We start from the raw sequence: 68,603 nt of genomic DNA, 5'->3' as shown, positions 1-68,603 counted from the left end.
AGAGAGAGGGGAGAGAGAGAGAGGACATTGGATATTGGTCTCAGTTTATTAATCATACCACACATAAGAAATATCAAGCCATACAATAGACAATAGGTGCAGGAGTAGGCCATTCGGCCCTTCGAGCCAGCACCCCCATTCAATGTGATCATGGCGGGACTGTCATATGCTGAGAGAATGGAGCGGCTGGGCTTGTACACTCTGGAATTTAGATGAGAGGGGATCTTATTGAGACATATAAGATTATTAAGGGTTTGGACACGCTAGAGGCAGGAAACATGTTCCCAATGTTGGGGGAGTCCAGAACCAGGGGCCACAGTTTAAGAATAAGGAGTAAGCCATTTAGAACGGAGACGAGGAAACACTTTTCCTCACAGAGAGTGGTGAGTCTGTGGAATTCTCTGCCTCAGAGGGCGGTGGAGGCCGGTTCTCTGGATACTTTCAAGAGAGAGCTAGACTGGTCTGTCAACTCTGACTCCCTCTACAAAAAAGGCCAGAGCAGACTCTTTTTCCTCAGAAGGCTCAAATCCTTCAATGTGTGTAATGATATGCTGCACATGTGTTACAACACTGTGGGTGCAAGTGTTATTTTCTACGCTGTTGTCTGCTGGGGCAACAGCATCAGTGCGATAAACAACAACAAGCTGGACAAACTGGTTAAACGAGCTAGCTCGGTGCTGGAGGGGAGAGTGGACTCTGGGATGGATGTGCTTGAGAGGCATATGAGGCACAAGGTGCAGGTCATCCTGAAAAACTCCGGGCATCCCCTCCATGTAATTCTGGAGAGTCAAAAGAGCACTCGGAACAACAACCGGCTCCTCTCCCTGCCCTGTAGAACGGAGCGGTTCAGGAGATCCTTCACCCCTGTAGCCATTAGATTTTATAATTCGGACCGCTAGGCTGTAGGGGGATGTATTTTGCAATTTTTAATTTTTAATTGTTAATTATTGGTCTTTTTAAGTATTTATTGCTCTCAGGTAGTGTCCACATTGTATTCTATGTATTTTCTGTCTGCGTTCGTTTTGAATCTGTGGGTTTGTTGGTTGGGGGCTTCTGGACATCTGAATTTCCCTGAGGGGATCAATAAAGTATTTATTATTATTATTATTAAAGATAGCGGAGTCAGGGGATATGGGGAGAAGACAGGAACGGGGTACTGATCAGGGATGATCAGCCATGATCACATTGAATGACGGTGCTGGCTCGAAGGGCTGAATGGCCTACACCTGCACCTATTGTCTGTTGGTCAGCACGCAACAAAAGCTTTTCACTGTACCTCGGTACACGTGACAATAAACTAAGGGTCTCTGAGGAAAGGTCACCTATTCCTTCTCTCTGGTGATGCCGACCTGACCCGCTGAGTTACTCCAGCTTTGTGTGTCGATCGTCGGAAAGGAGAAACACGCTGACTTGGCAAGAACTCGGGATATCAAGGTCTCCGAGATTAACCGTGACGTCAAGCAATAAGATATCACCCGCTTGTACTTTCCAGGTATCTAATCAGTAGTTTTGTTACTACTGAGAAAAAAATGTCATACACAGAGAATGGTGAATCTGTGGAATTCTCTGCCACAGAAAGTAGTTGAGGCAAATTCATTGGTTATATTTAAGAGGGAGTTAGATGTGGCCCTTGTGGCTAAAGGGATCAGGGGATATGGAGAGAAGGCAGGTACGGAATACTGAGTTGGAAACATAGACAATAGGTGCAGGAGTAGGCCATTCGGCCCTTCGAGCCTGCACCGCCATTCAATATGATCATGGCTGATCATCCAACTCAGTATCCTGTACCTGCCTTCTCTCCATACCCCCTGATCCCTTTAGCCACAAGGGCCACATCTAACTCACTCTTAAATATAGCCAATGAACAAGGATAAGGGGGAAATCTTTTAGGACCGAGATGAGGAAAGCTTTTTGATCATGATCATATTGAATGGCGGTGCAGGTACAGGATACTGAGTTGGATGATCAGCCATGATCATATTGAATGGCGGTGCAGGCTCGAAGGGCCGAATGGCCTACTCCTGCACCTATTTTCTATGTTTCTATTAATATATATCGTAAATAGCTGGGGTCCCAGCACTGAGCCTTGCGGTGCCCTACTAGTCACTGCCTGCCATTCTGAAAAGGACCCGTTTACTCCTACTCTTTGCTTCCTGTCTGCCAGCCAGTTCTCTATCCACATCAATACTGAACCCCCAATACCGTGTGCTTTAAGTTTGTATACTAATCTCTTATGTGGAACCTTGTCGAAAGCCTTCTGGAAGTCCAGATATAACACATCCACTGGTTCTCCCTTATCCACGCTACTAATGATCTGCTCTCACCGATGTAGATCAGCTGACATCTAGAGCAGCGGATGCAATAGATGAGGTTGGAGGAGGTGCAGGTGAACCTCTGTCGCTTGGGTCCTTGGATGGAGTCGAGGGGGGAGGTAAAGCGACAAGTGTAGCATCTCTTGCAGTTGCAAGGGGAAGTGTCCGGGGAGGGGATGGTGCGGGAGGGAAGGGAAAAATTGACCAGGGAGTTACGGAGGGAGTGGTCTTTGCGGAAAGCAGACAGGGGGGGAGATGGAAAGATGTGGCGAGTGGTGGGGTCACGTTGGAAGTGGCGAAACTGACGGAGGACTATTTGTTGTATGTGACGGCTAGTGGGGTGAAAGGTGAGGACTAGGGGGACTCTGCCCTTGTTACGAGTGGGGGGGATGGGGAGAGAGAGCAGTGTTACGGGGTATTGAAGACGCTATTGAAAGGTATCGGGGTCCTTATAGAAGTTTATAAAATGTCAAGAACCTTTCTCTCACAGTGGATGTCAAAGACACAGCTTTAAGGTGAGAGGGACAAAGTTTAAAGGAGATGTGCGGGGCAGGTTTTTTTTACACAGAGGGTGGTGGGTGCCTGGAACGCGCTGCCAGGGGTGGGGGTGGAGGCAGATACGATAGTGGTGTTTAAGAGGATTTTGGATAGGCGCGTGGATATACCATATAACCATATAACAATTACAGCACGGAAACAGGCCATCTCGACCCTTCTAGTCCGTGCCGAACACGTATTCTCCCCTAGTCCCATATACCTGCGCTCAGACCATAACCCTCCATTCCTTTCCCGTCCATATAACTATCCAATTTATTTTTAAATGATAAAAACGAACCTGCCTCCACCACCTTCACTGGAAGCTCATTCCACACAGCTACCACTCTCTGAGTAAAGATGTTCCCCCTCATGTTACCCCTAAACTTCTGTCCCTTAATTCTCAAGTCATGTCCCCTTGTTTGAATCTTCCCTACTCTCAGTGGGAAAAGCTTATCCACGTCAACTCTGTCTATCCCTCTCATCATTTTAAAGACCTCTATCAAGTCCCCCCTTAACCTTCTGCGCTCCAAAGAATAAAGCCCTAACTTGTTCAACCTTTCTCTGTAACTTAGTTGCTGAAACCCAGGCAACATTCTAGTAAATCTCCTCTGCACTCTCTATTTTGTTGACATCCTTCCTATAATTAGGCGACCAAAATTGTACCCCATACTCCAGAATTGGCCTCACCAATGCCTTGTACAATTTTAACATTACATCCCAACTTCTATACTCAATGCTCTGATTTATAAAGGCCAGCACACCAAAAGCTTTCTTTACCACCCTATCTACATGAGATTCCACTTTCAGGGAACTGTGCACAGTTATTCCTAGATCCCTCTGTTCACCTGCATTCTTCAATTCCCTACCATTTACCATGTATGCAGGGAATGAATTGCCTACACCCCATTGTAGGATAATGGGGCTTCTATAAATTGACCCTAGGGTGCAGGAAATGACTAGTGTACGGGGTAGACAAGAATGCTGGAGAAACTCAGGGGCTGAGGCAGCATTCACGGAGCGAAGGAAATGGGTGACGTTTCGGGTCGAGACCCTTCTTCAGATAGGTACGGGGTGATCGCTGGTCGGTGCGGACTCGGTGCGCCGCAGGGCCTGTTTCCATGGGCGGAAATCCTGGGGGGGACGGGGCGGGGCATCCCCCATGTTTGAGAGGTGGGGGACAATCCCCCCCATGTTTTGTAATCTGGATTTTGAAATTTGGTGAAAAAAAACTATTAAAATCTCCACTTTCCACGTGAAAGTGGGGGTGTCACTGTTAGGCGCTTGTTAAATGCCTCTATTAACATCGTATTAACACGATGTGTCACCAATTGTGTTTTGTCCTTCCAAAGCGGGTACAATTACCATTTGAACTAATTGGATGTCTTGGCGGATGGGAAAGATTTGAACGAATATCGGGTTTAAACGGGTCTGATCAAGGTGATTGTGGATGCATACAAACAGAAGGGGTCTCAGGTCATCTCTGCTTTCTACCAAGCTCTGGTGGGAAGCGGGGGAGAATCAACGCTCTACATATAAACTAAACGGGAAGCAGAATTAAAGATTCAAATAACAGAAGAAGAATGGTATCAAATGCGTGAAACACAATGTTCATCCACAAGCTCACTAGTATGGAGAAATTATGCTGGAAGAATCGATCTCGCTTTTTTATAACACCCAATATAAAAAGCAGACAACTTGCTGTCCAACAACACTGTTGGAGGCTGTGTGGGAGTACGGAGACAGACCACTCGCATATTTTCTGGAACTGTGTCAAGATAAGACCATACTGGGGAAATGTTAACGCAGCTGTTAAAAATATCTTGGGTTATAAAATCCCAAATACCTGCCCTGTGGTGTATCTGGGGCATATTAAAGATAGTGTAAAGATAGAAGATACATATTTGATTAAAGTTTTGCTTGCAGTAAGTAAGAAGGCCATTACCAGGCAGTGGCTTAATGAAAAAAGCCCAAAACAGGAACAGTGGCTAGAAATTGTGCCAGACATCTTTACTATAGAGAAACTGACATATTTATCGAGTCAAGGAGAATTCATTTGAGAAGATCTGGAAAAAATGGACCGTTTATTTGAGCCATGACACTAATTAGATAAATGCCGAGCTAGAGATGGGAAGACTGTTATATAGAACTAGATGGTATGTCTGTGCCAATATTGAAATATCTTCAGATAACTAATCAATGTAACCTTTTATTTTTTATTTGGTACCACACACTCTTATTCCAATTTTTTTTTTAGGGGGGAGGTTGGGAGGGGGGGGGGTCCCCAATTTATTAATTTATTTGGTTGTTGCTTATTTCATTTTATTTATGGTGATGGCGTTACACCGTTTTGTATATATCTCTGTGAAAAATCAGTAAAAACTTAAAACGGACCTAGTCATTAGACTCCGGTGGAACGGGGAGAACGTACAAACTCCGTACAGACAGCACCCATAGTCGGGATCGAACCTGGGTCCGGCTTGCAGGCAAGTCTCCCATTCATGATCGCTCACGTTGTTTAGTATGTTTTTCCCATCTCTTTCCCGCACTCCCCTCCAAGGTTGGTTCTTCTGTTTGCCTTTATTTATTTCAGTTCTATTTGTTTGTGTTATTTATCGTATTTTGAAAGATTCAAGCGGGTATCAGACGCTTTCTAAGGGCTGAATCGGCCCATTTGCGGGGCCTTTCATCGCCCGGCGCGGCTTAAAATCGAACTGCTGCATTGAGGCCATCGAGGCTCCTGATGTTGGCCGATTTTAAACTGCGCTGGGCGATGAAAGGCCCCGTGAACGGGCCGATTCAAGCCCCACGATTCGGGGCGGACGACGCTGCTGTAGCTGGAGTTCGGAGTCGGTCACCAACCAGGTCAGCTCCCGATGTTACCGTCCATAGGGCCCACGGCCGAAGCCTCCGAAGCCTCGCGTGTGCGTGTGCACATGCGCGCGGCCGCCAGGAAATTGTGTCCCCCCCATGTTTTGATAGTGATTTACGCCCCGGTGTCTCTGAACTAAACTAAATAACACACAGAAATAAATTGTATGCAAATTATATGTTAATTCTTCAAAAGAATTTAAAGGAAAAAAAAAAACTGTGCATTGAAAAAGTCACAACCCTAACCCATCGGGAAGAAGGAACAGGAGCGGGAACGTGACCTCCAGGTTCGGGAACAACTTCTTCCCAGCAACCACAACAACAACAAACACCAACTATTATTGTATTCCAAGGGGAGGTCTCGGTGGCGCTGTGGTAGAGTTACCGCCTCACAGCGCCAGGGACCCGGGTTCGATCCTGACTACGGGCGCTGTCTGAATGGAGTTTGTACGTTCTCCCCGTGACCTGCCTGGGTTTTCTCCGAGATCTTCGGTTTTCTCCCACATTCCAAAGACGTACAGGTTTGTAGGTTAATTGGCTTGGTGTAAATGTAAATTGTCCCTAGTGGGTGTGGGATAGTGTTAGTGTGCGGGGATCGCTGGTCGGCGAGGGCCGGAGGGCCTGTTTCCGCTCTGTATCTCTAAACTAATCCACAAACTGCCTGCATTGAGACCTGAGAGGCCATTATTTTTGTCTTTGCACCACAATGTTTGTTTTCTATGTATTGAACTTCTCTTTATTGCTTATTATAGGGTCTAGTATAGAGATACAGCGTGGAAACAGGCCCTTCGGCCCACCGAGTCTGTACCGACCATCGATCACATCTTCAGTCTAGTTCTATGCTATCCCACCTTCTCATCCACTCTCTACAGACCAGGGGCCACTTAACCTACAAACCCGCACGTTTAGCTTAGTTTGGTTTGTGGTCACGTGTACCGAGGTACAGCGAAAAGCTCGGACTTTGGGATGCGGGAGGAAACCGGAGCACCCAGAGGAAACCCACGAGTTCACAGGGAGAACGTACAAAGTTGGTACAGGCAGCATCCGCAGTCAGGATTGAACTCGGGTCCCCGGCGCTGAGAGGCAGCAGCTCTACCCGTTTACATACCGGATGTGCTGCCGTAAGAAATAATTTCATTTTTCCTTTTCATGACATGTGACAATAAAACACTCTTTACCCCAGAGGGAGGTGAATCTGTGGAATTGGAGGCAATGACAATAGGCAATAGACAATAGGTGCAGGAGTAGGCCATTTGGCCCTTCGAGCCAGCACTGCCATTCAATGTGATCATGGCTGATCATCCCCAATCAGTACCCCGTTCCTGCCTTCTCCCCATATCCCCTGACTCCGCTATCTTTAAGAGCCTGTCTCTTGAACGTATCCAGAGAACCGGCCTCCACCGCCCTCTGAGGCAGAGAATTCCACAGACTCACCACTCTCTGTGAGGAAAAATGTTTCCTCGTCTCCGTTCTAAATGGCTTACCCCTTATTCTTAAACTGTGGCCCCTGGTTCTGGACTCCCCCAACATCGGGAACATGTTTCCTGCCTCTAGCGTGTCCAAACCCTCAACAATCTTAAAGGCCAAGTCAATGGGTATTTTTAAGGTGGAGATTGACAGATTCTTGATCAGTGCGGCTGTCAGGAGTTATGGGGTGAAGGCAGGAGAATGGGGGTTGAGAGGGAGAGATAGATCAGCCATGATTGAATGGCAGACAGATTAGACCCGATGGGCCGAATGGCCCAATTCTACTCCAAGGACTGATGAACGGAGCTGTGACCCCTGTGTGTCACTTACCTGCTTGTAGAGTCGGCCCTCGGGACCAGGCTTCACCTTGTGGTGCTTGGCATCCATGCAGATGTTGAGAATGTCCCTCTCCGCAGCCAGAGCTAGGGGCAGTGTGACCAGCAGCAACTCCAGCATCTTCCTGAACACACACACACACACACACAGTGTAAGTCAGAGCCGGCAGGCCATTCAGCCCCTCTAGCCCATCAATAGACAATAGGTGCAGGAGTAGGCCAATCGGTCCTTCAAGCCAGCACCGCCATTCAATGTGATCATGGCTGATCATCCCCAATCAGTACCTCGTTCATGCCTTCTCCCCATATCCCTCGACTTAAAGATAGCGATCTTTAAGAGCCCTATCCAGCTCTCTCTTGAAAATATCCAGTGAACCGGCCTCCACCGCCCTCTGAGGCAGAGAATTCCACAGACTCACAACTCTCTGGGTGAAAAAGTGTTTCCTCGTCTCCGTTCTAAATGGCTTACCCCTTATTCTTAAACTGTGTGGCCCCTGGTTCTGGACTCCCCCAACATCAGGAACATGTAGCGTGTCCAAACCCTTAATAATCTTATGTTTCAATGAGATTCCCTCTCATCCTTCTAAACTCCAGAGTGTACAAGCCCAGCCGCTCCATTCTCTCAGCATACGGACACCTTCAGCACGTGGTACTACACGGACAGCGCAGGTTTAAGGGGAAATGGGCCAAGCGCAGGCAGGTGGGACGAGTGTAGATGGGGCACGTTGGTCGGTGTGTGAACAGATTGCACCCGAGGTCAGGGTAGAAGAGTCTAAAGAAGGGTCACTTGGTTTTACCTTGCACTAAACGTTATTCCCTTTATCCTGTATCTGTACACTGTGGACGGCTCGATTGCAATCATGTGTTGTCTTTCCGCTGACTGGTTAGCACGCAATAAAACCTCGGTGCGCGTGACAATAAAACTGAAGAAAATGAATAGATAGTGTCACGGGTTAACCCCCCCCCCCCCCCACACATAAAGTGACGAGAGTTGGGTGGGGCAGGAGGTCAGGGGTGAGAGTGAGATTGAGCGATCAGCAGGGGAGAGGAAGGAAACGGCCAATTAGACCAACAATCCCTCTGTTGTTCCGCAGCTTCCATCAACTCCAGTCTATTACTGGCCTGAAAATTCCCGATCTCGATAGGCAAGCAGGCTTAGGCCAGGTAAAAGCCCCGTCCCACGGTACGAGTTCATTCCTAGAACTCTCCCGAGTTTGCCCCGATTCGAGCTCGGAGATTTACGGTAAATGGCCGGGGTTCTTGTGGACATTTTTCCAACATGTTGAAAAATCTTCACGAGTCTTCCCGAGCTTACCGCGTTTCCCGTGTACCTGCCGCTAGCGTTACGAGCCGCTAGGAGACGTCCCCGAGCTCCGACGTACCTTCATTCTCCGTGTTTACCACGAGTTTGATTTTTTTAAACTCGGGAGAGCTCTTGGGTGAACTCGTACAGTGGGACAGGTCTTTTAGTACTTGGATGGGAGACTGCCCTGGAATACTGGGAATACGTGCCGTTGCCTTTTTGTGCAAGGATAACGCGCCCTCTATAGCGACAGTTCACAATTTTTACCGTCGCTAATTAACCTACAAACCGGCACGTCTTTTGGAGTGCGGAAGGAAACCGGAGCACGCGGGGAAAACCCACACGGTTGTTAAGGCTGAATGAAATTAAAAATATAAGAAGATATTAAATTGGTTCCTGGGCCAGCTTACATTTAGTCTCAAATAAGGCTGTTCTCCAGTAGATTAACACAGAAAGGCAAGTCTAGGCTTGCCTCGGGTTGCTGTGTAATGAGATAGAAACATAGAAAATAGGTGCAGGAGTAGGCCATTCAATATGATCATGGCTGATCATCCAACTCAGTATCCTGTACCCGTCTTCTCTCCATACCCCCTGATCCCTTTAGCCACAAGGGCCACATCTAACTCCCTCTTAAATATAGCCAATGAACTGTGGCCTCAACTACCTTCTGTGGCAGAGAGTTCCAGAGATTCACCACTCTCTGTGTGAAAAATGTTTTTCTCATCTCGGTCCTAAAGGATTTCCCCTTTATCCTCAAACTGTGACCCCTTGTCCTGGACTTTCCCAACATCGGGAACAATCTTCCTGCATCTAGCCTGTCCAACCCCTTAAGAATGTTGTAAGTTTCTAAACTCAATCTCCTAACTTCTAGCAAGTACAAGCCGAGTCTATCCAGTCTTTCTTCATATGAAAGTCCAGGCATCCCAGGAATCAGTCTGGCGAACCTTCTCTGTACTCCCTCTATGGCAAGAATGTCTTTCCACAGATTTGGAGACCAAAACTGTACGCAATACTCCAGATGTGGTCTCACCAAGACCCTGTACAACTGCAGTAGAACCTCCCTGCTCCTATACTCAAATCCTTTTGCTATGAATGCTAACATACCATTCGCTTTCTTCACTGCCTGCTGCACCTGCATGCCCACTTTCAATGACTGGTGTACCATGACACCCAGGTCTCGTTGCATCTCCCCTTTTCCTAGTCGGCCACCATTCAGATAATAGTCTACTTTCCTGTTTTTGCCACCAAAGTGGATAACCTCACATTTATCCACATTATACTGCATCTGCCATGCATTTGCCCACTCACCCAGCCTATCCAAGTCACCTTGCAGCCTCCTAGCATCCTCCTCACAGATATGACTTTAAAATGCATCTAGCATTGGACCAGAGAATGGAAGCACAGATTAATCCCAGGAAGGAGTATTGGGACAAAAGTCCGATGCCTTTGAGGTATGCAGTGACTGATGTAAAGTCCTTGTACCATATAACAAGATGCCTTTGATGTTACGAAACCACTCAGGCGCATCCTGTAGTAATCTTTACTCTTTGTACCTCTGACGATGGCTAATGTTTATGGAATGTGCTAATGTGACAAAAAAACACTATATAATACGATATAATTCTGTTGTTCGAAGAAGTGGAATGAGGACAGTGAAGTGACTGTATTGCTCACTTGACTTGAGTTCTCCCTCCCTTCCATGGGCCGATAACAAGTAAAGTTTTGAACTGGTCGACCAAACGTTTGTGAGTTGTCTGTTTTTTAAGAAGCGAACCTGTTTAGTAGTTATTTAAGTCACTTTTTCAGTCACGAGAATGTACATTTGGTCCCCTAATTTGAGGAAGGACATTCTTGCTATTGAGGGTGTGCAGCGTAGGTTCACCAGGTTAATTCCCGGGAAGGCAGAACTGCCATATGCTGAGAGAATGGAGTGGCTGGGCTTGTATACGCTGGAGTATCTTATTGAAACATATAAGATTATTAAGGGTTTGGACACGCTAGAGGCAGGAAACATGTTCCCGATGTTGGGGGAGTCCGGAACCAGGGGCCACAGTTTAAGAATAAGGGGTAAGCCATTTAGAACGGAGACGAGGAAACACTTTTTTTCACAGAGAGATGCGAGTCTGTGGAATTCTCTGGTGGAGGCCGGTTCTCTGGATGCTTTCAAGAGAGAGCCAGATAGGGCTCTTAAAGTCAGGGGATATGGGGAGAAGGCAGGAACGGGGTACTGATTGGGGATGATCAGCCATGATCACATTGAATGGCGGTGCTGGCTTGAAGGGCTGAATGGCCTACTCCTGCACCTATCGTCTATTGTAGCGGAATCTTCAGCAAAATGCAAAGTGCTGGAGGAACTTAACAGGTCAGGTGGCATCTGCGGAGGATCTAGGCCCAAACTGTGGGGAAAACTATATGGAGGAATTGGACAGACCTTTCGTTTTGGGACTCTTCTTCAGATTCCTGGATAGGTGGCAGTTTGGGCCTAGACTCTCCACAGATGCTGCCGGACCTGCTAAGTTTGGTTTAGTTTTAGTTCACAAGTTATAGGAGTAGAATTAGGCCATTCGGCCCATCGAGTCCACTCCGCCATTCAATCATGGCTGATCTCTGCCTCCTAATCCCATTCTCCTGCCTTCTCCCCATAACCCTTGACACCCGTTCTAATCAAGAATTTGTCTATCTCTGCCTTAAAAAATATCCACTGACTTGGACTAATGAGTTCCACAGGTTCACCACCCTCTGACTAGAGAAGTTCCTCCTCACTTCCTTTCTAAAAGAGCGCCCTTTAATTCTGAGGCTGTGACCTCTGGTCCTAGACTCTCCCACCAGTGGAAACATCCTCTCCACATCCACTCTATCCAGGCCTTTCATTATTCTGTAAGTTTCAATGAGGTCCCCCCTCAACCTTCTAAACTCCAGCAAGTACAGGCCCAGTGCAGTTTTGAGATACGGCGCAGAAACAGGCCCTTTAGGCCCACAGAGTCCGCACTGACCAGCGATCCCCACACATTAACACTATCCTACACACACACACCCACTAGGGACAATTTGTACATTTTTACCAAGCCAATTAACCTACAAACCTGCACGTCTTTGGAGTGTGGGAGGAAACCGAAGATCTCAGAGAAAACCCACGCAGGTCACGGGGAGAACGTGCAAACTCCGCACAGACAGCACCCGAGGTCAGGATCGAACCCGGGTCTCTGGCGCTGTGAGGCAGCAACTCTACCGCAGCTCTACTCACTGTGCCATCTAATTCCTCCAACACTTGCTATTGAGGGAGTGCAGCGTAGGTTCTTTTTGCTAAGATTCCGGCACCTCCAGTTCCTGATGTTTCCCATTATGGAATCAAGGGATATGGGGAGAAAGCAGGAACAGGGTACTGATGTGGGATGATCAGCCATGATCACATTGAATGGCGGTGCTGACTCGTAGGGCCGAATGCCCTATTCCTACACCTATTTTCTATTAGTCAGGGTCCTCTGTTTCAAATCAGTCAGAACTTTTCGGGGAATTCCAGAATTCACAGCATCCAAAATAATTGACATTTAGTTCCAATTGGGGTGGAAACTATGAGTCAGGTATTGTGCAACGTTGCCCCACAGTTGGCTCACCGCACTTTCTCAAGGGGACACATTTGCTGAGACAAGGCGTGCAATCAGAGCTGGGACAGGAAGTCAGACTGAAACTAAATCATAAGGTCATAAGGGAGGGGAGCAGAACTAGGCCATTCGGCCCATCGAGTCCACTCCGCCGTTCAATCGTGGCTGATCTATCTCTCCCTCCTAACCCCATTCTCCTGCCTTCTCCCCATAAGCCCTGACACCCGTACTGATCAAGAATCTATCTGTCTCTGCCGTAAAAATATCTTCTGCGTTTGCCTCCACAGCCGTCTGCGGCAATGCATACCACCCTCTGACTAAATCTCATCAGTTTACCAGGGACACATGACAATAAACTCTCTTGAATCTTGAATATACACACACACACACAGATAATCATATACACACACACATAATCATATACACACACTCACACACATAGAAACATAGAAAATAGGTGCAGGAGTAGGCCATTCGGCCCTTCGAGCCTGCACCGCCATTCAATATGATCATGGCTGATCATCCAACTCAGTATCCTGTACCTGCTTTCCCTCCGTACCCCCTGATCCCTTTAGCCACAAGGGCCACATCTAACTCCCTCTTAAGTATAGCCAATGAACTGGCCTCAACTACATTCTGTGGCAGAGAATTCCAGAGATTCACTACTCTCTGTGTAAAAAATGTTTTTCTCATCTCAGTCCTAAAAGATTTCCCCCTTATCCTTAACCTGTGACCCCTTGTTCTAGACTTCCGCAACATCAGGAACAATCTTCCTGCATCAAGCCTGTCCAACCCCTTAAGAATGTTGTAAGTTTCTATAAGATCCCCCCTCAATCTTCTAAATTCTAGCGAGTACAAGCCAAGTCTATCCAGTCTTTCTTCATATGAAAGTCCTGACATCCCAGGAATCAGTCTGATAAACCTTCTCTGTACTCCCTCTATGGCAAGAATGTCCTTCCTCAGATTAGGAGACCAAAACTGTACGCAATACTCCAGGTGTGGTCTCACCAAGACCCTGTACAACTGCAGTAGAACCTCCCTGCTCCTATACTCAAATCCTTTTGCTATGAATGCTAACATACCATTTGCTTTCTTCACTGCCTGCTGCACCTGCATGCCTACTTTCAATGACTGGTGTACCATGACACCCAGGTCTCGCTGCATCTCCCCTTTTCCTAATCGGCCACCATTCAGGTAATAGTCTACTTTCCTGTTTTTGCCACCAAAGTGGATAACCTCACATTTATCCACATTATACTGCATCTGCCATGCATTTGCCCACTCACCCAGCCTATCCAAGTCACCTTGCAGCCTCCTAGCATCCTCCTCACAGCTAACACTGCCCCCCAGCTTTGTGTCATCCGCAAACTTGGAGATGTTGCATTCAATTCCCTCGTCCAAAACATTTATATATATATAGTAAATAGCTGGGGTCCCAGCACTGAGCCTTGCGGTACCCCACTAGTCACTGCCTGCCATTCTGAAAAGGACCCGTTTACTCCTACTCGTTGCTTCCTGTTTGCCAGCCAGTTCACTATCCACATCAATACTGAACCCCCAATACCACGTGCTTTGAGTTTGTATACTAATCTCTTATGTGGGACCTTGTCAAAAGCCTTCTGAAAGTCATAATCATATATACACACACACATAATCATATACACACACACATACTCGTATACAGTTTCACACACACATAATCATATACACACACACTCATATACACACACAATCATATACACACACACTCATATACACACACACATAATCATATACACTCATATACACACACACATAATCGTATACACACACACTCATATACACACACACATAATCATATACACAAACACTCATATACACACACACATAATCATATACACACACTCATATACACACATAATCATATACACTCACTCATATACACACACACATAATCATATACACACACTCATATACACACACACATAATCATATACACACACTCATATACACACATACTCATATACACACACACATAATCATATACACACACACTCATATACACACACACATAATCATATACACACACACTCATATACACACACAATCATATACACACACACTCATATACACACACACATAATCATATACACACACTCATATACACACACACATAATCATATACACACACTCATATACACACACATAATCATATACACACACACATAATCATATACACACACTCATATACACACACACATAATCATATACACACACACATATACACACACTCAGTCTCACACTCACACACATAATCATATAGTCTTACACACACATAATCATATACACACACTCATATACACACACACACACATAATCATATACACACATAATCATATACACACATTCATACACACTCATATACACACACACAATCATATACGAACACAGTCACGCGCACATACATGCAGAGTCACATACACAGAGCCACACACACTGCCAGAATCATACACAGGCAGTCTCTCACACACACACACATGCAGAATCACACACTCACAATAACTGTCAGTCTGACACACACACCGGCGTGCCCTCACCCCCAGGGCAAAGATCATATTTGCCCCAGGGTCACAAGTACTGACGCCCCCACCCCCGGCACAAGTTTACACGCCGGCACCCTCAGGCATCGCAGCCAGACCAGCCCCGACCCACACACACACCTGGCGCTGGCGCTGGCCCCGCTGCACCACCTCCACCACCACCACCACTTCCTCCTCCTCCTCCTCCACCGGCAGCTCCTTCCTCTCAACTTGCGCCGCTGCCGGCCCCACGTGTTCTGCTGCCCCGCACTGCGCCTGCGCGCTGGCTCAGCTCGCTACAGTGCGGCCGCAGTGCGCAGGCGCGCCCATTTGTTACAGGCGGCGGCGGGAGTTCCACAATGTGCGGAATCACCCACTGGCCCGGGCAGCATCCGCGGAAGGGACCTGACCCCCACCCCACCCCCAAACCTCGCCCATCCATGCCCATTACTGCCAGAGGAGGTAGTCGAGGCTGCTACTATAAACAACACTTGAAAACAAAGATTATAGAGCTCTGCTTGAAAGCTACCGGAAGATAGGCACAAATTGCTCAGCGGGTCAGGCAGCATCGCTGGAGAGGAACATAGAAGAAGAAACATAGAATAAGAGACTTCCTCAGTCTGAAGAAGGGTCTAGTCCCGAAACATCACTTATTTCACTACATAGATGCTGCCTCACCCGCTGAGTTTCTCGAGCATTGTTGTCTACCTTAAAAACATAGAAATATAGGTGGAGGAGAAGGCCATTCAGTCCTTCTAGCCACACCGCCATTCAATATGATAATGGCTGATCATCCAAAATAAGTCCCCCCCCATCCGGCTTTCTCCCCATATTATAGTAAACATAGAAAATAGGTGCAGGAGGAGGCCATTTGGCCCTTCGAGCCTGCACAGTCATTCATTGTGATCATGGCTGATCATTTACAATCAGTACCCCGTTCTTGCTTTCTCCCCATATCATGTGATTCCGTTAGCCCCAAGAGCTAAATCCAACTCTCTCTTGAAAACATCCAGTGAATTGGCCTTCTCTGGCAGAGAATTCCACAGATTCACAACTCTCTGGGTAACGAATGAATGAATAAGTTTTCAAGAAGGAACTGCAGATGCTGGATGCAGATCCAGAACTCCCTGAAATCGATAGATCGGTAGACTATATTCTGCTGTGCCGAAGCGAAGCAAGAATGTCTTGGTTCTTGGTTTCTTGGTCCTCCAAAATATTCCAAATGGAATTTAAACTGGAGGTTTATCTGGGACATATTGTCCTATCTGGGACACATGACAATAAACTCTCTTGAATCTTGAATCTGGAATTGTCACCTATTCTTGTTCTCCAGAGATGGACCCGCTGAGTTACTCCAGCATTTTGTGTCTATCTTTGCTGGAAAAAATATCTGCTACACGGAATGGGAGGGGGAGTTGAAGTGCTGAGCCACTGGGAGACCAGGTTGGTTAATGCGAACCGAGTGGAGGTGTTGGGTAAAACGATCGCCAAGTCTGCGCTTGGTCTCACCGATGTAGAGCAGTGGACACCTGGAACAGCGGATGCCCATTCTGAATCCGACCTTTCTGTCCTGGGCCTCCTCCTTGGCCAGAGTGAGTCCCACCGCAAATTGGAGGAGCAACACCTCATATTTCGTTTGGGTATGAACGTTGACTTCTCCAATTTCAGGTAGTCCCTGCTTTCTCCCTCTTTCCCCTCCCCTTCCCAGCTCTCCCACAGCCCACTGTCTCCGCCTTTTCCTTTATTCTTCCAGCCCTCACCCCCACATCAGTCTGAAGAAGGGTCTCGACCCGAAACGTCACCTATTCCTTCGCTCCATATATGCTGCCTCACCCGCTAAGTTTCTCCAGCATTTTTGTCTCCCCTCTATTTCAGGGAGTTCTGGATTCTTGCCTTAAGAGATACAGCACAGAAACAGGTTATTTGGCCCACCGAGTCCATGCCGACCAGTGATCACCCCGTACACTAGCACTATCCCACGCCTGCGCGTCTTTGGAGCGTGGGAGGAAACCGGAGCACCCGGTGAAAACCCACGCCGTCACCGAGGAGAACGTGCAAACTCCGTACAGACAGCACCCGTGGCGAGGATGGAACCGGGGTCTCTGGCGCCGTGAGGCAGCAGCTCTACCTGCCGCGCCACCGTGACGTCCCGACTTGACTCATCTCAATGCAGCGTCGATTAAATAAGATCACAACTGAGATTGTAGGATTCTTTATTGGAAAGGGTGTCAGGCAGAGGAGGTTCAGACCTGCCCACGGCAATGCGAGCGAGGGGCTGAGTAATCTCCTCCAAGGTCCCACGAGAAAGTCTGTCGTCAGGTGAACTTGCTCGCAGTTCAGTCACCGGATGAAGAGCAGCGCTGGGGAGCGTCGGACACGACATGCGGACATCCCCGGCGGGGTGGGGGAGCCCAGGCAGAGATCACGTTGCAGCTGCTGCTGCAATCTTGGGGCCCGTCAGATCATCCACTGGTCCTGGTCTTGCTCCGTACCCTCCATGTCGATCTGGGGGCGACAATGATTCAATGGTAGACACACACAGAGAAGGGGCTCGACCCAAAACGCTACCCATCCCTTCTCTCCTGAGATGCTGCCTGACCCGCTGACTTACTCCAGCATTTTGTGTCCATCTTCGGTGTAAACCAGCATCTTCAGCTCCTTCCTACATTTGTGCATTGTGTGCAGTTTTGGTCTCCTCATTGTTTTTAATTTAGAGATACAGCGTGGTGAGTCTGTGGAATTCTCTGCCTCAGAGGGCGGTGGAGGCCGGTTCTCTGGATGCTTTCAAGAGAGAGTTAGATAGGGCTCTTAAAAATAGCGGAGTCAGGGGATATGGGGAGAAGGCAGGAACGGGGTACTGATTGGGGATGATCAGCCATGATCATATTGAATGGCGGTGCTGGCTCGAAGGGCCGAATGGCCTACTCCTGCACCTATTGTCTATTGAAACAGGTGGGACCGTCATATGAGGAAAGATTGGAAAGACTGGGCTTGTATTCACTGGAATTTAGAAGGATGAGAGGGAATCTTATAGAAACATATAAAATTATAAAAGGACTGGTCAAGCTAGATGCAGAATTTTTTTTCCCAATGGTGGGCGAGTCCAGAACCAGGGGCCACAGTCTAAGAATAAAGGGGAGGTCATTTAAAACTGAGACGAGAAAAAACTTTTTCACCCAGAGAGTTGTGAATTTATGGAATTCCCTGCCACAGAGGGCAGTGGAGGCCAAGTCACTGGATGGATTTAAGAGAGAGTTAGATAGAGCTCTAGGGGCTAGATACATAGAAAATAGGTGCAGGAGTAGGCCATTCGGCCCTTCGAGCCTGCACCGCCATTCAATATGATCATGGCTGATCATCCAACTCAGTATCCCGTACCTGCCTTCTCTCCATACCCCCTGATCCCCTTAGCCACAAGGGCCACATCTAACTCCCTCTTAAATATAGCCAATGAACTGGCCTCAACTACCTTCTGTGGCAGTGAGTTCCAGAGATTCACCACTCTCTGTGTGAAAAAGTTTCTTCTCATCTCGGTCCTAAAGGATTTCCCCCTTATCCTTAAGCTGTGACCCCTTGTCCTGGACTTCCCCAACATCGGGAACAATCTTCCTGCATCTAGCCTGTCCAACCCCATAAGAATTTTGTACGTTTCTATAAGATCCCCTCTCAATCTCCTAAATTCTAGCGAGTATAAACCAAGTCTATCCAGTCTTTCTTTATATGAAAGTCCTGACATCCCAGGAATCAGTCTGGTGAACCTTCTCTGCACTCCCTCTATGGCTATAATGTCCTTCCTCAGATTTGGAGACCAAAACTGTACGCAATACTCCAGGTGTGGTCTCACCAAGACCCTGTACAACTGCAGTAGAACCTCCCTGCCCCTATACTCAAATTATTTTGCTATGAAAGCTAACATACCATTCGCTTTCTTCACTGCCTGCTGCACCTGCATGCCTACTTTCAATGACTGGTGTACCATGACACCCAGGTCTCGCTGCATCTCCCCTTTTCCTAATCGGCCACCATTTAGATAATAGTCTGCTTTCCTGTTTTTGCCACCAAAGTGGATAACCTCACATTTATCCACATTATACTGCATCTGCCAAACATTTGCCCACTCACCCAGCCTATCCAAGTCACCTTGCAGTCTCCTAGCATCCTCCTCACAGCTAACACTGCCCCCCAGCTTAGTGTCATCCGCAAACTTGGAGATGTTGCCTTCAATTCCCTCATCCAGATCATTAATATATATTGTAAATAGCTGGGGTCCCAGCACTGAGCCTTGCGGTACCCCACTAGTCACTGCCTGCCATTGTGAAAAGGACCCGTTTACTCCTACTCTTTGCTTCCTGTTTGCCAGCCAGTTCTCTATCCACATCAATACTGAACCCCCAATACCATGTGCTTTAAGCTAGTGGAGTCAAGGGATATGGGGAGAAGGCAGGCATGGGTTATTGATTGTGGATGATCAGCAATGATCACAATGAATGGCGGTGCAGGCTCGAAGGGCCTCCTCCTTCACCTATTTTCTACGTTGCGACATATTGTCAGTGTTATCCATGGAAAGAGATAGCAATATTTTTCGAAGATAAATACATAAAAGCCAGAGTAACTCAGCTGGACAGGCTGCATCTCTGGAGAGAAACAATGAGTGATGTTTCTGGTCGAGACCCTTCTTCAGACCTTTCTCTCTCTCTCTCCATAGATGCTGCCTGACCTATTGGGTTTAGTTTTGAGATACCAGCACGGAAACAGGCCCTTCGGCCCACCGAGTCCACGCCGACCAGCGATCCCCGCACATTAACAATACCCTACAAGCCAATTAACCTACAAACCTGCACGTATTTGGAGCGTGAGAGGAAAGCAGAGATCCCGGAGAAAACCCACGCAAGTCATGGGGAGAACGTACAAACTCCGTACAGACAGCACCCGTAGACAGGATCGAACCTGGGTCTTCACAAGTTAACAAGCTATAGGAGTAGAATTAGGCCATTCGGCCCATCGAGTCCACTCTGCCATTCAATCATGGCTGATCTCTGCCACCTAATCCCATTTTCCTGCCTTCTCCCCATAACCCTTGACACACATTCTAATCAAGAATTTGTCTATCTCTGCCTTAAAAATATCCACTGACTTGGCCTCCACAGCCTTCTGTGGCAATGAGTTCCACAGATTCACCACCCTCTGTCTAAAGAAGTTCCTCCTCACCTCCTTTCTAAAAGAGCGCCCTTTAATTCTGAGGCTGTGACCTCTGGTCCTAGACTCTCCCACCAGTGGAAACATCCTCTCCACATCCACTCTATCCAGGCCTTTCACTATTCGGTAAGTTTCAATGAGGTCTCCCCTCAACCTTCTAAACTCCAGCGAGTACAGGCCCAGTGCTGGCAAACACTCATCATATGTTAACCCACTCATTCCGGGGATTATGCTTGTAAACAAGCAGTTTTTGGGCTGTGAGGAGGAAGTTTGGGTGTTTATATCAGATTGTATCAGATTAGATTATATCACATCTCTGAAGATCTTTACTGGTCCGAGAACACTAATGCAATTATCAAGAAAGCTCATCAGCGCCTCTACTTCCTGAGAAGATTACGGAGAGTCGGTTTGCCAAGGAGGACTCTCTCTAACTTCTACAGGTGCACAGTGGAGAGCATGCTGACCGGTTGCATCGTGGCTTGGTTCGGCAATTTGAGCGCCCTGGAGAGGAAAAGACTACAAAAAGTAGTAAACACTGCCCAGTCCATCATCGGCTCTGACCTTCCTTCCATCGAGGGGATCTATCGCAGTCGCTGCCTCAAAAAGGCTGGCAGTATCATCAAAGACCCACACCAATCTGACTACACACTCATCTCCCTGCTACCTTCAGGTAGAAGGTACAGGAGCCTGAAGACTGCAACAACCAGGTTCAGGAATAGCTACTTCCCCTCAGCCATCAGGCTATTAAACCTGGCTCGGACAAAACTCTGATTATTAATAACCCATTATCTGTTATTTGCACTTTATCAGTTTATTTATTCATGTGTGTATATATTTATATCATGGTATATGGACACATTTATCTGTTTTGTAGTAAATGCCTACTATGTTCTGCGTGCTGAAGCAAAGCAAGAATTTCATTGTCCTATACAGGGACACATGACAATAAACTCACTTGAACTGCCAGCGTAGGTTTTTTTCCCCCTTTCTTTTCCCTTTCTGTACTATGTTTACACATTGTGTTGTGCTGCAGCAAGTAAGAACGTCATTGTCCTATCTGGCCCTGGTTCCTCCACTCACCTCGTTTATCTCTCCGTCATCGGGGGACTCGTTGTAGTCGTTCATCTCGTCCATGTCCTGCATGTCTTCATCCTCCTCGGAGTCCTCCTCGCTGTCTTCATCATCCTCATCGTCCTCCTCTTCCTCGTCGTCATAGTTCTGCTGTGGGGCGACCAGCGTAACCGTTAGATCGCAGGACAGGGGAGCGGGGCTCAGGCCACTGTGGCCCAGAGAACAATTTAGAGTATTGGGACGACAGATGGCACAATGGGCTAAGTGTTCGGCTGGCGACCGGAAGGTGGCCGGTTCGAATCCCGTTTGGAGTGCATACTGTCGTTGTGTCCTTGGGCAAGACACTTCACCCACCTTTGCCTGTGTGTGAATGTGTGTGAGTGATTGGTGGTGGTCGGAGGGGCCGTAGGCGCAGATTGGCAGCCACGCTTCCGTCAGTCTGCCCCAGGGCAGCTGCGGCTACAGAAGTAGCTTACCACCACCGAGTGTGACTGAGGAGTGAATTAATAATGCGATGTAAAGCGCCTTGAGTATTAGAAAGGCGCTATATAAATCCCATCCATTATTATTATTATTATTATTGCAGGTAGACAAAAATGCTGGATATACTCAGCGGGTGAGGCAGCATCTATGGAGCGGAGGAACGGGTGACGTTTCGGGTTGAGACCCTTCTTCAGACTGCCGTCACGCACAGGCATCAGTTGTTCTTGTTTCGAGTGGCCGCCGATGATGATGAGACTGGGGCATTGAGTGTGAGAGTCAGCAACTCCTGTTGCAGCTTTATCCTCAGTCTGAAGAAGGGTTTCGGCCCAAAACGTTGCCTATTTCCTTCGCTCCATAGATGCTGCTGCACCCGCTGAGTTTCTCCAGCATTTTTGTGTACCGCAGCTTCATAGGACGTTGGTCGGGCCGCATTTGGAGTGCCGCGTGCAGTTCTGGTCGCCCCCATTACAGGAAGCGTGTGGGGGCTTTGGAGGCGGTGCAGAGGAGGTTCACCAGAACGATGCCGCCTGTGTTAGGAGGTACAGGTGCACAACCTTTTATCCGGAGTTCCGGAAACCGAAAAGCTCCGAATACCGGACATTTTTTCCAGGATGTCGTCTGCACACCGAAGCTCGCGTTTGGCGCCAAACTTGACCCGAAACGACCCACGGTCAACCCAGGTCTGTACTACTGTAGCGGCTGCCTCCTCCCCGGAGACCGGGGAGACACTTAAACATCTGTAAATCATTGCTTAAATGTTAGTCAGTTAGTTTGCAGGGCTTTTATGTGAAGGGGGGGGGGGGTGAAGGGGGAAACTTTAATTCTTAGTCCCCTACCTGGTCGGAGAGGCGGGGAGCGGGCAATGCCTTACCGGGTCGCCGTGCGGTAAGCTCCGGAGCGCTGTGGCCGCCAACTCCCAACATCGCGGAGCTGGGGCTGCGGGCTTACTGCACGGCGACCCGGTAAGGCATTCCCCGCTCCCCGCCTCTCCGACCAGGTAGGGGACTAAGAATTAAAGTTTCCCCCTTCCCCCCCCCCCCCCCACCACATAAAATCCCTCCAAACTAACCGACTAACATTTAAGCAATGATTTACAATGATTCCCCGGTCTCCGGGGAGGAGGCAGCCGCTCCAGACTTTTCAAGCCGCCCGCGCTACCTACCTAATCTACGCTAAAAATCTTCCATTCGGAAATCCGAAAAATTCCGAAATCCAAGAAGTGTCTGGTCCCAAGGCTTTCGGATAAAAGGTTGTGCACCTGTACTAGCAACGGGGAGAGGTTGGACGGACTCGGATGGTTTTCAAATAAGGAGAGGAATGAAATGTCAAATGGGTGGAAGTGGGCAGTGGGAGGATCCAGTCACACACTCACCTCAGACGCCGGCTTCCCAATGGGCACCAACGAGGTGTTCTTTTCAGCAATACTCTGCAACTGGAGGGCAACGGCAGAGAAAGAAAGAAAGAAATTCAGGAGATATAATGCGTAGAAACATAGAAAAATAACTGCAGGAGTGGGCCGAATGGCCTAATTCTGCTCCTATCCCTTATGATTTAGTTTCAGTCTGACTTCCCCTCCCCGCTCTGATTGCACGCCTTGTCTCAGCAAATGTGTCCCCTTGAGAAAGTGCGGTGAGCCAACTGGGGGGCAACGTTGCACAATATCTGACTCAGTTTCCACCCCAATGTGGAACTAAATGGCAATTATTCTGGATGGTGTGAATTCTGGATGGTGTGAATTCCCCGTTCTGACTGACTTGAAACAGGCACTGACACACACAGATACACACACTAATAGACCCCGACTAATAGAAACATTGCAGGAGCAGGCCATTCGGCCCTTTCAGCCAGCACCGTCATTCAATATGATCATGGCTGATCATCTAAAATCAGTAGGTAGACAAAAATGCTGGAGAAACTCAGCGGGTGAGGCAGCATCTATGGAGCGAAGGAATGGGCAACGTTTCGGGTCGAGACCCTTCTTCAGGTTTCGACCCGAAATGTTGCCTATTTCCTTCGCTCCATAGATGCTGCCTCACCCGCTGAGTTTCTCCAGCATTTTTGTCTACCTTTGATTTTTCCAGCATCTGCAGTTCCTTCTTCAACATCTAAAATCAGTACCTGCTTTTTCCACCATGTACCTTGATTCCGTTAGCCCCAAGAGCTAAATCTAACTCTCTCTCGAAAACATCCAGTGAATCGGCCTCCACCGCCTTCTGAGGCAGAGAATTCCACAGACTCACAACTCTCTGGGTGAAGAAATATTTCCTCATCTCTGTCCAAAATGGCCGACCCATTATTCTTAAACTGTGTGACCCCTGGTTCTGGACTCCCCCAGCATCGGGAACATTTTTCCTGCATCTAGCCTGTCCAATCCCTTAAGAATTTTAGGTAGACAAAAATGCTGGAGAAACTCAGCAGGTGAGGTAGCATCTATGGAGCAAAGGAAATAGGCGACGTTTCTGGTCAAAACCCTTCTTCAGACTGGTGTGAGGGTGCGAGAAGAAGAAAGGAAGATATGGAGCCAGTGGGCTGAGGGCGAGCTGAGAAGGGAAGGAGAAATTAGAGGTCAATGTTCATACCGCTGGGGTGCAGGCTGCCCAAGCAAAATATGAGGTGCTGCTCCTCCAATTTGCGGTGGGACTCACTCTGACCATGGAGGAGGCCCAGGACAGAAAGGTCAGATTCGGAATGAGAGGGGGAGTTGAAGTGCTGACCCACAGGGAGATCAGGTTGGTCAATGCGAACCGAGCGGAGGTGTTGGGCGAAGCGATCGCCAAGCCTGCGCTTGGTCTCACCGATGTAGAGCAGCTGACATCTAGAGCAGCGGATGCAATAGATGAGGTTGGAGGAGATGCAGGTGAACCTCTGCCGCACCTGGAAAGACTGCTTGGGTCCTTGGATGGAGTCAAGGGGGGAGGGAAAGGGACAGGTGTAGCATTTCCTGCGGTTGTAAGGGAAAGTACCAGGGAAGGGGGTGGTGCGGGTGGGAAGGACGAATTGAGCAGGGAGTTACGGAGGGAGCGGTCTTTGCGGAAAGCAGACAGGGGGGGAGATGGGAAGATGTGGCCGGTGGTGGGATCACGTTGGAGGTGGCGAAACTGACGGAGGATTATTTGTTGTATGTGACGGCTAGTAGGGTGGAAGGTGAGGACAAGGTGGACTGAGCCCTTGTTGCGAGTGGGGGGATGGGGAGTGAGAGCAGTCACGGGGTATAGAAGCCCTTACTTTCAACAGCACAACAGGGCATGTAAAGACCTAGTAAGACCACTAGAGGTCCTTCTGCAGTTGTACAGAGCCCTAGTGAGACCACACCTGGAGTATTGTGTGCAGTTTTGGTCCCCTAATTTGAGGAAGGACATTCTTGCTATTGAGGGAGTGCAGCGTAGGTTTACAAGGTTAATTCCCGTGAAGGCGGGACTGTCATATGCTGAGAGAATGGAGCGGCTGGGCTTGTACACTCTGGTGTTTAGAAGGATGAGAGGAGATCTTATTGAAACATATAAGATTGTTAGGGGTTTGGACACGCTAGAGGCAGGAAACATGTTCCCGATGTTGGGGGAGTCCAGAACCAGGGGCGACAGTTTAAGGATAAGGGGTAAAGCCATTTAGAATGGAGATGAGGAAACACTTTTTCACACATAGAGTTGTGAGTGTGGAATTCTCTGCCTCAGAGGGCGGTGGAGGCCGGTTCTCTGGATGCTTTCAAGAGAGAGCTAGATAGGGCTCTGAAAGATAGCGGAGTCAGGGAATATGCGGAGAAGGCAGGAACGGGGTACTGATTGGGGATGATCAGCCATGATCACATTGAATGGCGGTGCTGGCACATTGAAGGGCCGAATGGCCTACTCCTGCACCTGTTGTCTATAGGACCCTGTAAAACTCATAATAAACAACAAAATGTTCAGCATCTGTGGAGGGAATGGACAGACGACGTTTCACGCCCCGACCCGTCTTCAGACTGATGGAGTAGGGCAAGGGTTCCCAACCGGGGGGGGGGGGGGGGGTAAATGTGCCATGGGGGGTAAATTTCGCCTACCCAGTGGGTAAATTTGTTGATTCTGGATTTGTACATATTTTTTCTCATTGACTGACTGTGTTTGGTTATTAGTTGTTCATAAATAAGTGAAATAACATTGTTACATGCTGCTCTCACACCCTTGTAATAGTCTGTTCGAACTTCTACCAACCGGCAGACGTTACTAGGCCTTCTACGCCCGTACCTCCAGACTCAGGAACAGCTTCATCCCCAGAGCTATCGCTGCTCTGAACCGGTCCGGCTGAGAGCCCCCCACCCCCCATGAACTGTCTCCCTCGGATGGTCACGTCGCACATCGACCCGGCACAGACACATTTGCACTTTAGACTCTTTTACTGTTCTTTTTTACAAATCATGTTTCTCTGGGTATCTAGATTTTAGTTGTGTAAGTTATGACATCGGATGGAAGCTGCATACCAAATCTTGTTGCACCTCTGGACAATAAAAGATATTATCTTATCTTATTAAAGTATTAAAGTTGCCAGGGTGGTGTACAATTTTGGTCGCCAAATTATAGGAAAGATGTCAGCAAAATAGAGAGAGCGCAGAGGAGATTTACTAGAATGTTGCCTGGGTCTAACCTAAGTTACAGAGAAAGGTTGAACAAGATAGGTCTTTATTCTGTGGAGCGCAGGTTAAGGGGGGACTTCATGTCCTCTTGTTTGAATCTTCCCTACTCTCAATGGAAAAAGCTTATCCACGTCAACTCTGTCTATCCCTCTCATAAGTCTTTAAAATGATGAGAGGGATAGACAGAGTTGACGTGGATAAGCTTTTCCCATTGAGAGTAGGGAAGATTCAAACAAGAGGACATGATTTGAGAATTAAGGGACAGAAGTTTAGGGGTAACATGAGGGGGAACTTCTTTACTCAGAGCGTGGTAGCTGTGTGGAATGAGCTTCTAGTGGATGTGGTGGAGGCAGGGTCGATTTTATCATTTAAAAATCAATTGGATATGGACGGGAAAGGAATGGAGGGTTATGGTCTGAGTGCAGGTAGATGGGACTAGGGGAGAATAAGTGTTCGGCACGGACTTGAAGGGCCGAGGTGGCCTGTTTCCGTGCTGTAATTGTTATGTGGTTATATGGGTAAACGGGATGAAAATGGTTGGGAGCCTTTGGAGTAGGGGGTGGGGAGAAAACTGGGGGAGAGAGAGAGAGGGGTGGGTGGGGGGGGGGGGGGAAGCCTGGGGAGTGATGGGTGGATACAGGTGGGGTGAGTGATGGGTGGATACAGGTGGGGTGAGTGATGGGTGGATACAGGTGGGGTGAGTGAATTGCAGACGGACGGAGTAAGTGACAAAGGCTGGAGGTGAAAACGAGACAAAACGGTGTCGGATAAGGAGAGAAGAGGAGGAGTGAAATGTGAAGGGAGGGATGTGGGAGGATAAAAGGGAACTGTAAGACTCGGGGTGATGAGTGTAGGGAGGAGGGGATGGATGAAACGTGTGGATATTGGGGGTGGGCGCAACAAAGACATGTCCGGTGCCTTTGGAGCTGTTTCATTTCCCTCTTTCTCAGTTCTGAAGAAGTCTCCGACCTGAAACGTTAACGGCTTCTCTTCCCACAGATGCTGCCTGACTGACTGAGTTCTTCCAGCGCATCTGTTTCCAGCACCTGCAGTTTTATTTGTTTTCCACTTCGCGAAACGGGTCAATAGACAATAGGAGCAGGAGTAGGCCATTCGGCCCTTCGAGCCAACACCGGCCATTCAATGTGATCATGGCTGATCATCCCCAATCAGTACCCCGTTCCTGCCTTCTCCCCATACCCCCTGACTCCGCTAGGATTTCGGCTCGAAATGTTGCCTATTTCCTTCGCTCCGTAGATGCTGCTGCACCCGTTGACTTTCTCCAGCACTTTTGTCTACCTCCACTATCTTTAAGAGCCCGATCTAGCTCTCTCTTGAAAGTATCCAGAGAACCACTTTTTTCACACAGAGAGTTGTGAGTCTGTGGAATTCTCTGAGGCAGAGAATTCCACAGACTCACAACTCTCTGTGTGAAAAAGTGGTTCCTTGTCTCCATTCTAAATGGCTTACCCCTTATTCTTAAACTGTGGCCCCTGGTTCTGGACTCCCCCAACATCGGGAACATGTTTCCTGCCTCTAGCGAGTCCAAACCCTTAATAATCTTATATGTTTCAATAAGATCCCGAGCCAAAACGTCCCTAGTCCCTATCTCAGCGACCTGGGCATCGACCCCTCCCTCTGCAACTGGATACTGGACTTTCTAACTAACAGACCCCAGTCTGTTAGGTCAGTCAACCACACCTCTTCAACCCTCACCCTGAACACCAGCGTTCCACAGGGCTGTGTGCTGAGCCCCCTCCTCTACTCCCTCTTCACCTACGACTGCACACCTGTACATGGTACTAACACCATCATCAAGTATGCAGATGATACAATGATGATTGGCCTCATCAGCGACAACGATGAGTCAGCCCATAGGGAGGAGGTCCAGCTCCTAGCAGCATGGTGCGCTGACAACAATCTGGCCCTTAACTCCAAGAAGACCAAGGAGCTCATTGTAGACTTCAGGAAGTCCAGGGGCGGCACGCACACCCCCATCCACATTAACGGGACGGAGGTGGAACGTGTTTCCAGCTTCAGGTTCCTGGGGGTGAACATCTCCGATGACCTCTCTTGGACCCACAATACCTCAACTCTGGTCAAGAAGGCTCACCAGCGTCTCTTCTTCCTGAGGAGACTGAAGAAGGTCCATCTGTCTCCTCAGATTCTGGTGAACTTCTACCGCTGCACCATCGAGAGCATCCTTACCAACTGCATCACAGTATGGTATGGCAACTGCTCTGTCTCCGACCGGAAAGCACTGCAGAGGGTGGTGAAAACTGCCCAACGCATCACCGGTTCCTCGCTCCCCTCCATTGAGTCTGTCCAGAGCAAGCGTTGTCTGCGGAGAGCGCTCAGCATCGCCAAGGACTGCTCTCACCCCAGCCACAGACTGTTTACCCTCCTCCCATCCGGGAGGCGCTACAGGTCTCTCCGTTGCCGGACCAGCAGGTCCAGGAACAGCTTCTTCCCTGCGGCTGTTACACTACTTAACTCTGCACCTCGGTGATTGGCAGTCACCCCCCCCCCCCCCCCCCCCCTCCCCTCCCGGACACTCCTTCCCCCAGAAAAATTGCACTACTACTACTGTATGTACGTATATATTTTTACTGTTCATTATTCTATGTTCGCTCTTCTGGGTGAGATGCTAACTGCAATTCGTTTTCTCTGTACTGTACACTGCACAATGACAATAAAAGATTGAATCTTGAATCTTGAATCTATCCACGTTCGAGATACAGCATGGAACCAGGACGTTCGGTAAACGCTGGCCAGCGATCGCCCCGCTCACTGGCATCATCCTGCATACGAGGGACAATTTACAATGGCCAGTTAACCTATAATTCTGCACGTCTTCAGAGTGTGGGAGGAACATCTGATCAGTTCAGAACAATGTGATCAACCATGGCATGGAGGGCCGAATGGCCTACTCTGGACTTCCACTGTTACGCTGATGACACCCAGATTTACCTTGGCACCAAATCCCCCCCACAACCCCCCCCCCCTCTCCCATATCAACTCCTGTTTGTCAGCTATAAAAACCTGGAACCTGGAAAACTCAACAGCGATAAGACAGAATTCCTCCTCATAGGCTCCAAAGCCACACTCAGCAAAATCAATAACCCCACTCTCACCATCGACGGCACCACTGTCTCCCCATCTCCCCAGGCCCGCAACCTTGGCGTGATCTTCGCCAAACTCAGACCCTCTCTCACACCGCCTGCTGCTGAAAGACTCATCCATGCCTTCATCTCCTCCCGACTGGACTACTGCAACTCACTTCTCCTTGGCATCAGCTCCACCTACATCAACCGACTCCAACTGGTCCAGAACGCAGCCGCCCGACTCATCACCCACACCAAATCCTGGCATCACATCACTCCAGTCCTCAAAAAACTCCACTGGCTTCTCATCTCCCACCGGATCACCTACAAAATCCTGATCCTCACCTACAAAGCCCTCCACCATCTGGCCCCCCCCATATCTCACTGACCTCCTCTCCCCCTACCAACCCTCACGGTCCCTCAGATCCACATCAGCCGGTCTCCTCTCCATCCACAAGTCCAACCTCCGCAGTTTTGGGGACAGAGCCTTCTCCAGGGCAGCTCCCAGGCTCTGGAACTCCCTCCCCCAACTGATCCGCAATTCCGTGCCCCTCACCATCTTCCAGTCCCGCCTCAAGACCCATCTCTTCACCTCTGCCTATCCTTAGCCCCACGTCCCCCTCCCTTTTCATCTGTGCTTGAATTGCCTCGTACTGTGTTTTGTATTGAATTCTGTCTTTACTTTGTGTACTAGTCATGTCTCTACTATTTATTTCATTCCCCTTACATGTTTTTCCTCTACATGCTCAATTTTTGTAAGGTGTCCTTGAGACTCTTGAAAGGCGCCCATGAATAAAATTTATTATTATTATTATTACTCCTGCACCTATTGTCTATTGAAACCGGAGCATCGAGAGAAAAACCCACTCAGGTCACGGGGAGGACGAACAAACTCCGTACAGACAACACCCATAGACAGGATGGAACCCGTGTCTCTGACGCTGTGAGGCAGCAACTCTACCACCCTGCCTCCCTATCATCCTTTCACTCCACAGATTTCAGCCTGACCCGCTGAGTTACTCCAGCACTGTGTGTTCCATGCACGATTCCAGCGTTTGCAGTTCCTTATGTTCCCATATTCCCTTTAACCTGTTTCTGGATACTGTGGACGGCCCGATTGTAATCTTTCTGCTGGCTGAATAGAAACAGAAAATAGGTACCAGCACGGCCATTCAATATGATCATGGCTGATCATCTAAAATCAGTACCCCGTTCCTGCTTTTTCCCCCCCATAAACCCTTGATCCCGTTAGCCGAAAGAGCTAAATCTCCCTCTTGAAAACATCCAGTGAATTGGCCTCCGCTGCCTTCTGTGGCAGAGAATTCCACAGATTCACAACTCTCTGGGTGAAAACGTTTTTCCTCATCCCAGTCCTAAATGGCCGACCCCTTATTCTTAAACTGTGTGACCCCTGGTTCTGGAATTCATGGACTATCTTTGATCAGACTTTACTGGACTTTATCTTGCACTAAACGTTATTCCCTCTATCCTGTATCTGTACACTATGGATGGATCCATTGTAACCATGTATTGTCTTTCCGCTGACTGGTTGGCACGCGACAAAAAGCTTTTCGCTGTACCAATAGACAATAGACAATAGGTGCAGGATTAGGCATCCAGAGAACCTGCCTCCACCGCCCTCTGAGGCAGAGAATTCCACAGACTCGCCACTCTCTGTGAGAAAAAGTGTTTCCTCGTCTCCATTCTAAATGGCTTACTCCTTATTCTTACTGTGGCCCCTGGTTCTGGACTCCCCCAACATCGGGAACATGTTTCCTGCCTCTAGCGTGTACAAGCCCTTAACAATCTTATGTTTCAATGAGATACCCTCTCATCCTTTTAAACTCCAGAGTGTACAAGCCCAGCTCCTCCATTCTCTCAGCATATGACAGTCCCGCCATCCCGGGAATTAACCTGGTGAACCTACGCTGCGCTCCTTCAATAGCAAGAATGTCCTTCCTCAAATTAGGGGACCAAAACTGCACACAACACTCCAGGTGTGGTCTCATTAGGGCTCTGTACAATTGCAGAAGGACCTCTTTGCTCCTATATTCAATTCCTCGGTACACGTGACGGTAAACTAATGACTAATAACACCACATGTACACGAACAGAGGCACTGACCCAGGCCTGGTGCTGATTTTCCTGCTGCTGGAGTTCGCTTTCATCCACGCATGGCCGGTCCAGGTTAAACCATAGCGATTCCGTCACTCGTGGGAAGAGGGAGGGAAACAGGATCGACATCCTGGAGACAAGACAAGAACTTCATTAAACTTCATTCACAAATCTGCTGAGAGCCTAGATTTATGCTCATGAGCGATAGGAGCAGAATTAGGCCATTCGGCCCATTAAGTCTCCTCCACCATTTGATCATGGCTGATCTATCTCTCCCTCTTAACCCCATTCTCCTGCTGTCTCCCCATAACCCCCGACACCCCTACTAATCAAGAACATGTTAATTTTTAAAATAGAAATCTATTTCTAGAATCTACCTGTCTCTGCCGTAAAAAATATCCAATGACATGGCCTCCACAGCTTGCTGTGGCAAAGAATTCCACAGATTCACCATCCTCTGACGGAAGAGATTCCTCTTCATCTCCTTCCTAAAGGAACGTTCTTTTATTCTGAAGCTTTGACCTCTGGTCCCAGACTCTTCCACGAGTGGGAACATCCATTCCACATCCACTCTATCCAAGCCCATCTCTTTCAGCAGTTCCTTCCCAGCTGTTATCAGGCGACTGAACCATCTAACACCAACTAGAGAGCAGTCTTGAACTACAATCGACCTCACTTGGAGACCCTCAGGCTATCTTTAATCGGACTTTACTTTGCACTAAACATTATTCCCTTATCATGTATCTGTACACTGTGAATGGCTCGATTGTAATTTGCTTTCTGCTGACTGGTCAGCACGCAACAGAAGCTTTTCACTGTACCTCGGTACACGTGACAATAAACTGAACTCTCAAAAAGGACAAATGCTGCAGGTATTTCTGCTGCTTTCAATGAGCTCCAACTCTCTCACTGCAAGGACAGTCATTCAACACGGAAACTCGGCTGAAGAAGGATTACGGCCCGAAACGTCACCTATCCACGTTCTCCACAGATGCTGCCTGACCCGCTGAGTTACTCCAGCACTCTGTGAAACGTCACCAATCCATGTTCTCCACAGATGCTGCTGCCTGACCCGCTGAGTTACTCCAGCACTCTGTGAAACGTCACCTATCCATGTTCTCCACAGATGCTGCCTGACCCGCTGAGTTACTTGGTGTCCTTTGTGTCCCTTTTATGGGGAAAAACAAGCCCTTTAGCCGGTCTAGACTGTATTTCTCAGTGACATCGAGTGTCAAGGCCTTGTCTGAGTAATTATTAAATGCGAGTCTCTGCTTCCACCCCCCTCACTGGCAGCGAGGTCCATTTCAACCACGGTGGCGCGGCGGGTAGTGCGGCTGCCTCACGGCGCCTGACAACCCGGTGTCGACCCTGACCTCGGGCGCTGCCTGCCTGTGTGGAGTTTGCACGTCCTCTCTACGATTGTGTGGCTTTCCACAGGGATGGGGCGAGGAGCGGGGTGCCTGAGGAGAGGGCATAAAGTGACAGGGGCAGGTTGAGGCCATTCGGCCCCATCAAGTCCACACTCCACCATTCAGTCAGGGCTGGTCTATCTCTCCCTCCTAACCCCGTTCTCCTGCCGTCTCCCCGTAACCCCGGACCAATCAAGTGGAGGGGGAGGGGGAGGGGAAGGCGTTGGATAAACAGACTGTGGTCCCCAAGAGGAGAGAGAGAGGGAGAGAGAAAGAGGGGGGGCGTGGATGTGAACAGGAGGGGGACAAGGGGGGGTTGAGGGGGGGGGGAACCTACAGGGGGGAGTCGCCGCCGCCGCCGGTCCCCCACACCCACCCTGTCGCCCGCGCCGGAAGTGGGTCCGCCCGACGCCGCCGGTCCCCCACACCCACCCTGTCGCCCGCGCCGGAAGTGGGTCCGCCCGCCAGCCGGTCCCCCGCCAGCCGGAGGTGCGTCACCGAGGTTCCGACATCGCCCTCTCCCCCTCCCCCCCCTTCTATGCAAAGATCCAAGAGGAGAAACTGAGAGACAGAGAGAGAGAGAGAGAGAGAGAGAGTGTGTGAGAGAGTGAGAGAGAGAGAGAAAAAGAGAGAGAGAGTGAGAGATTGAGAGATTGAGAGAGAGTGAGAAAGAGAGAGAGAGGGAGGGAGAGAGAGTGTGAGAGTGTGAGAGAGTGAGTGAGACAGAGGGAGAGAGAGAGATTGTCTCCTTCAGGACAAAGTAAAGAACAAAGCCGGATGAGGGAGTGGCGTACGGTCTGCTGGACAACTGGCCGCCATTCGGCCCCTCGCCCTCCTGCTGTCCCATTCAATTCAAATCTTTTACTTCAGTGCCATTTCCCTACATCAATCCCACCTCTTATTCACTAAATCAGTTCAGTTGAGTTTAGTTTATTGTCGAAATATACAAATCCATCCATCCAAGGCAGGAATTCTCTTAGGGCTAACGGAATCAAGGGATATGGGGAGAAAGCATATGGAGTCTGTGGAATTCTCTGCCTCAGAGGGCGGTGGAGGCCGGTTCTCTGGATGTTTTCAAGAGAGAGTTAGATAGGGCTCTTAAAAATAGCGGAGTCAGGGGATATGGGGAGAAGGCAGGAACTGGGGTACTGATTGTGGATGATCAGCCATGATCACATTGAATGGCGGTGCTGGCTCGAAGGGCCGAATGGCCTACTCCTGCACCTATTGTCTATTGTCCTGCCTTCAATGTACTCAGAAACTGAGCCTCTGCACTCCTCTGCAATGATTCATAATATCCCTTGAGTGAAAATGCTTCTTCTCACCTTTCCCCTGACCGTCCACCCACTTGCATACGTTCTAGGAGCAGATTAAAGCCATTCATAGAGACATAGACAATAGGTGCAGGAGTAGGCCATTCGGCCCTTCGAGCCAGCACCGCCATTTAATATGATCATGGCTGATCATCCAAAATCCATTCCTCCTTTTTCCCCATATCCCTTGATTCCATTAGCCCTGAGCTTTATATAAAACTCTCTTGAAAAACATCCAGTGAATCGGCTTCCACTGCCTTCTGTTTCCTCATCTCAGTCCTAAATGGCCGACCCCTTATTCTTAAACTGTGTGACCCCGGGGAGAAAGTGAGATTGAGTGTGCGAGAGAGTGAGTGTGTGAGAGAGAGAGAGAGAGAGATGGAGAGAGAGAGGGAGAGAGAAAGAGAGAGGGTTCCTATCCATGCACATGTCCAAATGTCTTTCACAATATTGTTACTCTACCTACCTTAGTAACCTCCCCACCACCCACCGTGTGAAAAAAGTTGACCCTCAGGTTCTTATTAGTATTAAAGTGTCTTTCCACTCACACCTAAGCCCCCTAATTGGTCCCAGAATTAGGTCCCAGTCAACTTTCCTGCCACCCGTCAGCCCCAACTGTCCCCGTGTCCAACCTCCCTGCGTCCTCTTTACCTGGTCAGGTTAATTTGGTTTAGAGACACAGCACGGAAACAGGCCCTTGGCTCTGGTTTGTATCCTCATGGGCCTGTCCCACTTACCAGGCGAGTTTTTGGGCAACTACAGGCGACTGCCGCAAAATTTTCGACAAGTTGAAAATATTTTCGGCGACAGGGGCGACAATTTTCGCTGTCGCAGGTTGACGTAGGTTGTCTTAGGTTCTGTCGTAAGTTGTCTCCAGGTGTCGTGGGTGAATTCCATTAAAACTGGTCCCTTGCAGTCGCCTAAAGAGTCGCCTAAGTGAGACAGGCTTATCAGGCCTTTCACTTTTTACTATCTAAATATCAGATTACTATCTAAATGGCGTCAAGTTGGGAAAAGGATCGGTCCGAGTCAGCATGGATTTATGATGGGGAAATCATGCTTGACTAATCTTCTGGAATTTTTTTAAAGATGTAACTAGGAAAATGGACAAGGGAGAGCCAGTGGATGTGGTGTACCTGGACTTTCAGAAAGCATTTGATAAGGTCCCACATAGGAGATTAGTGGGCAAAATTAGGGCACATGGTATTGGGGGTAGAGTGCTGACATGGATAGAGAAGTTGTTGGCAGACAGGAAACAAAGAGTAGGGTTTAACGGGTCCCTTTCAGAATGGCAGGCAGTGACTAGTGGGGTACCGTAAGGCTCGGTGCTGGGACCGCAGCTATTTACAATATACATGAATGATTTGGATGAAGGGATTCAAAGTAACATTAGCAAATTTGCAGATGACACAAAGCTGGGTGGCAGTGTGAACTGTGAGGAGGATGCTATGAGAATGCAGAGTGACTTGGATAGGTTGGGGGAGTGGGCAGATGCATGGCATATGAAGTTTAATGCGGATAAATGTGAGGTTATCCACTTTGGTAACAAAAACAGGAAGGCAGATTACTATCTAAATGGCATCAAGTTGGGAAAAGGGGAAGTACAACGGGATCTGGGGATCCTTGTACATCAGTCTATGAAAGTAAGCATGCAGGTACAGCAGGCAGTGAAGAAAGCGACTGGCATGTTGGCCTTTATAACAAGAGGAATCGAATATAGGAGCAAAGAGGTCCTTCTGCAGTTGTACAGGACCCTAGTGAGACCACACCTGGAGTATTGTGTGCAGTTTTGGTCCCCTAATTTGAGGAAGAACATTCTTGCTATTGAGGGAGTGCAGAGTAGGTTTACAAGGTTAATTCCCGGGATGGCGGGACTGTCATATGCTGAGAGAATGGAGCGGCTGGGCTTGTACACTCTGGAGTTTAGAAGGATGAGAGGGTATCTCATTGAAACATATAAGATTGTTAAGGGTTTGGACACGCTAGAGGCAGGAAACATGTTCCCGATGTTGGGGGAGTCCAGAACCAGGGGCCACACAGTTTAAGAATAAGGGGTAAGCCATTTAGAACGGAGACGAGGAAACACTTTTTCTCACAGAGAGTGGCGAGTCTGTGGAATTCCCTGCCTGGTGGAGGCAGGTTCTCTGGATGCTTTCAAGAGAGAGCTAGATAGGGCTCTTAAAGATAGCGGAGTCAGGGGATATGGGGAGCAGGCAGGAACGGGGTTCTGATTGGGGATGATCAGCCATGATCACCTCGAAGGGCCGAATGGCCTACTCCTGCACCTAATGTCTATTGTCTTCCTGTGAATAGTCCCACTCCGTCTGCCATGTCATCACCTCCGTCCAAACTCTGATATTAATGCCCAGATATTGGCCCTGTCACGCCCATCTTTGACACACGCAGTTTGTGCAAGCTAGATTGTCACCGCTGAGATTCCTGCACGGACCGGTGAAGAAGGGAGACACAGTGTCGCCAAATCCAGAAGCAATTCAACCGCGCTCGCAGGGTTTCGATCCTGACTACGGATGAACCGCAGGTCTGTACACCCACAGCAGCTCGGCTTCCGAGAATGTTTATCTCGAGTGACCTATGACCTGGGCGTGCGCAGTCGGAATACCGAACACACTTCAAGTCAAGTCAAGTCAACTTTATTTGTTCCATCACATACAAGATGTACAGTGAAATGAAAGTGGCAATGCCTGCGAGTTGTGCAAAACTACAGAACAGAACCAGTATTTACATTTTAAAAAGACATAACAGTGGTCTGTGGGAAGAAACTCCGTCTCATCCTCTCTGTTCTCACAGCGTGACAGCGGAGGCGCTTGCCTGACCGTAGCAGCTGGAACAGTCCGTTGCTGGGGGGGGTAGGGGTCCCCCATAATGTTGCTGGCTCTGTACTGCCCCTCCTGGTGTATAGGTCCTGCAGGAGGGTGAGTGTAGTTCCCATGGTGCGTTCGGCCGAACGCACTACTCTCTGCAGAGCCTTCCTGTCCTGGGCAGAGCAGTTCTCCAACCAGATTGTGATGTTGCCGGACAAGATGCATTCTACAGCCCCTGAGTAGAAGGATTGAAGGGTTCTCAGAGAGACTGTGAATTTCCTCAGCTGCCTGAGGTGGTAAAGGAGCTGCCTTGCCTTACTCTCCAGTGCGGCAGCGTGTGTTGTCCATGTCAGATCCTCTGTGATGTGGACACCCAGGTATTTAAAGCTGCTCACCCTATCCACAGTAGTCCCAAACACAGTCAAAAATAAACTATTAATAACATTAGACACTGCAATCAAATCAGAAACACATAGACATGGCAGTCAGACAGAAGCCTTTTCGCAGGGTGAGGGGAAGAGGGCACAACTTAGTTTAATTATAGTCATGTGTACCGAGGTACAGTGAAAAGCTTTGTTATGCAAGTTATCCAACATATCAGACAATAGGTGCAGGAGTAGGCCATTCGGCCCTTCCAGCCAGCACCGCCATTCAATGTGATCATGGCTGGCATATTTATGTATAGTATTATAGTGTAATACTGTACATAATAAATACTATTATACTACAAAAATGCAATCAAGTCAAACTCGAGTCCAACAGGTCAAGCAAAGGGGAAGATACAGAGTGCAGAATATAGTTCTCAGCATTGTAGGGCATCAGTTCCACAGACAAAGTCCAATGTCCGCAATGGGGTAGAGGTGAATCGGACAGTACCCTAGCTTATGGAAGGACCGTTCAGAAGCCTGATCACAGAGGGGAAGAAGCTGTTCCTGAGTCAGGTGGTACGCGCTTTCAAGCTTCTGTACCTCCTGCCGGACTGGAGCGGGGAGAAGAGGGAATGGTTCTAATTGAGCCCCAGGCTGTAGCAGGGCCTCCAGCAGCCCACTCTGCCCACACCACGCCAGTGGACACACCGCCCGGCCCCTCCCGTAGGCAGTGGGTGTTGCCGGCCCCTGAGGGTCAGCGGTTAGGGGGGGGGGTCCGGTGGGGGGGGGTTTGGGAACAGCTCCATCCGAGACCTCAAGAAATTGCAGCGAATTGTAGATGCAGGCCAGACCGTCGCACAAACCAACCTCCCTTCCATTGACTCCATCCACACCTCACGCTGCCTCGGCAAGGCCAGCAGCATAATCAAGGACCAGTCTCACCCCCCGGTCACTCCCTCTTCTCTCCTCTCCCATCGGGCAAGAGGTACAGAAGTGTGAAAACGCACACCTCCAGATTCAGGGATAGTTTCTTCCCAGCTGTTATCAGGCAACTGAACCATCCTACCACAACCAGAGAGCGGTCCTGAACTACTATCTACCTCATCAGGGACCCTTGGACTATCTTTGATTGAATTCTACTGGAGTTTACCTTGCACTAAACATTATTCCCTTTATCCTGTACCTGTACACTGTGGACGGCTCGACTGTAATCATGTATTGTCTTTCCGCTGACTGGTTAGCACGCAACAAAAGCTTTTCACTGTACCTCGGTACACGTGACAATAGACAGAACTGAACTAACTGAAGCTAAACTCAACTCAAGACAGGCACAAAATGCAGGAGTAAATCAGCGGGACAGGCAGCGTCTCTGGAGAGAAGGAATGGGCGACGTTTTGGGTCGAGACCCTTCTTCAACGTCAGACTCAGACTCAACTCAACTGAACTATAGTGAACTGAACTGAACTCAACTCAGTTTAAGGGCCAATCCCACTTGGGCGATTTTTTTCGGGCAACTACAGGCGACTGCCGCAAAAGCTTCAACTTGTTGAACATTTTTCGGCGACAGTGGCGGCAATTTTTGCTGTTGTAGGTTGCCGTAGATGATGTCATAGGTGATGTCGTAGGTTGCCGTAGATGATGTCATAGGTGATGTCGTAGGTTGCCGTAGATGATGTCATAGGTGATGTCGTAGGTTGCCGTAGATGATGTCATAGGTGATGTCGTAGGTTGCCGTAGATTATGTCATAGGTGATGTCATAGGTGATGTCGCAGGTGATGTCATAGGTGATGTTGTAGGTGAATTCCATTAAAATTAGTCCCTGGCAGTCGCCTAAAGAGTGGCCTAATGACCCTGTCCCACTTAGGACACCTGAACGGAAACCTCTGGTGACCTTGCCCGCGACCCGCGATCTCATGAGGGGGCGCCGTCCTGTGTATGGCTGCCTAGCCAGCAGCTGTCCGTCTTTTCCACTCTTTTTTTAATTTTTAGTGAGTTTCAGTGTTTTTGTTTTAGGAGGTCTAGACTTTTTTATGTGGGGGGAGGGAGGGGGGGGGGAAACTACTTTCTAGGTCCCTACCTGGTCGGAGAGGCAGCTTTTCTCCGGGCTGCACCGTCGACCCGTCCCCGCGGCCTACCAGCGGGCCTGGAGCGGCGTTTTCCTGAGGGACCGCCCAGCACCTCGGCTTCGGCGGCGGCACAGCGCTGGAGCGCTATCGCGGAGCGGAGCGGGCGATGCCTTGCCTGGGTCGCCGCGCTGGAGCTCCGGTGAGCTGAAGACCGCCGAGAAAAAACATCGCGGAGCTGCGGGTCTGTGGAGCGGCCAGCTGCGGGCGGCGGTGCTGACTTTAACAACGGGAGCCTGGGATCTCTCGATGAGATCGCCAGTGGTGGAGCTCCAACCGTTGCGGCCTTGTCGGCTTCGGAAGCTGCGGCCTCCAGTACGGAAGCGGCCATTCCAGGGTTCCCAAGCCGCTGAGAGGACTCTCCCGACGCCGGAGCACCATCACCCGGCGAGAATGGCCTGAAACATCGGGCCTCCGTAGAGGCAACTGTGGAGGCCTCAATAGGCCCGACTATGGGTGAACTGGGGATGGGACTGGACACTGTGCCTTCCCTCATAATGGAAACCATTGTGGGGGGATGTTCTTATGTTTAAGATCTTTATTATTGTTATGTTTTGTATTACCCTTTCTGGCGAGCCCCCCCTTCACCACCTCCAGTTTAAATTCCAGTTGGAATATTTGGAGGACCAAGCAACCAAGAACCAAGAACCAAGGACCCAAGGTTTCCATGAGGTCGCCGGAGGTTTTGGTCACTCGCTTGGAAAACCTCGACCTGGATCGACCGAAGCGTGAGCTGCATCTACCGACCAAAGATCCTATAGGATCGTTGATACCGACCACACACACGCACACGCACATGCACACGCACACGCACACGCACACACACACACGCACGCACATGCACACACACGCACACGCACACACACACACGCACACACACACACGCACACACACACACACACACACACGCGCACACACACACACACATCGCGAAGGTGGGGGCCAGGGACAGCGGAGGAGCGCTGTCTGCGCGATGAAGAGGAAGGTAAACGGCTGCCACAGAGCACGGTAAGTCCTTTAGAGAGCGCGGAGGGGGGGTGGGGGGGGGAAGAGAGAAGTGGGAAGGGAAGTGGGGAGAAGGGGAGAGAAGGAGTGGAGACAGTTTTAAGAAGTTTAATAAAGTTTAGCGGGCATTTTTACCTACCAGTGGGTCTTCTAGGTCCTGAAAACTCCAATGAGCCAATCAAAGTGGCCGGTCAGCGAAGGAGAAGACCTTCGACTGCCTGTAAGTAAATAGCGACCCCACTCCACGGGCTTCGACCAAACGGCCACCTATTTTTAGTCGAGGCCGGTTTTGATTTTGTTGAAATAATCGAAGCAACCTACATGAAGCCTCGACCAGGCGGAAACCACTTTCGACCATTAGGGAGAGTGACCAAAACCTCCGGCGACCTCACGGAAACCTTGGTTGGGGCGCAAGGTCACCAGAAGTTTCCGTTCAGGTTTCCTAAGTGGGACAGGCGCATAAGTGAGACTGCCTGGGACTAGTTTTAATGGAATTCACCTATGACATCTGGCGACAACCTACAACAGCAAAAATTGTTGCCACTGTCGCCGAAAGATGTTCGAAAATGTTGAAAATGTTGCGGTAGTCGCCCAGAAAAATCGCCAAAGTGGGACAAAGGTGTCTACTTGAGTCCGGTGTAGGTGAGTTCGGCCATGCCGTCACGGATGTGTCTGAAGTAGTCCAGGTGTGTGCGGTGCAGCTTCCAGGTGTAGGAGCCGCAGCTCTTGGCGTACTGCATGAAGTGCGGGGCCCCGGTGAAGATGATGTTGTCGGCCAGCACCACGCTGCCCGGGTGCAGCAGTCCCTGCTCCTCCAGCAGCCGCAGGTCTCGCAGGTAGCTCCGCTTCCAGTGGTTCATGAAGACAAAGTCCACCGTGGCCACGGCAAACTTCTCCCGAAGCTGCAGGATCACCTGGTCCGACGGCAGCACCACCTGCTCCACCTGTCGGAGGGGGAAATGTCACACTTCATCGCACAGGTGGAGCGGGGTCACTCACCTGGACACACACCTGGTCACACACACCTGGACACACACACCTGGACACACACACCTGGACACACACACCTGGTCACACACACCTGGACACACACACCTGGTCACACACACCTGGACACACACACCTGGGCGGGCACACCTGGACACACACACCTGGACACACACACCTGGTCGGGCACACCTGGGCACACACACACCTGGACACACACACCTGGACACACACACCTGGTCACACACACCTGGTCACACACACCTGGACACACACACCTGGACACACACACCTGGACACACACACCTGGTCACACACACCTGGACACACACACCTGGACACACACACCTGGACACACACACCTGGTCACACACACCTGGGCGGGCACACCTGGTCACTCACACCTGGTCACACACACCTGGTCACACACACCTGGTCACACACACCTGGTCACACATGCCTGGACACACACACCTGGGCACACACACCTGGGCGGGCACACCTGGTCACATACACCTGGACACACACACCTGGTCACTCACACCTGGTCACTCACACCTGGTCACACACACCTGGGCACACACACCTGGTCACACACACCTGGACACACACACCCGGTCACACACACCTGGTCACACACACCTGGACACACACACCTGGTCACACACACCTTGGCACACACACCTGGTCACACACACCTGGTCACACACACCTGGACACACACACCTGGACACACACACCTGGTCACACACACCTGGACACACACACCTGGACACACACACCTGGACACACACACCTGGGCGGGCACACCTGGGCACACACACTTGGACGCACACACCTGGACACACACACACCTGGACACACACACGGTCACACACCTGGGAACACACACCTTGACACACACCTGGACACACATCTGGACACACACCTGGTCACACACACCTGGACACACACACCTGGTCACACACACCTGGACACACACGGTCACACACCTGGACACACACACCTGGACACACACGGTCACACACCTGGGCACACACACCTGGACACACACACCTGGTCACACACACCTGGACACACACACCTGGTCACACACACCTGGACACACACGGTCACACACCTGGACACACACACCTGGACACACACGGTCACACACCTGGGCACACACACCTGGACACACACACCTGGTCACACACACCTGGTCACACACACCTGGACACACACGGTCACACACCTGGACACACACACCTGGACACACACGGACACACACCTGGTCACACACACCTGGTCACACACACCTGGACACGCACACCTGGTCACACACACCTGGTCACACACACCTGGTCACACACACACCTGGTCACACACACCTGGTCACACACACCTTGACACACACAACTGGTTACACACACCTGGACACACACACCTGGACACGCACACCTGGTCTCACACACCTGGTCACACACACCTGGACACGCACACCTGGTCACACACACCTGGTCACACACACCTGGTCACACACACCTGGTCACACACACCTGGTCACACACACCTGGACATGCACACCTGGTCACACACACCTGGTCACACACACCTGGTCACACACACCTGGTCACACACACCTGGTCACACACACCTGGTCACACACACCTGGTCACACACACCTGGTCACACACACCTGGTCACACACACCTGGACACACACACCTGGGTGGGCACACCTGGACACACACACCTGGTCACACACACCTGGACACACACACCTGGTCACACACACCTGGACACACACACCTGGGTGGGCACACCTGGACACACACACCTGGACACACACACCTGGTCGGGCACACCTGGGCACACACACACCTGGACACACACACCTGGACACACACACCTGGTCACACACGCCTGGACACACACACCTGGGCACACACACCTGGGCGGGCACACCTGGTCACATACACCTGGACACACACACCTGGTCACTCACACCTGGTCACTCACACCTGGTCACACACGCCTGGACACACACACCTGGGCACACACACCTGGGCGGGCACACCTGGTCACATACACCTGGACACACACACCTGGTCACTCACACCTGGTCACACACACCTGGTCACACACACCTGGTCACACACGCCTGGACACACACACCTGGGCACACACACCTGGGCGGGCACACCTGGTCACATACACCTGGACACACACACCTGGTCACTCACACCTGGTCACTCACACCTGGTCACACACACCTGGTCACACACACCTGGGCACACACACCTGGTCACACACACCTGGACACACACACCCGGTCACACACACCTGGTCACACACACCTGGTCACACACACCTGGACACACACACCTGGTCACACACACCTGGACACACACACCCGGTCACACACACCTGGACACACACACCTGGGCACACACACCTGGTCACACACACCTTGGCACACACACCTGGTCACACACACCTGGTCACACACACCTGGACACACACACCTGGACACACACACCTGGACACACACACCTGGACACACACACCTGGGCGGGCACACCTGGGCACACACACTTGGACGCACACACCTGGACACACACACACCTGGACACACACACGGTCACACACCTGGGAACACACACCTTGACACACACCTGGACGCACATCTGGACACACACCTGGTCACACACACCTGGACACACACACCTGGTCACACACACCTGGACACACACGGTCACACACCTGGACACACACACCTGGACACACACGGTCACACACCTGGGCACACACACCTGGACACACACACCTGGTCACACACACCTGGACACACACACCTGGTCACACACACCTGGACACACACGGTCACACACCTGGACACACACACCTGGACACACACGGTCACACACCTGGGCACACACACCTGGACACACACACCTGGTCACACACACCTGGACACACACACCTGGTCACACACACCTGGACACACACGGTCACACACCTGGACACACACGGTCACACACCTGGGCACACACACCTGGGTGGGCACACACCTGGACACACACACCTGGACACACACACCTGGGCACACACACCTGGTCACACACACCTGGGCGGGCACACACCTGGACACACACACCTGGTCACACACACCTGGACACACACACCTGGTCACACACACCTGGTCACTCACACCTGGTCACTCACACCTGGTCACACACACCTGGTCACACACACCTGGGCACACACACCTGGTCACACACCTGGGCACAGATGATGGAAGCAGCAGCAAGAAATACGCAGCACAGCGGCTCAGACACGGCCTTGAGTGAATCTGTAGCAGTATTGCATGCATTTCTCCCTCTCACCTTCTCTATCTTTCTATATCACTCTCTCTCTCTCTCTCTCTCTCTGCCTTTCCCTCTCCCTCTCGTCTCTCTGGCCTCTCTCTCGCCTCTCTCTCTTTATCCATCTCTGACTCTCTTCCCGTCTATCTATCTTTCGCAGTCTTAAGGGCCTGTCCCACTTACGCGACCTTTACAGGCGACCGCTGGCACCCGTGAAAGGTCGCCGAAATTTTCAACATGTTGAAAATTCAGCGGCAACCAGAAAGACGCTACGACTCTTTGGAGACCTCTCACGACCATACAGGCGACCCCTAGCAACATGTCGCGGGTGACCTCTCACCACCATAGGAGACCTATGGACCCCTAATTTGAGGAAGGACATTCTTGCTATTGAGGGAGTGCAGCGTAGGTTTACAAGGTTGATTCCCGGGATGGCGGGACTGTCATAGGCTGAGAGAATGGAGCGGCTGGGCTTGTATACTCTGGAGTTTAGAAGGATGAGAGGCGATCTTATTTAAACATATAAGATTGTTAAGGGCTTGGACACACTAGAGGCAGGAAACATGTTCCCGATGTTGGGGGAGTCCAGAACCAGGGGCCACAGTTTAAGAATAAGGAGTAAGCCATTTAGAACGGAGACGAGGAAACACTTTTTCTCACAGAGAGTTGTGAGTCTGTGGAATTCTCTGCCTCAGAGGGCGGTGGAGGCAGGTTCTCTGGATACTTTCAAGAGAGAGCTAGATAGGGCTCTTAAAAATAGCAGATATGGGGAGAAGGCAGGAACGGGGTACTGATTGGGGATGATCAGCCATGATCACATTGAATGGCGGTGCTGGCTCGAAGGGCCGAATGGCCTACTCCTGCACCTATTGTCTATTGTCTCTCACCCCCGCTCTGTCCTTTTCGTCTGTCTCAATGTTTCTCTGCCTCTCGTTCTCTCTCATCCCCTCTTCCAGTCTCCCTTTCTCTCCCTTTCTCTCTATCTCTCTCTCTCTTTCTCCTTGTCCGTCTCTATCTCCCTCTATGTCTTTCTCCCCCCCCCCTCTCTCTATCTATCTCTCCCTCTCCCTCCCTCTCTACCTCTCTCTCTCTCTCTCTCTCTCTCCTCTCCCTCTCAGCTCACCGTGTCTTCGTCGAAGCCGGCTATGCGGATGATCTTCTCTGCGATGGCGGCGTTGCTGGCGTCCATGTCGACGGTGTAGAGGCGGGCACCGTCTGTGAGTGAGCGGGCGATGCGGAGCGTGGCGTACCCGCAGTAGGTGCCCAGCTCCAGCACCGTGCGCGGAGCGTTCTCGTACAGCAGCCGCTCCAGGATCCGGCCTGGCAGCGAGATGTCAGAACTTTAGAACTTCAATCAATCAATCAATCAGATTTATTCATCACATACACCCGAAGGTGCAGTGAAATGAATTTGCCAGCAGCGATACAATAAAAAAGAACACACAATACACAATAAAAATGTAACATTTAAAATTTAACTTAAGGGGTTGGACAGGCTAGATGCAGGAAGATTGTTCCCGATGTTGGGGAAGTCCAGAACAAGGGGTCACAGTTTAAGGATAAGGGGGAAGTCTTTTAGGACCGAGATGAGGAAAACATTTTTCACACAGAGAGTGGTGAATCTCTGGAATTCTCTGCCACAGAAGGTAGTTGAGGCCAGTTCATTGGCTATATTTAAGAGGAAGTTAGATGTGGCCCTTGTGGCTAAAGGGATCAGGGGGTATGGAGAGAAGGCAGGTACAGGATACTGAGTTGGATGATCAGCCATGATCATATTGAATGGCCGAATGGCCTACTGCTGCACCTATTTTCTATGTTAACACAAACATCCACCACAGCATTCTTCACTGTGGTGAAAGGCACTAAGTATAGTCAGTCCTCCTCCATTTTCCCCCGTGGTCTGGGCCATGAACCTCCGCAGTCGCCGCTGCGGGCGGCCAGATGACAGGCCCTCTCATCTGGAAGGTAAGTCCCGAATCGGTGCTTCCCTACCGGGGACCGCGGCTTCAGGATGACGTAGGCCGCAGGCCGGCGGTCGGGAAAAGTCCAAGCTGCGCCCGCTGCTGCTGCTCCGGGCGCGTCTCCGGGAAAGGCCGCTCCAATCCTTAGTGTTAGGCCGCAAGGGAGGCAACATGGAAAAAAGTTGCCTCTCCGTGGAGGAGGCGACTGAAAGTGGTTCCCCCCTTACTCCCCTCACCACCCCCCACACAAGACACACAGAGAAACATTAAAACACACATTTGGATATACTAAAAGAAACAAAAAAAGTAGAAATGACTAACACGCTGCTGGTAGGGGCTATCTCGCAGCACCCTCACTGACATTGACTTTATAACTTCTTAAGTTCCAGGAGCAGAATTAGGCCATTCGGCCCATCAAGTCTACTCCGCCATTCAATCATGGCTGACCTATCTCTCCTTCCTAACCCCATTCTCCTGCCTTCTCCCCATAACCCCCGACACCCGAACTAATCAAGAATCTATCAATCTCGGCCTTAAAAATATCCACTGACTTGGCCTCCACGGCCATCTGTGGCAATGAGTTCCACAGATTAACTAAAGTAAAGAAGTTCCTCCTCACCACCAGTGGAAACATCCTCTCCACATCCACTCTATCCAGGCCTTTCATTACTGTGTAAGTTTCAATGAGGTCCCCCCTCAACCTTCTAAACTCCAGCGAGTACAAGGCCCAGAGCCGTCTAACGCTCATATCCATTGACTTGGCCTTCCAAGAGCCAGCACCGCCATTCAATGTGATCATGGCTGATCATCCACAATCAGTGCCCCGTTCCTGCCTTCTCCCCATATCTCTTGATTCCGTTAGCCCTAACAGCTCTATCTAACTCTCTCTTGAATACATCCAGTGAATTGGCCTCCACTGCCCTCTGTGGCAAAGAATTCCACAGATTCACAACTCTCTGGGTGAAGACATTTTTCCTCATCTCAGTCCTAAATGGCCGACCCTTTAGTATCAAACTGTGTGACCCCTGGTTCTGGACTCCCCCAACATGGGGAACATTTTTCCTGCATCCAGCCTGTCCAATCCTTTAAGAATTTTATATGTTTCTATAAGATGCCCTCTCATCCTTCTAAACTCCAGAGTGTACAAGCCCAGCTGCTCCATTCTCTCAGCGTATGACAGTCCCGCCATCCCGGGAATTAACCTTGTAAACCTACGCTGCGCTCCCTCAATAGCAAGAATGTCCTTCCTCAAATTAGGAGACCAAAACTGCACACAATACTCCAGGTGTGGTCTCACCAGGACCCTGTACAACTGCAGAAGGACCTCCTTGCCCCTATACTTAAACAGGAAACAGGCCCTTCAGCCCATCCACACATATGCTAACCTACTTATTCTAGGAATGAGTGTTTCACTGGACGGAGGGAACTCCCGCAGACGCACAGTGTCAGGGAGCCCACAGGGAGAACGTGCAAACTCCATACTGACAGTACCCGTAGTCAGGATTGAACCCGGGTCTCCGGTGCTGTGAGGCAGCAACTCTACCCGCTGTGCCACCGTGCCGCTCCAACCAAATCAGACTATACCAAACATGTAGGGGCGTAGCGGTAGAGTTGCTGCCTCACAGCACTGGAGACCCGGGTTCAACCCTGACCACGGGTGCTGTCTGTGTGGAGTTTGCATGTTCTCCCCGTGACCTGCGTGGGTTTTTTTCCGGGTGCTCCGGTTTCCTCCCACATCCCAATGACGTGCAGGTTTGTAGGTGGATTGGCTTCTGTAACTTGTTCCTCGTATGTAGGACAGTGCTAGTGTACGGGATGATCTTTTGGCCAGTGTGGGCTCGGTGGCTGTATGCTATGTTGTATCTCCAAAACTATAACTGAGGGTGGGCGCGGTGGCACAGCGGTAGAGTTTCTGTCTCACAGCGAATGCTCCGCCGGCTTCGATCCCGACCACGGGCGCTGTCTGTACGGAGTTTGCACGTTCTGCGCGGGTTTTCTCCGAGATCTTCGGTTTCCTCCCACACTCCAAAGACGTGCATGTTTGTGGGTTAATTGGCTTGGTAAATGTTTTAAAAAAATTGTCCCTAGTGTGTGTAGGATAGTGTTAATATGCGGGGATCGCTGGACTCGGTGGGCTGAAGGGCCTGTTTCTCTGCCGTATCTCCAAACCTAAAACTAAAAACTAAACCATGAATGCATGTCAGCCAAACACAAGTGTTCTGTCTAAAGCACTCGACCACTCGAGTTTGGACAAGTTGCCCGATCTGAAACATTGTCTTTTTCAATCGGGTAGATGCACAGAGTCTTTTGCCCAGAGTACTGGAGGACATCAAGAGCTGGAGGACATAGGTTTAAGGTGAGAGGGGGAAGATTTAATAGGAACCTGAGGGGTCACTTTTTCACACAGAGGGTGGTGGGTGTATGGAACGAGCTGCCAGAGGAGGTAGTTGAGGCTGGGACTATCCCAGTGTTTTGGTTGGGCAGGTACATGGATAGGACAGGTTTGGAGCGATATGAGCTAAGCGCAGGCAGGTGTGACTTGTGTGGCTGAGAAATTGTTGGCAATAGACAATAGGTGCAGTAGGCCATTCGGCCCTTCTATGTCCTATCCATGTACCTGTCTAACTGTTTCTTAGTCCCAGCTCAACTACCTCTTCCGGCAGCTCGTTCCATACACCCACCACCCTGTGTGTGGAAAAAGTTACCCCTCAGGTTCCTATTAAATCTTCCCCCTCTCAATGTGATCATGGGCCGAAGGGCCTGTTTCCACACTGTATCACTCTGTGACTCTAGTGTAGCTGGGACATGTTGGCCGGTGTGGGCAAGTTGGGCCGAAGGGCCCGTTTCCAAACTGTATCACTCTCTGACTAGTGTAGCTGGGACATTGCTGGCTGGTGTGGGCAAGTTGGGCTGAAGGGCCCGTTTCCAAACTGTATCACTCTCTGACTAGTGTAGCTGGGACATGTTGGTCGGTGTGGGCAAGTTGGGCCGAAGGGCCCGTTTCCAAACTGTAACACTCTGTGATTCTAGTGTAGCTGGGACATTGTTGGCTGGTGTGGGCAAGTTGGGCCGAAGGGCCTGTTTCCAAACTGTAACACTGTGATTCTAGTGTAGCTGGGACATGTTGGTCGGTGTGGGCAAGTTGGGCCGAAGGGCCTGTTTCCACACTGTATGACTAGTGTAGCTGGGACATTGTTGGCTGGTGTGGGCAAGTTGGGCCGAAGGGCCTGTTTCCACACTGTATCACTCCGTGACGTTTACCTTTCTCGGGGCCCAGGTTGCTGAGGTATTCCGACTGGAAGCACCACTGGTCGAAGGTGGCCAGGATGTTGTCCGTGTCTCCAGGGACGCAGTTGGCCAGCACGTGGTTGAAGGCCCTCTCCTCCCGCGACAGGCCGCTCAGGTAGTCATGCACCTTGCGTAGGACCACTGCGCGCCAGAAGAGCACAAAGTAGTAGCGGTAGCGGATCAGCAGCGTCATCAGGAAGGGGATGAAGGCCAACGCAATGGCTGGAGACACCATCTGATGGGGAAGGCCAAAGATGGTGCAGTGAAATGAATTTGCCAGCAGCGATACACTTAAAAAGAACACACAATACACAATAAGACTCAACACAAACATCCACCACAGCATTCTTCACTGGGGTGGAAGGCAACAAAGTTCAGCCAGTCCTCCTCCTTTGTTCAATAGACAATAGGTGCAGGAGGAGGCCATTCGGCCCTTCGAGCCAGCACCGCCATTCAATGTGATCATGGCTGATCATCCCCAATCAGTACCCCGTTCCTGCCTTCTCCCCATATCTCCTGACTCCACTATTTTTAAGAGCCCTGTCTAGCTCTCTCTTGAAAGCATCCACCACCCTCTGAGGCAGAGAATTCCACAGACTCACCACTCTCTGTGAGAAAAAGTGTTTCCTCGTCTCCGTTCTAAATGGCTTGCCCCTTATTCTTAAACTGTGGCCCCTGGTTCTGGAACCCGTGGTCGGGGCCACGAACCCTCCGTAGTCGCCGCTACGGACGGCCCGATGTACAGGCCCTCTCGTCGGGATGATCCAAACTCCGACGTCGGGACGGTCGAACACACGCCGCGGCTTGGAGCGCCCAAATCGGCACTTTGTTACCGGAGACCGAGGCTTCAGGATGTTATAGGCCACAGGCCAGCGGGCGGAGCTCTTCTCTGGCGATCCCCGGTGAGGGATCCCAGACTCAGGATGGTAAGTCCATGCCACTCCCGCGGCTAGAAGCTCCGCAGACCGCGGCTTCAGTCGGAACAGGATGCAACGGGATCCGTGGAACAGGATGCAACAGTCTGTGGGCCAGCGATCGGAGCACTCCACTCGAAGCAGGGTCTCATAGAAAATAGGTGCAGGAGTAGGCCATTCGGCCCTTCGAACCAGCACCGCCATTCAATGTGATCATGGCTGATCATCCCCAATCAGTACCCCGTTCCTGCCTTCTCCCCATATGCCTTCATTCCATTAGCCCTAAGAGCTAAATCTAACTCTCTCTTGAAAACATCCAGTGAATCGGCCTCCACTGCCGTCTGTGACAGAGAATTCCACAGATTCACAACGACCAGAAATGTCACCTGTCCCTTTCTCCAGCAATGCTGCGCTGAGTTACTCCAGCATTTTGTGTCTATTTTTTTGTAAACCAGCATCTGCAGTTCCTTGTGTCCACGTTTTACCGTCATGCTGACTCTGCAAAGTGAATTGCAATTCACAATTCAAATATTGCCGAGGGCTATATCTAACTCTCTCTGTCGTGTCGACCCGAAACGTCACCTATTCCTTTTCTCCAGAGATGCTCTAGCATTTTCACACCTTACCCTTCCATATTTCTAGACACCATCTCCCCTTGACCAACGGTCTGAAGAAGGGTCTCGACCTATCCATGATCTCCACAGATGCTGCCTGACCCGCTGAGTTACTCCAGCACTCTGTGAAACATCACCTATCCATGATCTCCACAGATGCTGCCTGACCCGCTGAGTTACTCCAGCACTTTGTGTCATTGTTTAGTAAAGCAGACTCTGCAGTTCCTTGCGCCTACATTTTACCATCTTGCCGACTGCAAGGGGATGTGGAATTGCATTGGCTATGGCGTATTTTAGGGCCTCTCTCCCATCGGGCGTGACTAGTGGGGTACCGCAAGGCTCGGTGCTGGGACCGCAGCTATTTACAATATACATCAATGATTTGGATGAAGGGATTCAAAGTAACATTAGCAAATTTGCAGATGACACAAAGCTGGGTGGCAGTGTGAACTGCGAGGAGGATGCCATGAGGATGTATGGTGACTTGGACAGGTTGGGTGAGCGGGCAGATGCAAGGCAGATGCAGTTTAATGTGGATAAATGTGAGTTTATCCACTTTGGTAGCAAAAACAGGAAGGCAGATTATTATCTAAATGGTGTTAAATTGGGAAAAGGGGAAGTACAACGGGATCTGGGGGTTCTTGTTCATCAGTCACTGAAAGTAAGCATGCAGGTACAGCAGGCAGTGAAGAAAGTGAATGGCATGTTGGCCTTCATAACAAGAGGAATTGAGTATAGGAGCAAAGAGGTCCTTCTGCAGTTGTACAGGGCCCTAGTGAGACCACACCTGGAGTATTGTGTGCAGTTTTGGTCTCCAAATTTGAGGAAGGACATTCTTGCTATTGAGGGAGTGTAGCGTAAGTTTACAAGGTTAATTCCTGGGATGGCGGGACTGTCATTTGCTGAGAGAATGGAGCAGCTGGACTTGTATTCTCTGGAGTTTAGAAGAATGAGAGGCTATCTCATTGAAACATATAAGATTGTTAAGGGTTTAGACACGCTAGAGGCAAGAAACATGTTCCCGATGTTGGGGGAGTCCAGAACCAGGGGCCACAGTTTAAGAATAAGTGGTTAGCCATTTAGAACGGAGATGAGGAAATACTTTTTCACACAGAGAGTTGTGAGTCTGTGGAATTCTCTGCCTCAGAAGGTCTATTTTTGCGCTGTAAATAATTATGGACATCGGGGTAAGAATGAGAGACATTTATCCTACTTCAGAATTCATTAAAAAAAATCACAAACCATATGTGGGTTTTGAATTACATTTGACTCAGATGCAAGCCAAGGAATGGCATCATTGTTAGCTGTTAATTGGACATAATCAACCTCAGCAAATTGACAATATCCTATTGAAAGGGAGTGGGTGTTAAAGCTGTCAGGACATTTTATTATTTGCCAAAATATACATATCAATACCATAATGATAGAAAACTTACTTTTCCACGCACCACTCGTAAGTCTGGAGATTTTTTTTCATGATAAATTTAGCTTCAGAAGCGCTTTCTTTTTGTATGTAAAAACCCACTTGAGAACCACGGGCGATTTTAAAATTTTACAGCCAGGTTTATCACTTCTGAAACTTTTTAGAAAGCCAAAGGAATCGAGAAAAAACACAAAAAAGGCCTTACTGTCGATGAAATGCAGCGAGCAAACGCGATAATTCCCAATATTCTCAATCTTGATATCTGCACGGCCAATGTTTGCCAACCACTTTAGCTGTTGTTGTCCCTTCAGCTCTCGCTTCTCTTTACCTTCATTTCTCCTCACTTTTGGAATTCTGAGGTAGGATAGATGTCCCTCACGCTTACCCCGATATCCATAATTATTTACAGCGCAAAGATTTACCATTTCAGCGGTTTTTAACTGGTAAGAAAGCACGCGTTTCGTGTGTTAAGTGTATGCCGGAGGCTGCCATGTACTCCACATGGATTGAGTTGCTCCGTGCGTCACGCCCTTTGACCCGATGACCTTACGTGCAATTGTCTTTCCGCTGACTGGCTAGCACGCTACAAAAGCTTTTCACTGTACCTCGGTACACGTGACAATAAACTGAACTCAACTATTTGTGAAAGAACTGCAGATGCTGGTTTAAACCGAAGGTAGACAAGTCAGTAACTCAGCGGGACAGGCAGCATCTCTGGAGAGAAGGAATAGGTGACGTTTCGGGTCGAGGCCCTTCTTCAGACAGAGTCAGGGGAAAGGGAAATGAGAGATATGGACGGTGATGTAGAGAGATAAAGAACAATGAATGAAAGATATGCAAAAAAGTAACGATGATAACGGAAACAGGTCATTGTTAGCTGATTGTTGGGTGTGAACGAGAAGCTGGTGCAACTTGGGTGGGGGAGGGATAGAGAGAGAGGGAATGCCGGGGTTACTTGAAGTTAGAGAAGTCAATATTCATACGGAAGGTGGACACAAAATGCTGGAGTCACTCAGCGGGTGAGGCAGCATCTCAGGAAAGAAGGAATGGGCGACGTTTTGGGTCGAGACCTGAAACGTCGCCCATTCCTTCTCTCAACAGACAATAGATAGACAATAGACAACAGGTGCAGGAGTAGGCCATTCGGCCCTTCGAGCCAGCACCGCCATTCAATGTGATCCTAGCTGATCATCCCCAATCAGTACCCCGTTCCTGCCTTCTCCCCATATCCCCTGACTCCGCTATCTCCAGAGATGCGGACTCACCGTCGCGGGGCTGGTCGGCCTCGGAGCGTGGGGAGCGGTGGTGGCTCGCTGCTGCGGCCCGACTCCGGAGCTCGGAGCCTCCAGCTGGAGACCGGTGGACTGGGACATCGGGAGCTCGCGGGTCCGGGTGGGAGACCGCTTTTCGAAGCTCCCGCAACGCAACTTCTCCAGCCCGTGTCGCAGGGTTGGAACGACCCGGAGCGGGGCCGTACATCGCCTGGCGTGGCTTTAATGGCCGCGGGGCATTCCAGCGCCCGCCGGGGGCTCCAACTCTGTGACTTTTGGGCCTGGAGCGGGGACGTACATCGCCCGGCGCGGCCTTAAATGGCCGTGGGATTTACCATCGCCCGCCTGGGGCTTCAACATCGGGAGAGAAATGGAGAGCAGGGGAGAGAAAAGACTTTGCCTTCCATCACAGTGAGGAGGAGATTCACTGTGATGGATGTTTGTGGAAATTGAATTGTTTGTGTGTCTTGTAGGAATTGTCCTTGTTTGTATGGCTGTGGAAACAGAGTTTCGTATGAGCCTCCCTGAGGTTCAAATGACATGGAATAAAATATTGTATTGTAGACGCTGCCTGTCCCGCTGAGTTACTCTAGCATTTTGTGCCTACCTTCGATTTTAACCAGCGTCTGCAGTTCCTTCTGACACATTCAATAATCATACCACTGTGCTGGAAGCTGCCCAAGCTAAGTATGAGGTGCTGCTCCTCCAGTGGCCTCACTCTGACAATGGAGGAGGCCCAGGACAGAAAGGTCAGTGTGGGAATGGGAAGGAGAACTGAAGCGTTTAGTAACGGGGAGACGAGGTTTGCCTGCATGCTCCCACTCCTACCTTTCCCAAAGCCGGCAGCTGCCCGGATCCAAGCACCCGCTCCTGGTTCCTCTCCAGCACCACCTTGCAGTTGGCCCATCTACATTATTGATGGCCTCCGTGGCTGAGAGAAGGTTCTGGAAGGCGGGCGGATCAGGTTTACCGGGACAGGTGTGTTGGTGTCTCGTTTCACCTGCGCTCGGATGCCGTCAGCTTCCATTGGACTGAGCTGATGGTGCAGAGGAATGTATCTGCTTGTAATGTAACAAAGTGCGGGATAGTGCCGGAATCCAACGAAAGAATGGGTCGACTGGGCTTGTATTCACTTCACTGTAGAAGGATGAGAGGGCATCTGATAGAAACATATACAATTCTTAACAGGCTAAATGCAGGAACAATGTTCCCCATGCTGGGGGAGTCCAGAACCAGGGGTCACACAGTTTAAGAATAAGGAGTCGGCCATTTAGGACTGAGATGAGGAAAGACTTTTCCACCCAGAGAGTTGTGATTCTCTGCCACAGAAGGCAATGGAGGCCAATTCACGGGATATTTTCAAGAGAGAGTTCGGTTTAGCTCTTAGGGCTAACGGAATCAAGGGATATGGGGGAAAAAAGCAGGAACGGGGTACTGATCCTGGATGTTTAAGAAGGAACTGCAGATGCTGGAAAAATTCGACGGTAGACAAAAATGCTGGAGAAACTCAGCGGGTGAGGCAGCATCTATGGAGAGAAGGAATAGATGACATTTCGGGTCGAGACCCTTCTTCAGACTGATTTTGGATGATCAGCGATGAATGGTGGTGCTGGCTCGAAGGGCCGAATGGCCTACTCCTGCGCCTATTTTCTATGTAACATGTCTAACTAGGGGCGGCAAGCCGGCGCAGCGGGTAGAGCTGCTGCCTCACAGTGCCAGAGACACAGGTTCGATCCTGACCACGGGTGCTGTCTGTACGGAGTTTGCACGTTCTCCCCGTGACCTGCGTGGGTTTTCTCCGAGATCTCCGGTTTCCTCCCACACTCCAAAGACGTACAGGTTGGTAGGTTAATTGGCTTGGTATAAATGTAAATTATCCCTAGTGTGTGTGTGGGGGGTAGAGTTAGTCATCGGCGCAGACTCGATGGGCCGAAGGGCCTGTTTCAGCGCTGCATCTCTAAACTAAACTAAACTAAACCACCGTGATGGCTGCCATCCCCAGCCCTCTCCCACGCTGTGTTTTTAACAGCATAAGATATTGGGGCAGAATCAGGCCATTCGGCCCATCGATCATGGCTGAGGCAGCATCTCAAGCACTGCTCCATTGTGGCGCCCTGTCTCTCATCTTCCCGCACGTGATCCGTATCCCTCCATTCCCCGCATATCTACTTGTAGACTATTCACAATGCACGGACTCTGTGCATTCATCTTATCTGCCCCTTTCATGATGTTGTACACCTCTATAAGATAGACAATAGGCGCAGGAGTAGGCCATTCGGCCCTTCGAACCAGCACCGCCATTCAATGTGATCATGGCTGAACATCCCCAATCAGTACCACGTTCCTGCCTTCTCCCCATATCCCCTGACTCCGCTATCTTTAAGAGCCCTATCTAGCTCTCTCTTGAAAGTATCCAGAGAACCGGCCTCCACCGCCCTCTGAGGCAGAGAATTCCACAGACTCACAACTCACTGTGTGAAAAAGTGTTTCCTCGTCTCCGTTCTAAATGACTTACCCCTTATTCTTAATCCGTGGCCCCTGGTTCTGGACTCCCCTCAGCATCTTGCGCTCCAAGGGATGAAGTCCTAGCCTGCCACAACCTCTCCCTGTAGCTCAGGCCCTCGAAGAAGGTGTGAAGAAGGGTCCCGACCCGCAACGTCACCCATCCATGTTCTCCAGACATGAATAGACGTGTTACTCCAGCACTTTGTGTTGTCTCTGGCCCTCGAATCCTGGCAACACCCTCATAAACCTTCTCTGCATTCTTTCTAGAAATCGTGGACGCATTGGTGATAATTTTCCAATGTTCTATAGATTCGGGATCAGTTCCTGTGGATTGGAGGGTAGCTAATAGACAATAGACACTAGGTGCAGTAGGCCATTCGGCCCTTCGAGCCAGCACCGCCATTCAATGTCATCATGGCTGATCATCCCCAATCAGTACCCCGTTCCTGCCTTCTCCCCATATCTCCTGACTCCGCTATTTTTAGAGCCCTATCTAGCTCTCTCTTGAAAGTATCCAGAGAACCTGCCTCCACCGCCCTCTGAGGCAGAGAATTCCACAGACTCACCACTCTCTGTGAGAAAAAGTGTTTCCTCGTCTCCGTTCTAATGTTATCCCAGTTTTTAAGAAAGGTGGGAGAGAGAGGTTAGACCAGTTAGCCTGACATTGGTGGTGGGGAAGATGCTGGAGTCAATTATAAAAGATGAAATAGCGGCACATTTGGATAGCAGTAACAGGATCGGTCCGAGTCAGCATGGATTTACGAAGGGGAAATCATGCTTGACTAATCCTCTGGAATTTTTTGAAGATGTAACTAGGAAAATGGACAAGGGAGAGCCAGTGGATGTTTTGTACCTGGACTTTCAGAAAGCCTTTGATAAGGTCCCACATAGGAGATTAGTGGGCAACTCATTAATGGGCCTACTCCTGCACCTATTGTCTATTGTCTATTGTCTATTTCCAATTTAATAGCATCTTTCCTACGGTGGCACAGCGGTAGAGTTGCTGCCTCACAGCGCCAGGGACCCGGGATCCATCCCGACTACGGGTGCTGTCTGTACGGAGTTCGTCCGTTCTCCCCGTGACCTGCGTGGGTTTTCTCCGGGTGCTCCGGATTCTGCACACACACTCCAAAGACGAGCAGGTTTGTAGGTTAATTGCTTTTGACAAAATTGTAGATTGTCCCTAGTGTGTGTAGGACAGTGCTCGAGTACGGGACGATCGCTGGTCGGCACGGACTCAGTGGGCCGAAGGGCCTGTTTCCGAGCTGTATCTCTAAAGACTGAATGTTAAAGATGACCACAACTGGAATACGATGCTCCAAGTGCGGCCTCGCCAACGTCTGGAGGGGATTGGGAAGGTTTTGAGGAATGGAACTCTTTTCCTATCAAGGTCCCAGGATGGCGGGACTGACATATGATGAAAGAATGGGTCGACTGGGCTTGTATTCACTGAAATTTAGATCAGAGGGGATCTTATAGAAACATATAACATTCTTAAAGGATTGGACAGGCTAGATGCAGGAAAAATGTTCCCCATGTTGGGGGAGTCCAGAACCAGGGGTCACACAGTTTAAGAATGGGACGACAGATGGCACAATGGGCTAAGTGTTCGGCTGGCGACCGGAAGGTAGCCGGTTCGAATCCCGCTTGGAGTGCATACTGTCGTTGTGTCCTTGGGCAAGACACTTCACCCACCTTTGCCTGTGTGTGTCCTTGGGCAAGACGCTTCACCCACCTTTGCCTGTGTGTGTGGATGTAATTATGTGAAGCACTTTGGGGTCAATGCAAGTTGACTAAAAATGTGCTATATAAATAAAGAAAAAAAATAAATAAAGAAAAAAAAAATAAGGGGTCGCCATTTTGGACTGGGATGAGGAAAAACCTTTTCACCCAGAGAGTTGTGAATCTGTGGAATTCTCTGCCACAGAAGGCAGTGGAGGCCAATTCACTGGATGTTTTCAAGAGAGAGATTTAGCTCTTGGGGCTAACGGGATCAAGGGATATGGGGAGAAAGCAGGAACGGGGTACTGATTGTGGATGATCAGCCATGATCATATTGAATGGTGGTGCTGGCTCGAAGGGCTGAATGGCCTACTCCTACACCTATTGTTTATGTTTCTATGTCACTTGCTCTTCCTCTCAATTTAGTTTAGTATATTGTCACGTGTACCGAGGTACAGTGAAAAGCTTTTGTTGCGTGCTAACCAGTCAACAGAAAGACAATACATGATTACAATCGAGCCGTCCACAGTGTACAGACATAGGATAAAGGGAATAACGTTTAGTACAAGATTAAGCCAGTAAACTCCGATCAAAAATAGTCCGAGGGTCTCCAATGAGATAGATAGTAGATCAGGACTGCTCTCTGGTACAGGGTTGCCAACGTTCCCGTATTAGCCGGGACATCCCGTACATTGGGCTAAATTGGTTTGTTCCGTACGGGACTGCCCTTGTCCCGTATTTGACTGCTACTACTCGGGTCGGAGAGCAGGGTCTGGGCCCCGCCTCACCCGTCCCGACGTAGTGCAGCCCATGGAGTGCAGCAGCAGCAACGCCTCGCCCGTGGCCCCGTCGGTCGGCCAGCTGTCCGACCTTCGGACCTTTGCTTACCGCCGACACCACCACCACCACCACCCCTCCTTCTCACGGCCGATCATCGGTTCACGAGTTGGACGGGGCGCCGGGCTTTGCGCGCGGCCCCCCGGGCCAAAACTCCTCAGCTGGCCCGCCGGCTGGGCTTTGTGTGCAGTCCAGCACCCGGGGCCAACTCACCATTCACCCAGCCACGGCCCAGTCGGTCAACAAATTGCCGTGGGGAATTAGTCCCGCATTTTGACCTCTTGCCCCTTATTTGGGAGCGAGGAAGTTGGCGAGCCTATTGTGAGAGGATGGTTCAGTTGCCTGATAACAGCCGGGAAGAAACTGTCCCTGAATCTGGAGGTGTGTGCGTGCGTTTTCACACTTCTGTACCTCTTGCCCGATGGGAGGGGGGGGGGAAGAGGGAGTGACCGGGGGGTGAGACTGGTCCTTGATGATGCTGCTGGCCTTGCCGAGGCAGCGTGAGGTGTAGATGGAGTCGATGGAAGGGAGGTTGGTTGGTTTGTGCGACGGTCTGGGCTGCGTCCACAATTCGCCACTGCCTCTCCTTGGCACCGGCTAACCCCCCTTAGCAACTCAAGCAGCCGCCGGCAGTGTCTGTACCGTGGTTTAACCGGCACTCCTTTGGGATTTCACTCTCCGATTCGGGAGGTGAATTACCCGAACTGGGGGTCGAGTTAGCTCCAGACGAAATCCTTGGCAGCTACTTAAACCGCAGACTGAAAACCGCAGGCTGGTCAATAAAAATGTAATTAAGTCAACAAGGCACCACTGAAACACACAGAGGCAACAGAATATTCACAGTCATTAGTTTCATAATTAAACTCAACGTGATTAAATTTAACGGCCCCAGTCCTCTGGCTCACTGTAGGCTTCAGTTACAACCCCATAGGGCCTTTTAAGACCCCCAGAAAAAAAACTAAATATGTGCACAAAGTCATCCATGCAAAAATTCTGCTGACTCTGCTGTTTGGGGGACGTCAGTATTCAGGAGCCAGAATATTTAGTGCTGTCAACACTCAAGGAGAGTTTGGCTTTAAAATCCATCAGCGGGGGAGGGGGAGTGAGGGGGGGTGGGGGATGGGCAGGGGAACATTTTATAACAAGAGTTACAGAATGATGAGAGAGGATCTTATTGAAACTTACAAGATTGTTAAGGGCTTGGACACGCCAAAGGCAGGAAACATGTTCCCGATGTTGGGGGAGTCCAGAACCAGGAGCCACACAGTTTAAGAATAAGGGGTAAGCCGTTTCGAACGGAGACGAGGAAACACTTTTTCTCACACAGAGAGTTGTAAGTCTGTGGAATTCTCTGCCTCAGAGGCCGATTCTCTGGATGCTTTCAAGAGAGAGCTAGACAGGGCTCTTAAGGATAGCGGAGTCAGGGGATATGGGAGTTGGCATCCAGTGGAGGCCAATTCACTGGATGTTTTCAAGTGAGAGTAGGATTTAGCTCTTATGCCCCTGTCCCACTTAGGAAAGCTGAACGGAAACCTCTGGAGACTTTGCGCCCCACCCAAGGTTTCCGTGCAGTTCCCGGAGGTTTTTTGCCAGTCTCCCTACCTGCTTCCACTACCTGCAACCTCCGGCAACCACCTGCAACCTCCGGGAACCGCACGGAAACCTTGGGTGGGGCGCAAAGTCTCCAGAGGTTTCCGTTCAGGTTTCCTAAGTGGGACAGGGGCAATAGGGCTAACGGAATCAAGGGATATGGGGAGAAGGCAGGGACGGGGTACTGATTGGGGATGATCAGCCATGATCACATTGAATGGCGGTGCTGGCTTGAAGGGCCGAATGGCCTACTCCTGCACCTATTGTCTATAAGATCCCTGGAAACGTCGACTGGGAAAGGTGTCGGACAGAATGTCTAGAGAATCAGGAGTGTCGCTGTGTTTATGACCATTGACTCCATCTGCACTTTTATCTGAGTTTAGTTTAGTTATAGAGTCATAGAGTGATACAGCGAGCACATGGGACCTTCGGCCCAACTTGCCCATGCTGGCCAACAATGTCCCAGCTACACCAGTCCCACCTGCCCGCATTTGGTCCATATCCCTCTAAACCTGTCCTATCCATGTACCTGTCTAACTGTTTCTTACACGTTGGGATAGTACCAGCCTCAACTACCTCCTCCGGCAGCTCGTTCCATACACCCACCACCCTCTGTGTGAAAAAGTTACCCCTCGGATTCCTATTCAATCTTTTCCCCTTCACCTTGAACCTGTGTCCTCTGGTCCTCGATTCCCCTACTCTGGGCAAGAGACTCTGTGCATCTACCCGATCTAGTCCACTCATGATTTTGCACACCTCTAAAAGATCACCCCTCATCCTCCTGCGCTCCAAGGAATAGAGACCCAGCCTACTCAACCTCTCCCTGTAGCTCACACCCTCTAGTCCTGGCAACATCCTCGTAAATCTTTTCTGAACCCTTTCAAGCTTGACAACATCTTTCCTATAACATGGTGCCCAGAACTCAACACAATATTCTAAATGCGGTCTCACCAACGTCTTATACAACAGCAACATGACCTCCCAACTTCTATACTCAATACTCTGACTGATGAAGGCCAAAGTGCCAAAAGCCTTTTTGACCACCTTATCTACCTGCGACTCGACCTTCAAGGAACCATGCACCTGTACTCCTAGTTTAGTCCTTATCTTTATGTCTTCCTCTCATAGAAACATAGAAAAATAGGTGCAGCAGTAGACCAGTCGGCCCTTCGAGCCAGCACCACCATTCAATATGATCATGGCTGATCATCCATAATCAGTACCCCGTTCCTGCCTTCTCCCCATATCCTTTGATTCAGTTAACCCTAAGAGCTAAATCTAACTTTCTTGAAAACATCCAGTGAATCGGCCTCCACTGCCTTCTGTGGCAGAAAATTCCAGAATCAAGAGATATGGGGAGAAGGCAGGAACGGGGTACTGATTGGGGATGATCAGCCATGATCATATTGAATGGCGGTGCTGGCTCGAAGGGCCGAATGGCCTACTGCTGCACTTATTTGCTATGTTTCTATGAGAGCCCGTGGTATCACAGTCCGGATACTAGCGTGGATGGTTGTGTAGAAAGGAATTACAGATGCTGGTATATCTCAAAGATAGTCGCAGAGTGCTGGAGTAACTCAGCGGGTCAGGCAGCATCTGTGGAGAACATGGATAGGTGACGTTTCACAGAGTGCTGGAGTAACTCAGCGGGTCAGGCAGCATCTGTGGAGAACATGGATAGGTGACGTTTCACAGAGTGCTGGAGTAACTCAGCGGGTCAGGCAGCATCTGTGGAGAACATGGATAGGTGACGTTTCACAGAGTGCTGGAGTAACTCAGTGGGTCAGGCAGCATCTGTGGAGAACATGGATAGGTGACGTTTCACAACGTATGGGTCATGGGTGATAGGAGTAGAATTAGGCCATTCGGCCCATCGTCCATTCTGCCATTCATTCATGGCTGATCTATCTCCTCCTCCTAACCCCATTCTCCTGCCTTCTCCCCATAACCTCTGACACCCGTACTAATCAAGAATCCATCTATCTCTGCCTTAAATATATCCACTGACTTGGCCTCCACAGCCGTCTGTGGCAATGAATTCCACAGATTCACCGTCCTCTGACTAAAGAAATTCCTCCTCATCTCCTTCCTGAAAGAACGTCCTTTAATTCTGAGGCTGTGACCTCTGGTCCTAGACTCTCCCACTAGTGTAAACATCCGCTCTATCCAGGCCTTTCACTATTCTGTACGTTTCAACGAGGCTCCCCCTCATCCTAAACTCCAGCGAGTACAGGCCCAGGGCCGACAAACGCTCATCATATGTTAACCCACTCATTCCTGGGATCGTTCTTGTAAACCTCCTCTGGACCCTCTCCAGAGCCGGCACATCCTTCCTCAGATATGGGGCCCAAAATTGCTCACAATATTCCAAATGTGGCCTGACCAGCACCTTATAGAGCATCAGCATTACATCCCTGTTTATGTGTACAAGCCCTCTTGATATGAATGTTAGCATTGAGTTATCTTTCTTTACTACTGATATGTGCTCCGTATCGGTGGGGGCGCTGCAAGCCGGCGCCCTGTCAGCAGCGTGTCCGTTTTCCCCCAACTTTTTTTGTTTTTTTAGTATGTTTTAAAGTATGTTTTTTGTGTTTCTTTGTGTGTCTTGTGTGGGGGGGGGGTGAGGGGGAAACCGCTTCCGATAGCCTCCTCCATGGAGGGGCGACCTTTTCCAGGTCGCCTCCCCCGTGGCCTAACAACGAGGATCGGGCAGCCTTTCCCGGAGACGCGCCCGGGGCTTCAGCGGCGGGCGCAGCGTGGACTCTCGGCGTGGAGCGGGCGAGCCCTCGCTGGGGCTCGCCGGAGGGGAGCGCTCCGTCTCGCTGGCCCGGGGCAGCCGGCAGTCTGCAGAGCTCCAGCTGGAGACCGTGGACGTGGGGGACCCGGGAGAAGAAGGAGCTTCCACCGCCGGCCCGCGGCCAACTCCTACCGCGGACCCGGCGTGGACTTACTATCACCCCTGGAGAGGAGCTTCGACCGCCGGCCCTGCGGTCTGCGGTGCTTCTGGCTGCGGCGGGGGCTTTAAATCTTCGACCGCCGGCCTGCGGCCTACATCAACCTAAAGCCATGGTCTCCGGTGGGGAAGAGCCGATCCTGGACCGACTCTGGACTCTGGTCCTGTCCAAGGGGGGAAATGGAGGAGGTCTGGCCAAATTTTGTGCCTTCCACCACAGTGATGAATGCTGTGGTGGATGTTTGTGTTAAATGTTTATTGTGTATTGTGTGTTCTTTCTCATTGTACCGCTGCTCGCAAGTTCATTTCACTTGCACTTCATGTGCAATGTGATGAATAAAACTGATTGTATTGATTGTATTGTATTGTATATGATGTCTTACAACAGAACAGACAAGATATTGCTAAAAGAAAGTTTTATTTTTTTGGATAAATTTACAATTTGCCGACAACTCTCGCAATACAACAGGCGTTCTTTGGTTACATTTATATTCTGCTGGCAGAGTTTACTTGGAAGTAGAAAAACAAAAAAACTGCAGATGCTGGTTTACACCGAAGATAGACACAGAGTGCTGGAGTAACTCAGCGGGACAGGCAGCATCTCTGGAGAGAAGAGATGGGTGATGCTTCGGGTCGAGGCCCTTCTGCAGACGATAATGGATGATCTCAGGCAAGGACGTTGCCTGATAGGGAGATTGTTGGCGGGGGGGGGGGGGGGGGCCGGTGGTCTGGGGACGGGTCCCGACCCAAAACATCACCCGTCCTTTTACTCCAGAGACGCTGCCTGGCCCGCTGAGATACTCCAGCATGTTGTGTCTGTCTGGAGTTTATTTCAACACAGATTTGTTCTGATAACACGAGTGGTGAGTCTGTGGAATTCTCTGCCTCAGAGGGCGGTGGAGGCCGGTTCTCTGGATGCTTTCAAGAGAGAGCTAGATAGGGCTCTTAAAGATAGCGGAGTCAGGGGATATGGGGAGAAGGCAGGAACGGGGTACTGATTGGGGATGATCAGCCATGATCACATTGAATGGCGGTGCTGGCTCGAAGGGCCGAATGGCCTACTCCTGCACCTATTGTCTATTGTCTAACTCAGAGCTTCCAGCGGGAATGACACTGCCCAGATTTTGGATTTATATTCTATGCATTGCGAGTCCCAGCGGAGATGAGCTGCGAGATCAAGGGCGAGGGTCCACGGGCGGAGGGAAGGGCCAGGAGGGGGTGCAGGGTCGGCCCCCGCACAGGGCCCCTTGGTGGGAGGGTGAGAAGGTCGGGCAGGGCAAGGGCTGCTTTTGCCAGTGGGGAACATGCCAACCTGGTCAGAACATCACTGTGGCTGCAAGCGCGAGAGTGAGTGTGAGTGTGAACTCGAGTGTCAATGTGCCTGTGAGTGTGAGTGTGAACTCGAGTGTCAATGTGCCTGTGAGTGTGAACGTGAGTGTGAGCATGAGCGTGAACGCGAGTGTCAGTGTGCCTGTGAGTGTGAGCACGAGTGTGCGGCAAGTGTAAGTGCGCAGGAGCGTGAGCACGAGTGTGAGTGTGGGAGGGGAGCATCGGGGGTGAGGGAGGGGGTGCCGCACTGTGAGGGGGTGGGGGTGTCGGTGTGGGTGGGGTGGGGGGACACTGCGGTGTGGGGTGGGGGGGGGGACACTGCGGTGTGGGGTGGGGTGGGGGGACACTGCGGTGTGTGGGGGGGGGGGGGTATGAACGTTGATGTGTAATAAACCCCCCACCTCTTACTCCATCTTTGTCGGCCCAGATAGAGGGTGAAGCAAACGATCGGGACGAGTGGTTTCCCCTGAACTACTAGAGGACGGACCACAACATGGACCCTTGTTGGGGCGGGACAGTGGTGCAGCGGGTAGAGCTACTGCCTCACGGCACCGTAGACCTTGTGTGCTGTGTGTGTGTGTGTGTGTGTGTGCGCATGTGTGTGTGCACGTGTGTGTGTGTGTGCACGTGTGTGTGTGTGCGTGCGCATGTGTGTGTGCACGTGTGTGTGTGTGTGCACGTGTGTGTGTGTGCACGTGTGTGTGTGTGTGTGCGCATGTGTGTGTGCACGTGTGTGTGTGTGTGCACGTGTGTGTGTGTGCGTGCGCATGTGTGTGTGCACGTGTGTGTGTGTGTGCACGTGTGTGTGTGTGCACGTGTGTGTGCGTGTGTGCACGTGTGTGTGTGTGTGCGCGTGTGTGTGCACGTGTGTGTGTGTGCGTGGAGTTTGCACGTTCTCCCTGTGACCTGCTGGGTTTACTCCGGGTTCTCCGGTTTCCTCCCACACTCCACAGACGTGCGGGTTTGCAGGTTAATCGGCCCCTCTGTAAATTGACCCCCTGGTGTGTTAGTGAGTGGATGAGAAAGTGTGATAAGTTGAAGCTAGTGTGGACGGGTCAGCATGGAGAGCGTGGGCCGAAGGGCCTGGAGCGGGGGGGGGGGGGGGGGGGGGGGGGGGGAGGGAGGGGTTAGCAGCGGATCTTCCTGACGTTCCTGTGGATACGGCGGAGGTCTCGCTTGCTGCCCTGCCACCGCCTGACCAGGGTGAGGCGCCACTTGCCCTCGGACCACAGCCGCCCCATCAGCATGAAGGATGCGGAGCGATTGCGCAGCTCGTCGCAGCTGCAGCCGCCGCCGCCGCCGCCTCCGATTCCGGCCCCGACCAGCCACAGCTCACCGGGCAACTCCGTCACGGCCGGCCCCAGCAGCGGGCGGCTCCTGCCCTCCAGCGTCACCCTGGCATCACCGTCAACGTACGTGACGCCCTTCACCTTCACCTTCACCACTGCACGGGGTTGGGGGCAGAGAGAGAGAGAGAGGGAGGGAACAAGAGTCACACACTGCGTGGAAACAGGCCCACACCGGCCAACATGTCCCGTCCACACTAGTCCCCCCTTCCCACGTTTGGCCCACACCTCACGTTGGCGGCAAGAACAAGGAGGCAGATTATTATCTGAATGGTTATTCTCTGCCTCAGAGGGCGGTTCTCTGGATGCTTTCAAGAGAGAGCTGGATAGGGCTCTTAAAGATAGCAGAGTCAGGGGATATGGGGAGAAGGCAGGAACAGGGGTACTGATTGGGGATGATCAGCCATGATCATATTGAATGGCGGTGCTGGCTGGAAGGGCCGAATGGCCTACTCCTGCACCTGTTGTCTATTGGTGTCAAGGTGGGAAACGGGGAAGTGCAAAGAATCCTGGGTGTCCTTGTACACCAGTCACTGAAAGTAAGCATGCAGGTACAGCAGGCAGTGAAGAAAGCCAATGGCCTGTCAGCCTTCATTTCGAGAGGATTTGAGTTTAGGAGCAAGGAGGTCCAACTGCAGTTGTACAGGGCCCTGGTGAGACCACACCTGGAGTATTGTGTGCAGTTTTGGTCTCCTAATTGGAGGAAGGACATTCTTGCTATTGAGGGAGTGCAGCGCAGGTTCACCGGGTTAATTCCCGGGATGGCGGGACTGACATCTGATGAAAGAATGGGTCGACTGGGCTTGTATACTCTGGAATTTAGAAGGATGAGAGGGTATCTTGTAGAAAGATATAAAATTCTTAAAGGATTGGACAGGCTAGATGCAGGAAAGATGTTCCCCATGTTGGGGGAGTCCAGAACCAGGGGTCACACAGTTTAAGAATAAGGGGTCGGCCATTAGGGACTGAAATGAGAAAAAACTTTTTCACCCAGAGAGTTGTGAATCTGTGGAATTCTCTGCCACAGAAGGCAGTGGAGGCCAATTCACTGGATGTTTTCAAGAGAGAGTTAGATATAGCTCTTGGGGCTAACGGAATCAAGGGATAAGGGGAGAAAGCAGGAACGGGGTACAAATTCTGGATGATCAGTCATGATCCTGTTGAATGGCGGTGCTGGCTTGAAGGTTTGTGTGATGGTCTGGGCTGCGACCACTCCTTCATTGTCATATGTCCCAAACAGAACTATTTGATTAGTCAGTGTGTCAGGAAGCGGATGTTTCCACCGGTGGGAGAGTCTAGGACCAGAGGGCACGGCCTCATAATTGAAGGACATTCCTTAAGGGAGATGAGGAGGAATTTCTTTAGCCAGAGGGTGGTGAATCTGTGGAATTCTTTGCCACAGACGGCTGTGGAGGCCAAGTCAGTGGATATTTTTATGGCAGAGATAGACGGATTCTTGATCAGTACGGGTGTCAGGGGTTACGGGGAGAAGGCAGGAGAATGGGGTTAGGAGGGAGAGATAGATCAGCCATGATTGAATGGCGGAGTAGTTTCGATGGGCCGAATGGCCTAATTCTGATCCTATGAACGTATGAGCAAAGAAAATCTTACTTGCAGCAGCACAACAGAAAATTGAAACACTCTGTAATTAAAATAACTTTAAAAAAATGCTCCGTATAAATAATTAGGTGCAGTGTTAGAGCTGCTGCCTCACAGCGCCAGAGACACGGGTTGGATTCGGACTACTGCTTGCTGCTGTCTGTACGGAGTTTGCACGTTCTCCCTGTGACTGCGTGGGTTTTGTCCGGGTGCTCCGGATTCCTCCCACACTCCAAAGACGTGCAGGTTTGTACGTAAATTGACTTCAGTAAATTGTCTCTAGTGTGTGTAGAATAGTGTTAGTGGGGTGTGGACTTGGT

The 68,603-nt window shown here is 50.3% G+C and overlaps 1 protein-coding gene across 2 annotated transcripts; it reads right to left on the bottom strand.

Moving 5' to 3' along the window:
* Positions 1–17,178: 17,178 nt before the first annotated feature.
* On the bottom strand, positions 17,179–55,370 carry LOC116970266 (transmembrane O-methyltransferase homolog). Of its 2 annotated transcripts, none has more exons than XM_033016942.1 (8): positions 55,231–55,370; positions 50,154–50,415; positions 46,055–46,251; positions 41,226–41,542; positions 31,567–31,687; positions 23,105–23,164; positions 21,259–21,396; positions 17,179–17,487 (listed from the first exon to the last, which is right to left on the bottom strand). In XM_033016942.1, the coding sequence occupies exons 2-8, from the start codon at positions 50,413–50,415 to the stop codon at positions 17,440–17,442; spliced, it is 1,143 nt and encodes a 380-aa protein (XP_032872833.1). In that variant the 5' UTR covers positions 55,231–55,370; the 3' UTR covers positions 17,179–17,439. The 2 variants fall into 2 exon arrangements, with proteins under 2 accessions (XP_032872833.1, XP_032872832.1); XM_033016941.1 differs by having other exon boundaries at positions 21,259–21,399; positions 55,231–55,369.
* Between the last annotated feature and the right edge of the window lie 13,233 nt (positions 55,371–68,603).

Source organism: Amblyraja radiata, unplaced genomic scaffold (genome assembly GCF_010909765.2).
Source record: "Amblyraja radiata isolate CabotCenter1 unplaced genomic scaffold, sAmbRad1.1.pri scaffold_689_ctg1, whole genome shotgun sequence".
Taxonomy (NCBI): domain Eukaryota; kingdom Metazoa; phylum Chordata; class Chondrichthyes; order Rajiformes; family Rajidae; genus Amblyraja; species Amblyraja radiata.
Note: the sequence above shows the minus strand (reverse complement) of the source record. Positions and strands in the feature narration are given on the sequence as shown.

What these genes read in the sequence shown, in the direction of transcription:
- LOC116970266 (XM_033016941.1), bottom strand. Translation starts at nt 50,415, where the DNA reads ATGGTGTCTCCAGCCATTGCGTTGGCCTTCATCCCCTTCCTGATGACG. An exon ending in CAACCTGGGCCCCGAGAAAG is followed by an intron (nt 46,252 to 50,153) that starts GTAAACGTCACG and finishes TCTCGCTGCCAG; the next exon opens with GCCGGATCCTGGAGCGGCTG. An exon ending in ATGACGGAGAGATAAACGAG is followed by an intron (nt 17,488 to 21,258) that starts GTGAGTGGAGGA and finishes TGTCGCCCCCAG; the next exon opens with ATCGACATGGAGGGTACGGA.